The sequence below is a fragment of the Rhineura floridana genome, chromosome 9, assembly GCF_030035675.1.
Source record: "Rhineura floridana isolate rRhiFlo1 chromosome 9, rRhiFlo1.hap2, whole genome shotgun sequence".
NCBI lineage: Eukaryota > Metazoa > Chordata > Lepidosauria > Squamata > Rhineuridae > Rhineura > Rhineura floridana.
Genome location: NC_084488.1, coordinates 75,553,394 through 75,625,482, shown reverse-complemented (window position 1 = coordinate 75,625,482; position 72,089 = coordinate 75,553,394). Strand labels below are relative to the sequence as shown.

General features: G+C 41.0%; 2 long non-coding RNA genes and 1 other non-coding gene across 6 annotated transcripts; 1 reads left to right on the top strand and 2 right to left on the bottom strand.

The window, feature by feature from the left end:
- Nucleotides 1-9,284: 9,284 nt before the first annotated feature.
- Nucleotides 9,285-9,358, bottom strand: TRNAG-UCC (transfer RNA glycine (anticodon UCC)). The gene has a single exon. It is a non-coding gene; the product is annotated as a tRNA-Gly (tRNA).
- Nucleotides 9,359-43,301: 33,943 nt separating this feature from the next.
- On the bottom strand, nucleotides 43,302-43,879 carry LOC133364184 (uncharacterized). 2 transcript variants are annotated; one of them, XR_009757870.1, is made up of 3 exons: nucleotides 43,775-43,879; nucleotides 43,578-43,638; nucleotides 43,302-43,473 (listed from the first exon to the last, which is right to left on the bottom strand). It is a non-coding gene; the product is annotated as an uncharacterized LOC133364184 (long non-coding RNA). The 2 variants fall into 2 exon arrangements; XR_009757869.1 differs by having other exon boundaries at nucleotides 43,725-43,860.
- A 5,724-nt stretch (nucleotides 43,880-49,603) lies between these two features.
- On the top strand, nucleotides 49,604-58,730 carry LOC133364113 (uncharacterized). 3 transcript variants are annotated; one of them, XR_009757838.1, is made up of 4 exons: nucleotides 49,604-49,729; nucleotides 49,820-49,901; nucleotides 55,627-55,785; nucleotides 58,590-58,730. It is a non-coding gene; the product is annotated as an uncharacterized LOC133364113 (long non-coding RNA). The 3 variants fall into 3 exon arrangements; XR_009757836.1 differs by lacking the exon at nucleotides 58,590-58,730 and adding an exon at nucleotides 55,909-58,582 and having other exon boundaries at nucleotides 49,607-49,729; XR_009757837.1 differs by lacking the exons at nucleotides 49,820-49,901; nucleotides 58,590-58,730 and adding an exon at nucleotides 55,909-58,582 and having other exon boundaries at nucleotides 49,610-49,729.
- Nucleotides 58,731-72,089: the final 13,359 nt, after the last annotated feature.

Below are 72,089 nucleotides of genomic sequence, written 5' to 3'. Positions count from 1 at the left end.
TTAAAAGTTTTTAAAATGCATGGCTGATTTTTAGTTAATTTAAGAAATTTAACATTGGAGTCTATGATAGCGCAGGCATGCAAGAACCAACAGTCAGTGTTCTAAAAGCCAGACTCACAGCCAGACTAACTGGGGCCACAGCCATGCCAGACATTTATTCCACTTGAAACAGTCATGGCTTTCCTCAAAGAATCCTGGGAAGTGTAGTATGTAAAGGCTGCTGAGGGTTGTTAGGAGACACCCTATTCCCCTGACAGAGCTACAATCACCAAAATTCTCTGGGAAGCGGGGCTGACTGTGAAACCACTTTGGCCACTGGAGCTCTCTTGAATAGGAGTCTCCTCTCAAGGAGTTTCCCAAGATTCTTTGGGGGGGCACGACTATTTCAAGTGGAATAAATGCCAGGGACAGCTTGGGTTTAAATTTGGATGGGAGACTCTATGCTGTAGAATAAAAAGGTGGAGGAAACAAAAGATAATGATACTGTTCACAGTGTTTTCCTTTTGGAAAGGAAAGGGGCTTTCCCTCTGCCCAGTGGCCACCTACTTAATCTCTTCCCATCTCTCCCCCACCTTCTTCTCCTCCTCTCCCCCTCTACTCTCCCCCTTCCCCCTCCAGTCCTCCCTACTTCCCCCTCCCCTGCGTTTAACCTATCCTAAGCATGACTGCACAGGAATACTCCCATTAAACTCAATAAGCATGCAAATGATCAAACATGCCATTCCTCTCCCTCTCCCTCCCCTTTCCCCTCTTTATTTCTCCCAGCCCCACTTTTCACCTCTCCCCTCTTCCTCCCTTTCTCCTTCTCCTCTCCTCCCCATGCTCAGAGGTACAAGTTTCCAAATTCTTCTAAGCTACATAGGAAGTGGATTGGACTCTGAGAGACCAACCCAAATTTTGTTTGCATTTTTGCAAATTTGTAGGGCAGTACAATATCTCAGAGAGGCGGTCAGATCTCCTGCTCCCCTGGTGCATTCACTATAGCTGCGCAATATCCCTGCTTCTTAAAGTTTGATAGAAATATCCGTTGGCTTTAAGTATGTTCTTAAACTTCCAGGGATTTTTGCCTATTATTAAATTACCTTGCTTTATTCAACGGCTTGCTACATCTCAGTCTCAAACACATCCACTGTATCCCAAAGCTATATATGTTTAACAATACCTCCCTGGGCTCCTGCTGGAAGGACGGGCGGGGTATAAATAAAATAATAAATAATAATAAATAATACACACATGGTGTTTCCAGACCCACATAAATAGGGTTCTCAGTTAACGTCTGTGCCAGGGACAACTCTATCCATTTGATAAGAATGCTTTCATTGTGCTCTCTGTGGCATTGGAGTCTGTGGCTATTTATCATGACGACTATATAGAGCTTCCATGTATAGAGGCACTATGACACTGAATACCAGTAGCTGAGAAGCAGCCGTGGGAGACAGTCACTGCCTTGAAGCTCTGCATGTGGATATCCCAAAGGCATTTGATTGGCCACTAGGGACTTGACAGACGATTGGTGTGATCCAGCAGGGATCTACTTGTGTTCTTATGTTCATGTGGTAAAGCCTCTGTATAAGAAGCCTCTGGATCATGCTGACTGGGTACAGTCCAGAGGCATGACACTAGTGAGAGCTTTTTTCATTGATTTCAAAGGAGCAAGTATTTCATCTATTTGCTTTGAACCAGAAAACTGTCCCAGACATTGTATTTTCACTACATATCCACACGGAGCTCACCATCCCATGAACTGCTTGCTAACGATTTCAATGAAGAAAAGCAGTCCAAATGGGTATTCCTTTGTACAAATTGTTCTGAAATAGATGGGGATCCCTCCATACATAGGAACCCTGAATGCACATCAGAGCACAGACAGAACTGTGGGTTGAGACAAGTAAGTGATATACACAATCCTATGCATGTGTACTTGGAAGTACATCCCACTGAATTCAAGGGGACTTACTCCCAGATAACTGTGTTTAGGATTACAGCCAAAATCCCACTGATACCATTAGAGCTTATTTTCAATGGGCTATCTTTTTTTCATTTCATTTTTTTTTCATTTTATTAAATTTATATACTGCCCATAGCCGAAGCTCCCTGGGCGGTTCACAACAATCAATATCAAAATACAATGAAACATTTATTTAAAACAATTTTTTAAAAGCTTAAAATTCAATTTTAAAACATAAACATTTTTACACATACTAAAATGCCTGGGAAAAGAGGAAAGTTTTGACCTGGCGCCAAAAAGATAGTAATGTCGGCACCAGGCATACCTCATCAGGAAGACTATTCCATAATTCGGAGGCCACTACTGAGAAGGCCCTCTTTCTTGTCGCCACCCTCCGAGCCTCCCTCTGAGTAGGCACCCGGAGGAGGGTCTTTGATGCTGAGCGTAGCATACGGGTAGGTTCATATCGGGAGAGGCGTTCCATCAGATATCGTGGTCCCGCACCATGTAAGGCTTTATAGGTCAAAACCAGCACCTTGAACAGGGCCTGGAAACATATAGGTAGCCAATGCAAGCGGGCCAGAATCGGTGTTATATGGTTGGACCACCTGGTCCCCGTTATCAATCTGGACGCTGCATTTTGCACAAGCTGCAGTTTCCGAACCGTCTTCAAAGGCAGCCCCACGTAGAGCGCGTTGCAGTAATCTAATTTAGAGGTTACCAGAGCATGGACAACTGAAGTGACGTCGTCTCTATCCAGATAGGGGCGAAGTTGGGCCACCAAACGAAGTTGGTAAAAGGCACTTCGTGCCACCGAGGCTACTTGATCCTCAAGTGACAGTGAAGGTTCTAAAAGAATTCCCAAACTACGAACCTGCTCCTTCAGGGGGAGTGTAACCCCATCCAGAACAGGTTGAACATCCACCATCCGGTCAGGAGAACCTCCCACTAACAGCATCTCGGTCTTGTCTGGATTAAGCCTCAGTTTATTAGCTCTCATCCAGTCCATTGTCGCAGCCAGGCAACGGTTCAGTACGTTGACAGCCTCACCTGAGAAAGATGAAAAGGAGAAGTAGAGCTGCGTGTCATCAGCATACTGATGGCAACGAACTCCAAAACTCCTGATGACTGCACCCAGGGGCTTCATATAGATGTTAAAAAGCATGGGGGACAAAAACTGACCCCTGCGGAACCCCATACTGGAGTAGCCAGGGTGTCGAGCAGTGCTCCCCAAGCACTACCTTCTGGAGACAACCCGCCAAGTAGGAGCGGAACCACTGCCAAGCAGTGCCACCAACTCCCAAATCAGCGAGTCTCCCCAGAAGGATACCATGGTCGATGGTATCAAAAGCCGCTGAGAGATCAAGGAGAATCAACAGAGTCACACTCCCCCTGTCCCTCTCCCGACAAAGGTCATCATACAGGGTGACCAAGGCTGTCTTCGTACCAAAACCAGGCCTGAAACCTGATTGAAATGGATCTAGATAATCAGTTTCATCCAAGAGTGTCTGGAGCTGGCTGGCAACCACTCGTTCGAGGACCTTGCCCAGGAATGGGACATTTGCTACCAGCCTGTAATTGTTGAGATTTTCTGGGTCCAGGGACCGTTTCTTCAGAAGTGGTCTTACCACCGCCTCTTTCAGGCAGCTAGGGACCACTCCCTCTCGCAATGAGGCATTTATCACTTCCCTGGCCCAGCCGGCTGTTCCATGCCTTCTAGCTTTTATTAGCCAAGATGGGCAAGGGTCCAACTTAGAAGTGGTTGCACGCACCAATCCAAGCACCTTGTCAACGTCCTCAAGCTGCACCAACTTGGTTTAAGTTAAATTTTGGTTTAAGTTAAATGAACAGTGGGTCAACTAATTCTTACAAATTGCATCTTGTAACCTGACTTATTCATATGCTGTGAGTTAATAATATACTTCTATTTTTTTCAGTAACCATGTGACCATAGTATCTTTCCCACAAAATGAAGAAAGATACCTAAAAGATTGTCTCACCCTTTATATATCCAACCTGACACTGCACTCTGCAAGAGAGGGCCTTCTGCAGATAACATCTCATTGGGAGGTCCAATCCATTTGATGTAGGAACTGAGCCTATAGTATATATGAGACTGTTGGATGTGTTTTCATAGAAAAGCAATTTCTATGCTTTTGCGTGCATACTTCTTGGTATGTACCTCAGTCGTATGTTTTTTTCTTTTAATCCTAGAATTGCTTTTGGATTACACTGCAGTTTTAAACACACCCACTGGGGCGAGGGCTGTTGATTTAGAATGACAGTCCCCTGTAAATAATATGCTTGACAGTACAGCAATTGTTATTTCCACTGTTGCAACTGGTTCTCAATGTTTGTCCATTGTAATATGGTGTCTAACAAATATACACTGTGTATACAGAACAGGGATGGAGAACCTGGGCCCTTTCATATGTTGTTGAACAACATCTCCCATCATCACTGCCTGTTGGTCATGCTGGCTGGGACTGATGGGAGTTGGAGTCCAACAGTAGGTAATGGTGCCCCAGCATGCACATAGAAGATCTGTGATTAACAGAAGGTCTTGAGTTTAATGCCCCTTGGGCAAGCAATTATATCTATATCTATCTATCTATATCTATATCTATATATCTTCATCCAATCTTCTACTGATATTTGATTTATGGCTTGACATTTTGTGCCACTGAGCTACTTTGAGGCAGCATATTTTGATGTTTATCCATTCATAATTTTAAATCACATGGCAACTCCAAGTGTCCAAGTGAAGCTTTGCAATCACAATGTGTTAGAATGCCACTGAAATAAGAAGATTGCTTTTGCCATTTTTGAAATAGCTACAGAAGATGGACATCACCATCATGCTGAAAGTGAGAAAATTGAGAAGCACATGTAGTGTTTATCAGTCTAGCATCTCATGCTATGGTTGACATTGGTTGCATTTAACAGACAAGTGCTGACAAGCTTTTTCAGAGACATCCTTTTGTGGCAGAATTGCTGTTGATCATAAGGTTTTGTAACTTGTAGTTGTGATTAAGTGGTCTCGCATTTTCCTTATGTACTAACCAAATATATGGCTCTGAACACAAAAGTTGTCTAACAATGAGAAGAGAGAAAACCATTCACTATAGCAACTTATGTTAAGGTGGAAGGGCTATCCAGAGAAGTTGGTGAGGCAGTTTCCTAGGAAAAAATTCCAATGGTAGTTGTGTGCACTGTCAATCAGGGAGGTGAGCTGAATTCCTAACTTCATATTTAGTTGCCAAAATGCAACAGTGGAGCATAGAGGTGGATCCAGCACCATTCCATGAATGGTTGCTGATAGGATAGTTGCTACAGTATGAGCACAGACTGCCGATTTCATCAAGAGCAACTATCAGTGCTACGCCAGCTGGCCCTCCCCCTACCAGTGCAAAAAAGTATAAGGACCCTTTGCCACATAGCAGCTGCTTGTGGTTTTGCCTAGCAAACCATCTCACCAGCAGTAGTGTAGTGGCAAGTTCAGAAGTGCAGGGTGCCTTCATGATAGTCACAGCCACACACATCCCCCCTTTTTTTTGCTGCTGGGTTGAGAGTGAGATCCTTGTTAATGCTTTCTCCCACAACAACAGACATCCGTAGGAGCCAATAAGGATGAAAACGGAGAGTGTTAGCTACTGAAAAAAAGGCTTCCCAGTGGCTAACACCTCCTTTCACTCTGATTCAGCAGGAAAGGACAAGGAATCAGGCTAGAAGGCTCTTCTCAGTGGCTAACATCTCCACTGTTGTGCTGATTGTCTCATAGTATGATGGAGACATTGGGACCCTGCTCCCAAAAAAGTAAGGGATCTGAGACTGGTCGAGAGATGAATGACTACACCCCTGCTCACCAGCCACTGCTGAAGGCTGTTCAGGCTTCACCCATGATCATCTAGTTTAAAGGTATGAGTCATTCTAGGATATGCTTATTTATTTTTGGTGTAGAGAAAGAGAAATCTAAGAATAATTAACATACAACTGCTACACTTTCCATTACTTTTTGATTAACCATCTCTACTCTTTGTCACTATAATTCATGGGTTTGGTTAATTACAATTTAATTGTTTTTCCTGTAACAAACCTCTTTTTTTAACTGCAAACAAGACATATGTTTTATGTAGTCAAAGTACTTTAAAAAGTATGTGTAATGCATATTTTCATTGCAAAACATCTCCCTAAAAAGTTTTTAATAACTTTATAATTACTGCTTAAAGGAATGATTTGCTGCAAACTGCTGTGTTAGATTCTGCACTTAACTTGTGAAAATCAAGATACTTATACATGCAAATTTCAGTTCATGTATTTTCTCTGTTCCCAGTCTCCAATGGCCCCAACTAAAGGTAAGTATGCTGAGCAAGCAAGGATGATTTATATAGACATTACCCTTCTAGATGCAACCCTTCATATCCCCAATGTGCTGCATGGTTGGTTTGTTTATTTGTAAAAGAGGCTGAGACCTAGAGCCCAAAAGATGCAAACCAAAAACTATTTGACACCTATCTATTGTGTCAGTAGCCTGCTGCATCTCGCCATTCCATACTGAGACCGCAGCCTCAATAAGACCACTTGTTCTATCCATTGGAAAATCTCCCAGGACATTTAGGAATCCTTTGGATTCTATAAGTCTCCAGGAGAGCACAATCGTAATGGGTTCCCCACTCCTCCAGGGTACAGCTTATGCCGTAAGACCAACATTCACCAAGAAATGGTCTAACCATGACTCAGTGGCAATCCTATTTTGAAAATCATCATTAAACTACAGCATTAAGACATGAGGTTAAAAGCTGTCAGGGTACTCTTAACCAAACGCTTTATATCTGGCAGATGTTCCACTTTTTTTCCCCTAGCAGGGCTCTTCTGGTTTCATAACAGTTATGTAACAGGGGGGGAAATAAAGAAATAAAACCTAGTAGGATTTTTTTCTCAATCAGCAAATCTCAATGCCAGGACAAATGTCATCTGCTGATAACTGCCTCCTCCGAAGCTGTTAAAGACACAGGAGCAATGCTGGGATAGGGGGAACTGGAAATCCCTAGAAACCATTTATTAATCACAGATGATTAAATAAAATAATAGTCTAATTAGTTTTCAGTGCCACATCTCCTCTTTACATGCATTTTATCTCATTTTTTTTATATCAACGTATTTCATATGGAACTTTTGTTCATTGCTTCAACTTATTGTAACAGTCAATGTTACAAGGGGAAAATTTACATGCAGGAGCCTGTTTTCAGACATTTCTCTTCTGAACATGTTTCAAACTCAGCTGTGAAATAAACGTCTATTAATCAATTTAAGACAAAGCCTAAGACGTGTATCTTAAGAGGTTAATCTTCAAGTGGCACCACAAGGCTGTAGGCCATGCTGACCTAATTATTCAAATGCTCACTTTAGCTTTGGCATGGCTTTGCCACTAATAATGACGGCTAGTTAACAGGCAATCACAATAACTGATCACTTTAGCCATTTGGATGGTCATGTTCACCTCTGCTGCGAAAAAATGTTATGAAAATGGTTTAATCAGTAAGAGTGTGGGCTGAGGGCCATCAGACCTGGAATGGGGGAAAGATTTTGAACTTGGACAGTGAAACAAAAATAATTTCTTTAAAGCTTGGGGCTGTGAGGAATTGTACCATTGGCTTTGGGACTGATGGATCTACCTGTCTTCATGGTCCTGGTTTGCTACCTGTTCAACTTGTATTTTGAAAAGCATCATGGTTGCCTTGTGCAAAGGAAACTGATGTTTGAAAGCTGCCCTGAAACTTCCTGCTTCTTGGAACATGAAGAAGTAGGACAGTGGTGGTTCTCAAACTTTTTCCCCTCCTGGATCACTTGAAAGTTGTTGAGTCTTTGCAGGCCACTTAATTTTTTTTCCTGTTGTAACAATTGTAATGAGCTGTGCAAGAAGCTGTATGATTTTAATTGCATTTTAATTGCTTTTTTATTTCTTATATATTGTATCTTATTGTATTACAATTTTAATTCCATAAAATTCAAATCATAATGAGATGAAGTATAATGTGATAAAAGTCAAAGAAGCAATAAAAATACAATTAAAATCAATATGAATATTTAATGTGTTGGATGTGCTGTCACCCATCCCCAACCACAAATCCACAGACATGCCGTGGACCATCTGATTGAAACTTGTGGGTCATTGGTGGTCCATGGACCACAGTTTGGGAACCCCTGAAGTAAGAAACAACCAGGGCTGTGCTAAATTTTTACCTTTGAACATTTTCAAATTGAAACTGCTCCTTTGGGTGTAGCAGTCTAAAATATTCATCTAAACCCCTAGAAGTACCATCTCTCACTGCAGCTTAAAGCAATTAATAATTCTTGCATTTCTTTCTGATGCTGCCATCCCCCCCCCAAGTGATCCCAGCCAATCAGGGATCACATAATGACGAAGATATTATGATGGTACTACATAGCTAATCTGATCTGGCCACATCAAGGCCCAAACTAAGGTAATAGTTTATCCCCACTGTTAACTGCTATGGGGAGGGAGAGAACATATCCTTTGGTGAGAAAACATATCGGTGTTGCTTTGCCTTCCCTTTAAATTGGGCAGGGAAGGTGAGGGACTGGAAAGCTTTACTGGCGATATAGGAAGTAGTAGCCCAATTAACTCACACATGGGAAATCTGCTAAACACTTCCATCTACTTTTTTGAGTTCCCCAGAATTGCTAATGGTTGTTTGCAACTTGCAAACGTTTTCATAAAAAGTGCACACACTTCACACATAGTTTTTGTGAAAACTTAAAACCAGCCTTGGAAACTTAAAAGAAAGTTGGTATCTGGCAAGGGGGGCGGGGGAGGGAAGAAAAGGAAGCAGTGGCTGAGATTTCGTCCTTCTTTGCTTTTTCTATATGTTTGTGAATTTTGAAACCAGGAGGGTTTTTTTCTGTGTTCCTTAGCAATAAAGAGATGAAAATATAACTGGCACTTTGCCCTGTTGGAAAAGAGAAAGATACAGCAAACAAGCACCAGTTGTAAAGTGGAAACTGTAGGCCTGCAGCTATTTTGATGCAGTGAAGTTAAAGAGTCAGTCTCCAAAAGGCAATCTACCGAGGCTGCGGGGGGCTTCATATAAACACAGGTATGAATGTAGAAGCTACCATTTTCCTTTTTATTCAGGTTGGTCACCACTGAGTTCAAGTTCACAGCTAAAATGATCTTCCATTTGTAAACAGATATTGCAACATAGGAAGGTGCCTTATCCCAAGTCAGACCAATGATCCATCTCACTCAGTACTGTTCACACAGGCTCACAGCAGTTCTCTGGGATTTCAGACAGGGTTCCCTCCAAGCCCAACCTGGAGGTGCCAGGGATTGAACCTTGGACCTTCTGCATGGAAAACAGATGCTCTGCCCCTGAGCTACAGCCCTCCCCCTGGTTCTACAGTACGCTCATCTCAATCTATGATAGAAGAGGAGTTTACTGTGATTCTGAAAGCAGTAACCTCTGAGGGATCTGTGGATATATTTAGCACAGTTAAATACTTGAATTGACTTCTCAAGGTTAGCTTTAAGTAACATTTCTTTCCAAATGATTCAGGGGTTCTGGAAGGTTTTGAGGGAATATGTTGTCCTGAATGCATTTAAAGGACTTGTTGGTTGGCTGGAGCCAGAGATATAAGGTTGTAAATGCAGTGTTACTACAGTTTTAAAGCAGAAGTGAGGAAACTGTGGCCCTCCATATTTTGTTGGACTACAACTGCCATCATCCCTGACCATTGGCCATACTGGAGGTCCACAGGTTTTATACCCATGACCTACAAGAGAGATGCTCTGCATAGGGATTCAAAACAAAATAACTTTTCAGATTATCAAAGGAGCTAACGTGAATGTGCATGAGGGGAGTGGTGTCACAGCAGTAAATTTCTTCCTGGTTTATGTGCATTGATTAGAATGTACACTGATAGCCCTATATGTACACAAACTCTGTCTTTTCTTAGAACATATGCAGAAAGCCATTGAGCATGTGCCTTTATGCATGAGTGTGTTCCTCCATATGACTGTGAATCAAGCAAAGGCTTGTAATTGCTTGAAGAAAGTATACATCTGTACATACAGATCTGTCTATATCCATCTAATGAAATTGCTCTCTTTCTGTTTGTTTTTAAAAGTAAGCAAGGAAGAACAGATTGTTACACTTGCCTTGCAGTTAGTCTTCATCCAACCAAGTTAGTGTTAGCATACCCTTAAAATAGAATGCTCTGTAACAGGATTATTTTTGCCGAAATTGTGCCCATCATGGGAAATTATGAACAGTATTGTTAAAAGTCCACTATTTTGCTTGTGGCCTTGCCCATCTAGATGTCCATGTTAAACACTGATTTGCATATTCAAAATAAGAAACATTTTATATTTTGGGTGAGATATGTAAGCTTTGTCTTTTCTTTATGGAGCTCATAGCATTGCTAGCATTATACATTGTAGTATTGTTGTAATGCATTTATTGCTGTGGGGGGGCAGCACCATCAAAATGTTTTCTTGGAAACTTGCAGGAGGAAAACTTTGAAGATACATTTTTCTTTGGCAAAAGTCACATTAGATCAGTTAATTGTGGGGCATACACCTTTGTACTGTCCCTCAAGGCAAGGTTTGGGAATTAATAGATAGCTAGATAGCTGTGGGGTAAAACAGGCTACAACTTTATTCATTATAGCAGGTATTTGGAGATGGCATGGCAATGGAAGCAGGACTGACATCCCTTCAAATAACATGCCTGATGTTTGATAACCACCTCAGAATTACTGCTGAGGAGCACCTGGGAGTTAGTTCCAGTTGCCACCTGGACTCCAGATGCCTGGCACTGAACCTCAAGGGATCTATCTATAGCACTGGCTATGTGGCTTCAAATCTGCCCCCCAAGCTCAGGGCATACTCTGAGAGCCATCACCAGACCCCTTATGGAATTCCCCTGATGTTAGTTATCCTGCCCAATGCCATTTTCGCCATTACAAAAGTTGTGACAAAGCATAAAGAATGCCTAACTATTCTTGCTTTTCATTGAGAGAAAGGCAAACCAACCCCCCTCCATTTGGATTGGGGGGGATTCCTTTCCGGCCCTGTTGACCAGCGGTGGCTTTATGCTTCAATGGGAGCTCTAACCCAAGAGTAGGTGGGTTGGGTGAATCCTACAAGAGAGGGAGTTAAAGAGGCCAGGCTGGTGCCAAACCTTTTATAGGCCAGAGTGCCACCTGCCTATGAGAGTCTGCAGGATTCCGCAACAGCCTGATGCTCTCACAAGATTCCCTGGGATTTTCCCCCTCCCTCACCAGGGCCAACCCCACAGCCCCAAAGCTGGATCCCAGCACGCAGCTGCACCTGGAATTTTGTCTTCATGTTCTTTCAGTCCCTCATTTTTCCAATCTTAAATTCAGTTCTCCACATTCCCACATTGTTTTGAGGTTTTTTTAACGGTCCTCATGAAAATTCATCAGCATTTTGAAGCAATTTCTCCTAACGTGCACATGAATTTTTGCAGAGCAATTTCCCCTAACATGATGCATTTTTGTATGTTGTGCATTTTTATGCACACTTTAGTATATGCATTTTTGTACACATTACTTGGCTGGAGAAGTTCACTGCAAAAGTCAGAGAATTTCAGATTCTGAAGGATGACTGTGTTTCAGTTCAGTATTGTTGCAGAAAGTGCAAATTAAGTAGGTTCACCTTTAAATGCAAACTCAGTCAAATCCCTCTCCCCATCCCTATTCTTTAACAAAACTGGTATCACAGTGTGTAGCGTTTCCCATTCATTTTGTTCTGTTGTCTTATTGGGTTATTTTAGTGATGGGTTAGGTTTTGAAAGAAAAATAAATGCTTCTGATCCGTTTTTATCACTTGTGGGAATGGAGAGACAGCAAAGCAAGATATAAAAGTAGATTTGGTAATTGCACAAGGATTCAATAGGACTTGCTGCTCAAAGCTGGTGTTAACACCCAAAGATTGAAGATAAAGCTTGGGTGTTTACCTGGATATGAAAGAAAATTATCTTAGTAAGTGACTATTCAGATATATCACACCAACACTTAAGTGGAAACACAACCAGTTCCCATAAGAAACTAATTGTACTGATGGTTTACCTGTGCTCACTTTGTTCTGGAAAGAGGAAATTAGATAGGATATGGTAGAGAGGATAGTGATGATTAACACCTGAATACATGGCCAGATAAAAATTGGTCATAAGAACACTAGTGAAGTCAGGGATTTTATAACAGATTTGGAAGGGATGTCCTGGGTTGTCAGACTAACAGCTGCTACAACCAACAGGAATTCTGCCAAAAAACTGTTTTGGTGTAGTGGTGGTGGTGGGAAACCCTTTCTACCTTTACTATAGTAAAGGACATCCATGGGTGCATACTGAACTGGAGGGATTGGTTATTTGTTTTTATGTCCTTGCTAAAGGATGTGATTCTGCTTGCAAGTAGTAGATTGCAGAAGGAAGATGGATTTGTATTGCCAATAGCCCTCCACCCCAATATAGTCACACATAGTTGACTAAGTGGGATAGAATGTGGATGGAGGTGTCCATTTGAATATGCATCTGAATGCATATATCTTGCTGAAAGAAATAAAGGATAAGTGGATGACATCTAAAATCTCCAGCAAAATCTATGTTCTGCTCCACTAGTCATGTTCAATATATTTTGCACTCAAAGGCTATACAGGAGCTGTTCCAGACCCCATGCTAATCCAAGCTAATCTGCCTATCCCATCATATGTATTGAATTTTGGACTGAACTGACTCCATAGCCTCTGAGATGCAGGCAACCCTGACCATAATTTGTAAGCCTTACTTTAGTTTCATTGGTAACAGAAAGCGACCAGTGTCCAAACATTATTTTTCTAGGCTGCTATAAACTTTAGTCTTCTGGAGCTTTTATTCTGTAGCTTGTAAAGCTCTTTGTTAGAAGTCATATTAGTTTTGATGAGGTTTGTCCTTTATTATTTGGTAATAAGTCAGTTTTTACATGCTGCTTGTGAAGAAAACATTTTACCTCACTTTATTATGTGTCTGGAAATATACTTAATATTTCTGGGGTCTTTTTTCACGTAACGATGGGCAGAGGGACATGGGAAGATGAATGGGCCAGGTGATGGGAAACCTGATTAGACATCTAATGCCTGAATCCTCTCCCAGTCCTTCTCCCAACCGGTGAGCTGGGTTGCCATATCACCTTGCTCTTGAGCCTTGATGTTCTGTTGATTAAGGTCTAGGCTCAGTAAGGCAGCTATCATCCACAATTTAATTGGGGATGAGGGGACTTACCTGGTTTGCATTAATGAGACCTGAGTGGGTGAGCTGAGATGAGTTAATCTTCCTCAGCTCTTTCCCCCAGAGTTCTCAGTGTGACTGCATCATAGACTGGAGGGCCAGGGAAAGGGGTTGTTGTGGTCTGTAAGCCGCTCTGAGTCCTATTGGAAAAAGGGCAGGGTAGAAATAAAGTTTATTTTATTATTATTATTATTCTATCTCCCTTTCCAGGATTCCTGTTCAACAGAACTTCAGTTCTGAGTGTTTGTACTTTGTGTTGGACATTAGGAACAAGTTGGAGATTCTGACTGGGAAGGAGAGTCGCTACGTACTAATGTTGTCAGCTTTGAGGTTACTTTTGGATGTGAAGTTCTTGGATACTTCTACTCGACATATCGGTAAGCTTTATGCTCACTTAAATTATGATGTATGTTAAATGGACTGTTAATTGTGTTTTTGTTGACTGTGCTATATTTGAGAAAGTGTCTTTGCTCAGTGGTAGAACATCTGCTTTGCATGCAGGAGGTCCCAGATTCAGGCCCTGGTATCTCCAGGTAGGATTGGGAATGTCTCCAATATGAAGAGCCAGTCAATGTAGACAGTACTGAGCTAGCTGATTCAGTATAAGGCAGCTTCCTATGTTGTAGTGATATTTTTTAATCTATCCTTATTGTACTGCTGTTTTTATCCTGTTTATTTTTATGTGAACCATTTTGAGAACAGATATATTTGTGGGAAATATAGTATATAAATAAACCAACTATAATTGTGACTATTTTGATATACCATCTACCCTGCTGCCCAGCAGCCACCCTGCTTGACCTTACAGAAGTGGTCTTGGATTTGGTGTGGAGAACTAAAAAATTGGTTGTTCTGGGAGACCTCATCATCTATGCTGTCACCATAGCTCCCATGACAAATGTGGGGGTGCTCCAATTTGTCATCAGCCCACCATGTGTGAAAGGGTCACACTCTTGACTTAGTGTTTCCACTTGGCCTGGAAGATAGTGATTGTGGGGTGGATCTTTGATTGCATTGTCCTGGTGAGATTATGTCCAGATGAGGTTTAGATTTCCATTGGTTTATTCCTTCTGCAAGTGTGGTAGACTGATTATCTGGAACCATTTTAATCTAGTTTAAGTACCAAGGCTGTCTTTGTTGCTCTGGATAACCTATACTGGGAGAAGGAGGGTCAGTGTTTTAATTCTCCTGGACCTCAGTGGCTTTCAATGTACCATTGATCATAGTATCCTTCTACGTAAGCTCTCAGGGTTGGGAGTTGGAGGCACAGTGAAACAGTGTATTCAGGTGAAGCAGTGGAAGTGATGAAATCAATAATGGGATGGATCACAATCTATATACTAAAATTCAGTATCTGCAAGATGGGGGTTCTGTGGGAGGATAGTGATTTGTGATTTGTTTAAAGAGATAGTATTCAACCTGTTCTGGATGAGGCTACACTCCCCCTAAAGGACTGAGTTCATAGATGCAAGGAGGGGGACATTCCTGGATTCACTTTTCTGATTGAAGGACAAGGTACCCTCTGTGGCAAATGCGCTTTTCTTCAGTTTTGGGTGGTGGGTTGGATGCGACCTCTGCTGTTCATTAATAGCCTCTGGGAACATGTGGCATTTCTGCTTGTGGGCTTCCTGTTCTGCAAACAGGCTTCCCATAGGCTTCTGGTTGGCCACTATGAGAACAGGATGCTAGACTAAATGGGCCACTGGCCCGATCCAGCAGGATCTTCTTATGTTCTCATGACTGTCTTTGAGGACTGTTTTGAAACTTCAGCTAGTTTAAAATATAGCCATCAGGCAGATGGCAAGGACCAGTTGTTAGAAATATGGCTGCCCATTTGCTACCGGGCCAAGTTCAAGGTTCTAGTTTTGGTGTACAAAGCCCTATACAGCTCAGGACCAGGATACTTGAAAGACCATCTTACCCCTTATATACCCAGCTTATCACTGCGCTCTGCAGGTGAGGGCCTCCTGCAGGTACCATCTTATCAGGAGGTTCGTTCTGTACAATATAGGAAATGGACCTTTAGTGTGGCGGCACCTATGGAATTCCCTCCCCTTAAATATTAGGCAGGCTCCATCTCTGCTGTCTTTTCGGCGCCTTTTGAAGACTTTCCTCTTCCAACAAGCCTTTTAAGTTGAGACCTTTCCCAGTCTGCGTCTGTGTTAGAATTGCTTTTAATATGTCTTTTAATATCTTTAACCCTTTTTAAAAAGATCTTTTTAAAGTTTTTTTAAAAAATGTTTTTAACGTTTTGTTTTAATTGTATTTTAAGGTCTTTTTATGATGTTTTAAAGTGTTTTTAATGTTTCTGTTTGCCGCCATGGGCTCCTGCTGGAAGGAAGGGTGGGGTATAAATAAAATAATAAATAAATAAATAAAATGCCTAATTGGCATTGAAAGAACTTCACTGACTTTGATCCATTGCTGAGCACAATTCAAAGTGCTAGTGCTTAACAATGAAGCCTTATATGGCTTAGGGGATGCAAGAACTCCTGCTTCCATACCTACTTGCCCATACTTTTGAGATCATCTCCAGATGATCCAGATGTTCCTGTCATCTATGGTAACTAGAAAGATGAATGGAAACCAAAGGCAGAGTTTGCTCAGTGCTGGCTCTCTCTTCATAGAGTTTTCTCTTTAGAGAGCCTACAGTGTGCCAACCATGTTAAACTTTTGATGCCAGGCAAAGATGTTTGCCCAGGTTTCTAATGTATATTTTAATTTTATTTTATTTTATTGTGTATTTTTTCTTGTGCTTTGTAAATTGATCTATGCAGTAATAACTCCTTTACGGAAGTACACAAATACAAACATCCTATTACTATTTAAAAAATAAAAGTTAATTAAAGATATAATTAAAAATACTTTTTTAAATTGTGCATTCTTGTTAAGCAAAGCCCACCTTCTTTGATTATGTTTCTTCTTGAAAGGAATTCCTTGCTATAAATATTCTTAGCCCAGTAATATACTCAATGAATAAACAGCCTTCATAAAATGGAAGTTGCTTTCTATCCTGAAGCATAATAAGTTTGTTAGACCAAACAGCCTTGCCTAGACAAGGCAGCACCCATTCATAGCACTGATGATGCCGTGAATGAATCCTCTATACTTCAAAGAAAGGTTTTATAATATAAGCATATGCCATGCCCTTGGATATTTTTATGTAATGTCAATGAAACAATGTTTCAAGAGGTATACAGATTTCAGAATCCCCCCTGGCAGAAACAGAGCTGACAATTGCTAGGTGTGATATAAGATTATGTTATAAGGTTAGAGGATGCAGATGATAACAACAGCTAAAGAAAATTAGCTCTTTTAAAAGTGAGTGATTTTTCCCAAAGGGCATTGCTTTATTAATTTAAACTCTAGAATTCTAAATTTTTTAGGACCTACTTTATTCTTCTGATTGTAAATTGTTTTAACTAATTTTAATCTTTTATTTTTATACTATTGTACTCTGCCCTGAGACCTAAAGGTGAAGGGTAAGAAGAAGATGATGACTAAGAAGAGGAGGGAGGAAAAGAAGAAGAAACCATTACCACAAAAACAATTATCATCTTAATTGCATCGTTAGTGTGACAGCTTGAATCAGATCAGATAATAATTATATTACTTATTTTTAATTGAACCTAATATTATAAAGTAAGAATTTATGTAGCTTAATAAAAATTCAGGTCTGCTGCAATGCAGGTATAAAAATGTAATGTCTCCAGGACTAGGAAGACATTTTTGTCTGTGTGTAAGGGCACAATCCTCCTGGTAGATTCACCAGGCTGAGGGGCTCCAGGATGCGGCATAGCTGCTGCAGAGGAGGAAGGATGTCGGTGCCACCAGGCGCCATTGGCAGAATTCACCTCCTCAGTGCAGCCGAGGCACAGCCGGGGAACTCAGCTGCCACCCAGGTGCAGCAGGGGCCCAGCTGGCTCAGCCAAGACAGATGCAAGGGGAGCTGGCAGAAGGTCCAAAAGGGGGGCATTCCAGGGGTGTGTCAGGGTGGAACTGAGGGGAGGGAGAATTATGCTATATCTTGGTCCCATTCGGCTCAGTTCCGCAGTCCTCCATCCTGGCAGCCAATACGCCTAGAAAAGGGGCGGCGGAAGGATGCATGCATTTTGTTTTCTTCTGCCACATCCTGCTGGCACAGCCAGCATCCTCCCCTCCCAGAGGCTCCTGAATGGAGGTTGGATATGGTGGCCCCTTCTGCCAGCTCTGCTTCTACTGGCTTCACTTCTGCCAGCCTCTGACGAGTTGGATTGCACACTGAAAGTGCAAGGTGATCTTTCAACTTTATTATATAGTACTTTGTTGTAGTCATTCTCAGAGTAAACTCATTGAAATCAATGAGTATTAACTTCAGTGGGTCTACTCTGAGTATAAGTTATTTGGAACACACATACAAACATCTTCAGTGCTTACAGTCTTTCAAAAACTCTGGCGTGTGTCTAATCCTATACATGAGTGTAACCAGTTTGTTGTAGCTGTCTTTAGTGACCTCAGATGTTGCATTTTGATGAAATTATGTAAAGCTAATGTTATCTATAGGGAACAAACGAATTTGCAAACAATTTTTGTGATGATAATAAAATGCAGGAAGAAAAACAGAAATCTATGAGCTCAGGGTTCTTATTTACAGATCTTTGCTATTATGCATGACTGTACATCTCCTGCCAAAGAAAGGGCTAGTGCTGTCACATTTGACAGTACCAATGATTACCTCTTGGAAAAGGGAAATGTGTATAGGATACCAACAGTATTTTCAGGGCCTCTATTTGGCTTTGTGAAGGAAAATCTAGGGGTTCACTCAAGTCCTTGTGACTGTCACTCTGGGCTCTTAGGCTTACCAGATGTTTCTGCTTGTACCCCATGTCTCTGGCCCTGAATTAGTTTGTTTATGAAATGTATTTGTATCCTCCCTTTGCATTGTAAAACAATGCTTAGAGCAGCATGTTGGGTTAAAACAGGGGTGGGGAACCTTTGGCCGTCCAGATGTTGTTGGACCACAATTTCCATCTATCCCAGCAAACATGGCCAACCACCAGTTGCAGTTCAGGAACATTTGAAGAGCCACAGGTTTCCCACACCTGTGTTTAAGCAATAGAAATCACATCATAAAGACAAAACACAACAGATTAAAACAACCTTAGGGGCATTTCAGAACCAGTTATGAAAAGAAAAGGTTTGGCCAGATAGAGGATGTATAACAGGGAAGGGACCAAATTAATTTCCCTGGGCAAGAAGTTTCATAGCCTTGGTATGTCAAAAGCTAAAGCCCTCTCCCATTTTCTGCCTCTGATAGAGTACAAAGGAGAACTTCTCCAACACGAGTTTTGCTTTGTTCTTCTTCTTGTTGTTGTTAAAATGTCATGTTGATGTATTTGCTGCCCTGGACTCTTTTGGGAGGAAGGGCAGGATACAAATTAATTAATTAATTAAATGATATGTCACCATGGTTAGATCTAACCTATGCAGGAATGTGTGCAACTGTCACACCAATCTAAGATGAACAAAGGTCATATTGTCAGGAGCAAGGTTGAGTTCAGGAGTGCCCCCTGGATCTGATCTTTCAAGAGGACTGCTACATCAGTCTGACACAGGCTGATCCCCGTACTTCCAAATCAGGCATTTCAGCCTGTGCCTGGAATCAGGGTCCCTCCCACAGGGACATCAGTATCATCACATGTACACCATAGGTTTGAAATCTTAATTTGCTTTTACTCTCAAGCATCACCTATTTGCCATTTTCCCAACATACCTTAAAGTCTAGTTTTATCTGCAGTATCCTCACCTTTGCTAGATCTGAGTGCCTTCAAAGACATAGTCCAGTTGCTTGCTAGGATAGCCCAATCCACAAATCATTTAAGCAGAAATGAACATTTAATTTAACTTTGTCTCAGATAAAGGCTTGGGTCAGTTACACTAGACATATACCCATCCTTCTAGCAAAAAGGGTGAGAGTTGGATTCCAAAGGATTTCCTCATCTTCTACTTTTCCGTTAATTAAATTGGCAGTTACAGCAATCATGAGTTTCTCTTGCACAGGATCACATAGTTTCAGGGAAAACTATTTCAAGCTCAGATAAAATCGTACTAATTGTGCAATGCACGCAGTTCAAATTTAGATGACTGAACAGGGTAGGAAACAATCATTTTATGGGTGGCAACAAATAATATGCCTCAACATGCTGTTTTAAAATTTCACAGGAATGTTAGCAGATCCTCATAGTGATGGGTGTACTGGGCAATTAAAAACAAAACAAAAACCTTGTTTATAAGCAAAAGTACTCTTTCACACTGCAAGTATTTCTGGCAGTTCCACCCATCACTGTATGTGTTCTCTCTTGCCTTATTCAACATTGCCATATAGCTGCAGAGAAAATGGGCGGGTGGAGTAATCTTAAGCATGTTTTACCCAGAATGGAGTCCTATTCTGTCTGATGTGATTGTTCCATCACAATCATGTATAGAACTGTGACCTAATTATCTCATATATGACATTCATATTTGCATGCTCACAATGCTACATAAATTATGATTGGTAATATAATTTGTTGACTGTGTTCACTTAACACTGACAAGGTAGCTAATCTGTACTGCCCTTTCCAAATATGCAAGGCTGAATTTGGATGGCTGCCACTATAAATGCCCATTGTTGCCTTGTGTAGTTCTTCGTGCAGTTTTTTATTTGACACAGAGCATTTCTTTCCAGCTCCAATTAAACCATAACATGGATGAAGGGCCAGCATCGGAGTTCAGGGGCTCTCAGCACAGGGCTACCAATGGGCCTTGCAACCAAGGCAGGGTCTGTCTATAGTCTTGGCCTTACTGGATCCAATCTGTAGACTAGGACTATTGCATTTTGGATAAGCATGGTGGGCAGCCTCTGCATATTGGAGCTTCCATTCAAAACACAGTGCTGCCCACCCAGTGCTGAAATGGTTCTGGAGGTCCAGCAGGAAGGATGTTGAGTGGTTGTGGGGGCGCTTCTGGGCTCCTGGGGTCCTTGGCCTATACCTGACCTCAGCCTGGCTAGCCTCTGGTGACGGACTTGCATGGATGCATTGGCGTACCCTCTAACTTATTTCAGATTACCTATCATTATTCCTCAAGAGCTGCTACATTATTTGCCAACTCATTGATTCTACATACTGAATCACTCTCTAGTGTCCAGACACCCTCCCATATATTGGAAAAAAATTCTGATGGAAATTATGACTTCACAAGCTAGTCTGCCCCCTCCCTACCACATGTACACATACAGCCTACCCAATCCACACATTTGGATGAGATGTGAAGGAGTTCCATGCTCATAATGATATAAAGACATAGATATCCTCCACTCAAGAGAGGATCCTGTATGTTCACAGAGTGTCTTTTATATATCAGTTGAATGTCCACGGGAGAATGACCCCTTGTATGCATCAGTGATGAGGGACATGATTCGAAGCTAAGCGGGTCTGGCTCTGACCAGTGCTAGCATGGGAGATCACCCTGGAGCCATATGCGCAAAACACAGCCATTATTATGTTAGGAGAATGGCTTATTTCAACTCACTCAACAAATTGTATCATTTCTATGTTAAGGGATATAAGAAGGAATATATACTAGGGATATGTAAGAAGATACCATAATTTTTTTAATGAATGTGATGGCTGTAAGAATGAGTGCTGCTTCAAGAAAAAACATGTTGTGGGCTAAAGGACAGGATGTGGCAAGAAAGATGTGCTTTATGTTGTGACATGCTTAGATGATGTGAAATGCAAGTTTCGTCAAGGGTGTGCTACCCATGGGGAAAGCACACTGATAGACACAATAAAACTGTCAGTAGCACAAGTGTGATTGCATATTTAAAATAAATGAATGAATATTTATTACTTCTACACCATATTAAAACTATGTGCGGTAGGATGAGCAATATCCAATGATATCCACCTTCTAGCACATGGAATTCTGCTTGTGCAATTGGATTTCCAGATTCTCTTCTGCTCTCTCCAGCCATTTGTATGTCCAGGAATCTGCTCTGGATACTCCAAAACCCAACCCTCAGGAACAGATTTTTAGGTTGTGCAGGGGCTGCATGAGGAAAGAGAGGAAGAAGATATCCTGTTGCAGGATGCCCACTCTCATTATGTTGGATCTCATCCAATGAGCACAATCCATTGTAGCGTGTGTGTGGTGCATACATAAAGAAGGGTAAACATAAGGCTCAATAGTTCTGTTTCTACATCCCATACCTCTTTCTACATCCCATAATATGGAGCCATTATGGGGATCATGAGGTCTGCACATACCTTCTGTTTCTTTCTATTCATACCTCCTGAGCAACAAGGTCAGTGGTTGAATAACTTGCACCAGACTAAGCAGGACTAGCTTCAGATTTGAGGAGGCCCTCAGCAAAGTATTTCCAAGCTACAACGCACTCAGGATCACCTTAACTACCTTAAATGTTAAGTGATGCCTGGATATTAAGAGATCCCAAGGATGCCCTCCTGATTTGTAAATTTAAAACACATTGGAGGACCTCAAGGTTTCTTGTAAAAAGTAAAAAATAAAAGAAGACAATGCAATAATTAAGCCAGCACATTCATGCCCTGTACATATGTCTGTTGCAATTGCCACAATTACTATGGCCATTTATCAATTCTTCAGGCAATGCATGGTGGCCACAAAACTTCTGAGCCGCACCTATGTCCACTCTGGAATTGGACTCCTTCCAATGAATGGAATTGAAGAGGAGGGGCTTTAGCTGCATGATACAATATCTACTTTGCATGCAGGAAGTCCCAGGTTCAACCCCTGGTATCTCCAGGTAGGTCTGGAAAAAAACACTGATATGAAATCCTAGAAAACCACTACCAATCAGAGTTGACAATGCTGAGTTAGATGGACAAATGGTCTGAACAGGGCAGCTTCCTATGTTCCTAAAAGCTTTGAACTGCAGAGCTTGCACTGCAGTATGGCTTGCCTCTTCAGCATGTAGCAGAAATTTCAAAGAATCTTCACCATTTTCTTCTGTTATTTTAATCACGGAGCAGCAGAAGTCACTTATGTATCCCCTCCCTTGGTACTCGTCAGGCACTGGGTTTATGTCAATGACTCAAAAGGCAACTTCCTATTGGGATTCCAGTATTCTGTAATAAGCAGTTTGAAGATAGGCCCCAAGGGACTTCAGACATCTGTGTGTGTACTTTCTCACCGCCACCTGGAAAGTGTTAAGTACTTTATTATAACGGAACCTCTCTCCAACAGCAAATAAAGAGAAAATAATAGGGGCGTAGCCAGTCTGACATGAAAATGATCATCTGAGAAGCATGTATTGCTTAAACTCATTTTTGATGTCTTCCTTTTCTCCTGGATTTGTGAGATAAGCTGACAGCCTCAATTACCTTCCTCACAGATCATTGACAAAGCTTTTGTGAAATAAACACAGAAACACATGGAACTCAAGAGAAACTTCAGTATTATTAGATAATTTTAGAAGTAGAGATGGTAAATTGGCAGAGCAAAAGGTGGGATAAGTCTTTCAGCACCACACATCTTTGTAAAGAGAGTGCCTTTGTGATTTTTTAAAATCTTTCTTTATTTCATCTGCTATCATTTGGAGATTTTATTTCTGCATAGGAAGAAATATGGGACCAGAAAACAATTATAACATTTAAGAGAAAAATGCTTCAGCTATTTATTTCAATCATAAACTCAAGCTTCAATTTACCAGCAGTGAACATAAAATGAGAACAGGTTGTATCTGAAAGAAGACATTTTAATAGTTTATTTCACTAGATTTCAATTGCATTACTTTTAAAAAAAAGTGCAGTGCAAATGATTATTTTAATAACTTTACAGAGTAGCTATGTTCTGATGCTGGAGGTTTGAGATTGTTTTAGCAGCAGTGAAAAATGACTTCCTATTATAGCCTGTTTTATTCTCCTCCCTCTGTGAGTTTATTTCGATGCCAGTTAGGACCACATGCTATTGCTTCTCAAATATTCACCCAGGTTTACTGAATTCTGGTTAGTCACGATTAATTACTACAACTTCCCATGACAATAGGTACCAGCCAAGATTTCACTAGGAATTTGTCCTTCCTAAGAACCAGATGTAATCTCCTGTTTCAACTCTCCCCGTGGTGAATAAAAATGCATTCTCAAATATATAAATAAATAAATAAATTTTATTTTTCAGCCGCCTATCTGTCCGGGTTAGGGACACTTTAGGCGACGAACAACAAGAATAAAAACAGTACATATACATATCAACATAATCAATTTTAAGCTAAAAAACCATCCGTTAATTCAGTTATAACATAAAATTAATCTGTCCCAATCTTGTAGGCCTGCCTGAACAGCCAGGTCTTCAAGGCTCGGCGATAGCTGGACAAGGAGGGAGCATGTCTGAGATCGAAAGGGAGGGAGTTCCAGAGGGTGGGGGCCACAATAGAGAATGCCCTCTCTCTGGTCCGTACCAGCCTAGCTGTTCTCACCGGTGGGACCGAGAGAAGGTCTTGCGAGGCTGATCTCATCAGGCGGCACAATCGGTGATTCTGGAGGCGTTCCTTCAGATATACTGGGCCGAAACCGTATAGGGTTTTAAAGGTCATCACCAACACCTTGAATTGGGCCCAGTAGACAACTAGTAACCATAAAGTTAGGAACTAAGACATGGTGTAAAATTGCTCCAAGAGGCATGCAGAAATATGCCCAGGGTGGCCATGTGTGTCCTATTTTACAGAGGACAGACTTATATTTGAAGAGCTGTCAAAGGGCAGCCCTCTGTTTGAACAGTCCTCTTTTTGAAATATTGTCCATTCCAAGTCCAATTTAAAGATCAATCACCATAAGAAGGGAGAGCAAGGGCCTTGAAGTTGACCATCAATAGCACCAGCAGTCTGAGCAGTTGCACAGGTCATCACATCACAGTCTTCCCCACTATGGTGAGAGGTGTTGTATTTCTATTTAAATTATAGGATATGTATCTATACATGGATGTATGTATACATCTGGGCTCCTGCTGGGAGGAAGGGCGGGATATAAATCAAATAATAAATAAATATACCTATAAATTAGCATATGCAAAATTTATGCAGATCTGTATCCTCTTTTGACCTCAATTTTGGTGATGCATTTCCTCTCTTGGGGTAATGCATAAGTGACCAAATTCAAAATTGGCACCCTAGAAGTTCCAGAAACCACACACTTTCAGATGCTTTCTAGAGTCGTCATAAGCGTTCTTCAGGCATTCAGGAAAATGGTTAAACTAACACATGATGGGTGCATGGAAAAAGCATGCTGACCCTGATTCTCCATCAGGGGCTAGAGGGTGACTGTGTGAAGTTGGGTGCCTGTTTCTACCAGTGTAGGCTCCCCATGTGATGTAGAACCCTGATTTTGACCTTTCCTGCATTCAGACATAGGGTTGATTGCATTCGTTTAGTGATTATAATGATAGTGCTTCCATGATTCTAAGGTTCCTTTCACATTGCAGTACCTGTTGCATTATGAAACTGTGGCTTTACTGCCATGTCATGCTAAATTTCATTCACACTAGTGGGTGTGGTGTGACACAACAATGAATGTCATTGGACATGTTGCTACTTCCCAGCCCTTTCTGCACATGTGTACTTAGGTTCCCCCATGATTCCTCCATGAAAACAGCAGGAAAGAACGGTATGTTGGTATACAGCCCCAAATTTCATCACTTTACTCCTACAATTGTTCTGGGTAAATGGGGTTGCAAACATTTTTTCTGGCAGGAATTAACATGGAAATGAGCATAAACTTCCTCTATATTCCACCAGATTTTCAGAAGTGGCTTTTACATCATGTAAAAGATCAAATACAGAAATTGTCAAGTAAAGAAACTCTTAGAAAACAGAATGAACTGCTGTCTGAATGCAGCCTTGGAATAGGCTAAGGAACTTATTTTTGTTCTTATAGTTTTAGTTAAAATGATGTTAAAACAATTAATTGATTATGTGTTTTTTAACTGTGCTGTTTTAAGCCACTTGGGCATTGTACAGACAGGCAGGCTATCAATACTTTAATAAACAAACAAATAATTAAAGACATGTACACATGTATTGGTTTCGTTCCGACTTTCAGCTGAATGAGTGGATATTGGGAGAATGGGCAGCAAAAGTGATTTCCAATTTCTCTCCCTTCTAAAAAATGTTTATTGAACATCTGTACTACATGTGATCAAAAAATGCCCTGCGGCATCTTCTGCAACATTGCACGGGTTCCAGCAACACACCTCTTAGGGCACTGTAGGCTTCGCTCTGCCACTTCGTAATACCCAGGCATTCCCTTGATTTCTCAACCTGAGATTCCTGTTTTAATTGCTGAATTGTTTTATTGCATATTTCAATTAGGTGTTTTCATGTTTTCCTGGGATTATTTTATTGTGTATTTTAATGTTGGATGTTTATATTTTAATATCTGTGTAACTGGTTTTATACTGCTACATGTTGCAGCCTTTCACTCAAAATGACAGGCACACTATGGCATATGTTTGTAGACAGATCCACTTGTGGAGGCAGAGGCATCAGCTTTTTTTTTTAAGCAGCAAGCTTTCAGAAGCCAAGGAAGACACTGTAAGGACCTTATATATTTCTTTAAAGGGGTACTAACATCTCCCGTAACAAAACCTGCAAGTGGAGCTCCAAATCAGGCATGTCATACCACCCCGGACTACTTTAGCTTTTCCAGAATGTCTTAGCCCAGGATAACACTAGGTTTAGACACACTCTAGGACTGCAACAGCATGTATACCTAGTAGAGAGAAAATCCTATGGGATTTACTTCTGAGTAGGAATGGAAAGATCTGTCACTTCTCTCTGTTTATCATTTTTCCAGTCTTAAATTCAGTTACCCACATTTCTTGAACAATCTGTGTTTTTTAAAAAATTCTCATGAAAATTCATCAGCATTTTAGTGTGAATTTCTACTGATAAAGCCATTTTCATATGCAGTTTTGATTCATACACATTTTTGCAAGAAATTTTCCTGAATATAATGCATTTTTGTATGTTATTTTACAAATATATAATTTTTTTATGCATATTTCCCCCTAATATACACATTTTTGAAACATTGTTTGATTGGAGAACAGTATTCATGTAAGCAGATTTTGAAGGCTGGCTGTGATTCGGTTCTCATATTGTTTTGAAAAGTGCAAATTTGATAAATTCAGCTTTGAATGTGAACCAAATCAATTTTTTTCCCATCCCTACTTCTGAGTAAATATGCTAAGGATTGCATGAGAAGACTCTCACTCTGATGAGCATTCTTCACTTTGGGGGTTCAGCATAAGCAAATATAGAGACTTGAGTTATGTCACTAAAGCTCATAGCAAACATGCAAAATAAGAACTGGCGCGCAACACAGTTCATTCCACTTTTCCCAGATAATTGTATAATTCCCAAAATAGCAAGGTAATTTGAGCATAACTTTTTACTGGGTGTTCCTTTAAACTTACCTAATTCATATTGAAAGTAACAATGTGTAGTAACATGAGCTGTCCTTGGGAATCTTTTAGGAGGTTTACAAATAACCATTAATTCCCCCCCCCATGTTCTGCCTCCTGTTTCAGTGATAGATAGACGTGCCATTACCTTTCTAAAATGTATTCATGGTTTTTTAACTGCAAAGGTCATTGCTTTTCTCCTCTCCTGATTTGCAAAATATTTGCAGTTTGTGCAACAGCAGATTCACCTTTGTTAAACTTTCATATTCCAAGGATCTCAGACAAAGGTTTCCTAATGAATGGACTTTTAAATCCAGAGTAACTCACATCACCTGAATGGTTCTTTTACTCATAACACTCTAGTCCAGGGGTCACCAGTATGGCACCCGGGGACACACGTGCCCACAGAGACATTCCCTGGAACATGGAGCTACACCCCACCCCTACCACTGCTGAAATTAGGCTTGAAAGAAACATTGTAGCCAATAGAATAGTTGCAGTGTGTCTTTAGTTGTGATGTGTGTGTAGTGTCCACAACAATATATTGGATTTGCAAATATGTCAGGAGCCCCCAAAAGTTGACAATTCCTGCTTTAGCCCTATTCAAAGAAGGGGAGTGGAAATAAAGTGTGGAGATAGCATGGAGCCAAACACATGCCAGTACCTTCCCTAACATTTCAGTTGGCTTTACCACTGACCTCTGTGGATTGATGCCAAAGGTCTGAAGCAGGATTATTTGCACATTTGGCTGAACATGCTTAGAATTCTCTCCATAATTAGAAACCTTTATTTCACAGACTCCCAGATTCTAAACTTGTCCAACCAAATTAATGAAGAATCCCTTTTCAGCCCCAGTGTGCAAAGGTCTGGAATGAAACTGCCAGAAGCAGGAATATGTGGAACAGTGCTACTGCCATAGCCTCTCCACGCTTTTCATTTTTTGAATGCTTGCAAAGGCCATCTCTCTCCCTCTCTCCCCCCCTCTCTCTTTCTGCTAACAGTTTTTCAGCCTGGTATGCTTGGCTGGCTTCCACATAGCTTCCAATATTGGACTTACACATGCTATGGGATGAGCTAACCTGCCTGAGAGATCAGAAAGGGGGATTAGGCTGAAGCAAAAGAAATATTTGCTAACTGTATCTATCATTGCAGGTGTTCCCAGCTGTGAATGGCCTTCTAGCCATTCTGCTTTTCAAAAACTCTAAGCCATGAAGTCATAATGTTGATAGACATTATGTGACATAAAATGGCTAAATTTGATCCTACTGCCATTTAATGATGTTTCACCCCTTCTCTCCTTCTTCTCACCTTCCATCCAAAATACGTATCGCCCTGCTCTTTGTGGTAAGTGCAAATAGCATTCAATATTTTGTCCATTACAGATCATTCAACCCAATCTATTCTTCAACCAGGTAGGTCAACAACATGCACTTGTTCCATGCTCAAACTGAAGTGCTTTATGAGAGAAATGACCCTCACAGTCTGCAGATGCTTGTTGCTTTAGGCTTCCATGAACCCTGAAGCTTCATCTTTCAAAATGTGAAATGAGAGCAATGTGGTACCTACTCTCTGCTGCTGGAAACATATTGAGGAAACCCTTATTCTTCTATTGCACTAGCGGTCACAGACCCTATTACTCTCATATAGTGGCAGAAAATCATTGAAACAAAACTCTTCATTGCCCTGCAATGATAAAGAAAAGTGCAATTCATCCCTGAGCCAGTGTATCAATTGTCACAGAGCACCAACACAATATGAAATGCTCGCCTGCTAAGCCGAGTCACCAATCTGAACTTTTGCCACCCTCTTACTATATAGGCTCTTTCTGACTGCTCAGTCATTTGCCATCTCAGTGAGAAATGAGAATCTTAGCCATTTTGGGGAGAAGGAGTAGTCAGAGCAGACACACACACACACACATGTGGAGAAAAACAACAGACAAGTATGGACAACAAAAAAATGTCACTGGAAATAAAATTGGCACACAGAGCATGTAAATCTCTGCACTGTATATTTTCAGGGAGTCATTTAAAGGAATTCCTTGCCCAGTTCTGTTCACTGATTAAAGTAAAATAGGCATAAATTCCAAAGAGTTTCAGGCCACTGGCAATATAAAAGTCAAGATTTCTCTACCAGAATAATTGGTGGTGAATAGAATGTGGATGAACACATGGAATTATTGCCTTATATTGAAATCATAGCAATGATTTTTCTAATAGAGGTATGTGGCGTCCTTCCCTGGCTCTCCCTGTCAGGTTCCCACCTGCTTGTGGCTACTGCCTTTCCCTAGGCACCACCAGGGACACCGCCAGTCAGGATCGTCATTTTTATGTTTTCTCCACTCCGCTCTAGCACAGATCTCATTAGATCCCACTGCTAGGCAACACCACCAGTCACGTCCTGTAACCAATACTCCCAGAGACTTTGCTTGAGTCTCTCTATAGCTGGTTACTTTGTGACTGAGTGCTTATGCTGTTCCCAACCTCCTTGTATCTGTCTCTATAAAGCATACGACTCTGGGTTGCTCTGGATACTTGTCTTTGTTACAATATCTCCCTTCACCGCTGCCACCATTAGATACTGTTTCTGTTCAGGCTTGGTAATTACCTTGCCCTCCCTTCTGGTATGTATATTCCCCAGACAAGGATCAGGCCTTTGGTAAACCAAATAAGTATTTATTCAATAATACCAGGAAATATCAAGATTACTTAGGATTGTTTAACAAGCGTATAGTTTCATTTAGTGTCACTCTTTATGTTTCTGTTCATTTATATACTTTCTAAATATCAGCCAAATATAATGCAAACCTCCCTCAGAACACTGCCAACCAACCCTCACCAAACAACCTCACTCCAACCAACTCAACTTCTCCCCACACAACTCTCATCCTCACATTTATACCTTCAGCCAGCCAGCCACTCAGCCAATCATCATCCAGCATACTTCAGCATCTAACCCATACACTCCCCCTTTCTCTCTCAGTCATTTATCATATATCACCTAACAGACCCGCACTTACCATATTTACAGATGCTAACTTACAGGAACATCACAAGGTATTCATCAGATTTGGACAAACCAATCAATCAAATTTTATTATACGGTCATAGACCCGATATACAATTGATTAGATCAACAGTTTAAAAACAAATATTACAAAATCATCAGCAAAATGAACTTAAAAGTTATTAAGTACTATTTTTACGTATATTCTGGGCTACTACTAGAAACTGGGCAACTGATTCGGTAACACTCTTGTCCAAATAGGACAAAATATAGTTTGTTGACCTACCCGGGAAAGCTTCGGTACAGGGTACAATAAATCTAGTACGAGGATTCTTGTATAGATCACAGATAAGAAGAACATGATCAATTGTTTCAATCTCTCCCTTATTACAAATACAAAAACGTTTGGCATATGGGATTCTTTGAAAACGGCCTTCTAAGAGCGCCGAAGGGAGGCAATTAAATCTAGCCCTAGCAAACAAATGGCAGAAACTCGGGATGGTCAAATTTTCTAGATAAATTGCAGACTTAGGGAATGGGAAGCTTATTCCAAAATGGAAAGGAGAACAAGTTTTACAAGCAGAGGCCATTGAATATTGGAGGGCTATGTCCTTAACACGCTGGCCTATGATATGGTTAGCCAAGTCACAACTCATAGACGAAAGCAAGTCTAATGGTAAACCGAGCAACTTAAATTTCTCAATGAAAGTTTTGGACCAAGTGCTAGAAAATGGGTCGTTCTAAATTAAGTGTAAATAACCTGAAGAATGGTTGGCATAAACAACTTTGGTCCAATATTTAAATGCATGTAACCATGCAGTACACTCAATTGGGTTTAATCCCGTTTCCAGTCGAAGACCAGCTGCCGAGGCACATCGAGGCATTTGGACAAACATCAAATCCTGAGCCAAACCGGGATGATTTGAAAAGATTTGGAGCTTGTCCAAGCAAAATGGATCCCTCTGAATTGCCCCAAACTGTATCAGCCTCCAAAGCATGTTGGGGTGATGCAGGCAGTGTGCCTGGAAAAACAGGGGGGGAAATAATCTCCAAGCTTGCCTTATAAGAATGCCAGGGTTGGGCAGAGGGAGGAGGGAAAGTTTTTGTGACTGACAGGTCTAGCTGCTAATCAAAGGAAATGACTTCTTCCTATAGGCCAGAAGCTCACATGCTCACTCCTCTCAAATCAGCTTTGCACTTGGCTTATGTGACTTTTTGTGCCAATTAAGCAGAACACACCCCTGGAACTTTTGTTTTTATTCATCATTACTCCTTAGTCCTTGCACCTATCCTTTTGAAAATTTTCAGGCTATTTTCAGGGACACTTCCACAATGCATGCTATTTTCATGCTAAAAAAATTGCCCACAACCCCACAAGTAGGGAAGTAAAATACTTTTAGTCCCCCATCCCCACAATTTTAAATGTACCTAACACAAAAAACTCTGGGTCTTTTTGTATGTAATTTGGGAAACTTCATATGTAGCAGTAACTTTGGTGAAGTATGCTGCATGCAAAGAGATTGCCAATAATGTGGGAAATTAAGTGAATCCTTTTATAACCATCCCCAAACTGTAAAAATTGTCCTTGCAGAGAAAACACTGTAGCTGTTCTGAAATTTGGCAGGATTGATCCCCACAGAAGGAGCTACTATGCCGAAAATTTCATCCAGTTCTTTCCAAAAAGTTGTTGTTTCTCTTTTTAAAATATCCCATGAAACAATATTATATTATATTGTTGTTGTTGTTGTTGTTGTTATGTTCCACCCTTCCTCTCAAAAAAATCCAGGGTGGCCCTGATCTATCCCCCCCCCCCGGATACAGTATGTTCTGTGTCCCTGGCCAAAGAGTTGGGGGCTGCTTTCTAGAGGCCTGCAACCTACAACTACCATCCTGTCACTGTGTTTGCTGTGCACTTCAATCAGTGTCTGGGGAAAATACACACACACACATATCATTCATTCATTCATTGGCAATCACTTGTGGCCAAGTAAGACTGTTTTCCAAGATAAGGTCTTTAGCAGTGGGTCCGTAAGTGACTGTGGAGGCCAATTCTGGATCCACACAGCCTCCCACAGTGAGGACATAGGTTTCCAGATGGAAGATGGCTGCAATGAGGATTTGTTTGATGTGCCTTCTGCTTTGCTCATTTGTCCCATTCACCTTGTATTTGTGCTTCTTTGAAGTCCACAGCACCTTTGATAATAGCCGACCTCCATTTGGGACGTTCATGGGCCAAGACTTCCCAGTTCACGATGTTCATGTTACTTTTTTTAGATTTGCTTTAAGAACATCTTTAAACCTCTTTTGCTGTCCACCAATATTCCGTTTTCCATTCTTAAGTTGGGAGTAAAGTAGCTGCTTTGAAAGATGGTGATCAGGCATTCGAGCAACATGGTCGGTCCAGCAAAGTTGCTGTTGAGGGATCATTGTTTCAACACTGTTAGTCTTTGCTTCTTCCAAAATGCTAACATTAGTCCATCTTCCCAAGTAATTTGCAGAATTTTCTGGAGGCAGCGTTGGTGGAATCTTTCAAGAAGTTGAGAGTGGCATTTATAAATGGTTCATGTTTCATAGGCATACAGTAAGGTTGATAGTACAATGGCTTTGTAAATAAGCATTTTGGTCTCCCTGTGAATATCCCAATCCTTGAACACTCTACGCTTCATTCGGGAGAATGTGGTACTCGCAGAGCTCAGACAATGTTGAATTTCAGCATCAATGTCAGCTTTTACAGAGAGATGGCTGCCAAGATAGGGAAAGTGATCAATATTCTCCAGCGTCACACTATTAAGCTGGATTGATGGTGCTACAGAGGGACTAGTTTGTACCTGTTGATGAAGCACTTTGGTTTTTTAAATATTAAGTGAGAGCCCAAGCTTTCCATATGCTTCTGCAAAGACATTTAGGATAGTTTGAAGATCTTTCTCTGAATGTGCGGAGACTACATTATCATCAGCATATTGAAGTTCTACGACAGAGGTTGACATTACCTTACTTTTTGCTTTCAGCCTACTGAGATTAAAAAGCTTTCCATCAGTTCGATATATGATTTCCACACCAGTAGGAAGTTTCCCCTCAATAAGATGCAGAATCATAGCAATGAAGATAGCAAATAAGGTAGGAACAATGACACACCCGACTCCGAATGGATCGCTCTGAAAGCCATTGTTATCCAAAATTGTTGCCGTCATGTTGTCATGAAGGAGTTGCAAAATATTCACAAATTTATCAGGGCATCCAGTTTTAAGAAGGATGGTCCAGAGAGCAGTTTGATTCACAGTATCAAAGGCTTAGTCAGATCAATAAACACCATATTTAAAGGTCGATTCTGCTCCCAGAATTTTTCTTGAAGCTGTCATGCAGTGAAGATCATGTCCACTGTCCCCCTGGAAGGGCGGAAACCATTTTGAGATTCGGGGAGGTCATACTCTGAGATCGGCAGGAGGCGATTTGCGAGGATCCTTGCAAGGATTTTACCTGCGGTAGCAAGAAGAGAGATACCTCAATAGTTTCCATGATCTGTTCTATCACCCTTCTTAAAAGGGTGATAATTATGGCATCCCTAAAGTCTTCCGGGATCTCCTACCTCATCCGGATTTTTTTGATGAGCTTATGAAGTTGTTGTGTAAATTCAGGCCCACCTTCTTTAAAGACTTCAGCAGGACACTTCAATCAGTGTCTGGGGAAAATACACACACACACACATACATAGTGTCCGAGGAATATATATATTATACATACATATATATGTATAAACTGAATAAACTGTATTCCTTATCATTTTGGAAAGGAATGTCAACTTTTATTACTAAATAAGGAACAGTTGCATGAAGTGCGGAATGGGTGGCAAGCCTAGTCACCGGGGGCAGATTCGAAATAGGCTGAGATGCTGGATTCAAGTTGGTAATATATATATTAAGAAAAAGCAAAAACACAGCATTGTATCCAACTATGTTCTACTCAGAGTACAGCCACTGAAATTAATGGGCATAAGTTAGTTGTGTCTATACACTTCAGTTGGTTTACTCTAATAACTCTAAGTACTAATATTTTTTTAACATTAATTTTTATTCAAATTTTCAAAAACAAAAAAAAAGAAAAATAACAAATTAATAACTAATACAATAAAAACTATTGACTTCTGATTTGTCGTAGATCAGCTATAGGTCTATGATATATAACAAACCTGTCTCTTAATAAAATTATACAATCACCTTCCTCCAGTGGTTATCTTAATTAGTATCAAATCTCACTAACATCATGTCATTTTATTCTTTCCACAAAAAGTCAAAGAGAAGTTTCCAATCCTTGAGATATATATCCATCAAATTTTTCTCCAAATAGACATGTCTATTGATCCATCTCTTCAAGTCTACTAAGTCCAGTAATTTCAATAGCTCTTCTCACATTCTCCCATTATCAGTGTTGATTCCATCTTCCATCTTTGCACACCCAATGATCTTGCTGTCATAGTCATATAATAAGAGTCTGATAGGAATTTCCTTAATCACAAATATTTCCTTGCCATCAATTCTGAATGTATTACTGAAATGTTGTTGTAAAGTTGTATCTCTGTTCCTCTTTTTTACAGAATGCACTAGCACATCTCTTGAGAGTTTTTCCATTGTCACATATCTGGAATTAATTCTGTAAACTTTCTCTATTTCAAGTTCCATCAAATCCTTCCAATCCAGGAATTTTTTCGAGCCGTTGATATCTTTATCTCTAATCTCTTCACCAATGCCTTCAGGGACAGCGCTAAATTCCAAACAGTAATATTTGTCTTTAGGATCCATCACAGCCATAAAATCCAAATCTTTTTCCAGGTCCATATTTGATAAATCTATTCCAATCTCCAGGGCTTGAACCTTCCCTTTGATTTTTCTTTCATCTTCTTTTTCTTGTCCAATTATATCTCTGGTCTCATCTACCTCCTTTGTCATAGAATCCTGAATTTCTTTCAGCTCCTGTCTCATTTTGCCAAGTTCAATTTTCATCTCTTGTCTGTTCTGTCCCAGCTCTTGTTTCGTTAGCTTAATCTCATTCATTATTTTCTGAAACATATTTAGAGAGAGATCCCCTTCCTGTACATTCAGGGTCTCAACCACCTTCTTGATTGTCATTCTTAAAACCAAAAGAACAAAACCCCTTCAATTTCCAATATAGTCACTATTCTCAAGCAAAGAACAGTTTATTTCTTATTCCAGTCACAAATGGGTTAATCTTCCAAGCCTGATGACATCACCCTCTAGACAGCACGAACTGCCTTATCTCTTATGTGTCCAAAAGTGCAAAACAAGTTTGGTTCACAGCGTCCAAATAATTAGTGGCAAAAAGAATAAGCAGATTTGTCAAAAAAAAAAAAGTAGACCAGAAAAAATAGTCCCAGACATATAATATCAAATGTCATATAAATCAATTTTTTCTCGTCAAATCAGATACCTCTCATCCGTTTATATCTTTATAATGCTCAATTCCATGCCAGCTTTTTGCAATAAAAACAAAGATAGGCTATTTCGATTTTCTTCCTCCTTAATTCCGTGTATAAAAGAGAAAGTTATAACTCACCCAGGGTTTCTTTGTTGCTAATTCTTAAACAAATCTCTTTTGCTGTAACGATAACAAAATGATAAGAATAGACAGGAGGATGCTTGCCTGTTAGTTTCCGTTTTTCTTTGAAGAAAAAAACATGTCTCGCTTAATCAGTTAGAGCTTGTTTGTAATCCCTGGCTCCGTCCGACGCTGCTGGCTGCCTTCCTTCATCGACGATCCCAATGAATTCCAGTCCAACAAACAAAACGAAGTTTTCTGTGGATAATCTCTGCGTTTCTCCCTTGCCTGGGAGAAAATTTTTTCCAGTCAAAAAAACTTCTGACTGGAATTAAAACTGAAAAAGCTTCCTCTGAGACGGGAGCTCGTCCCAGAGGCAGCACAGGCGGAACGATCCTCCTGGGAAGTCCACTCTAAGTACTAATATTTGATACAACCTACACAGCTATGAAGAAGAGGCAAAAAATGGTAAAGTATAGTAACGTAGCATGTGACATTATTGTTTCTGCATCTCTGGTTCTGCTAGAACTAGGGGGAAACACAAAATATGTTGCCCCGTGAGATTTCTCTCTTGGCTTTACAAGGAAGGACATCTATGTTATCCAGAGCTTGGAAGTAACTCGTTAGAAATAACTTGTAATTCACTACTTTTTTGAGTAACAAATGGGTAAGTTCGTTACATTTTGCTGGTAATAGAACGAGGAGTAACTTCATTACTTTTGAGCTGTAACTTTAACTTTTCTAGCAATGTTACGGGGGGGGAGCAGGGGAAGTCTTTGGCTCCTCTGATTTGTGGATAAAAACCATGTGCTTCCAATTGGGCTTCTGTGCAACGAGAGAGGAGGTGGAGAGCGAAACGGGATTGAGAAAACAATTGTTTAAAAACGGAGTGGGGGAGAAAAGACCTGGAGAGCAAGGAGGCATTAGTAAAATGGGCACTGAGGTGAGAGACAACAATGTGTGTGTGTTTGGCGCACAAAGCTTGTGTGTGTGTGTTTGGCACGCAAAGCTCCCTCTCTTACCAGTGGAGAGAGCAGAGCAGAGCCAAAAGCAGGGCTTCAGGGTGGCAGGCAGAAGTTGCAGCAGGGTCCTAAACAGCTGCTGCTTTGTTTCCTGCCCTTCCTTTTCCTAACAAGCAGAATGCATCTTCGTCTTGTAAGGAAGATATTCCCTGGAAGCTCTTTTGTGTAAATCGTTCTCCCCAGGGCAAATGCAAAGAGTTCCAAATAGGCACTTGTTAAAAATGACTGTATAGCTGACTTACAGTACCATATTTACCAGTCTACTCAGACGTAAGTCTCTTTATGTTTAATACAGCTTACTCCCAGGTAAATCGAATTGGGTATAGGATTGCACTAATTAGGCAACATGAGGACTGGATGAAGCTGTACCAATTTGCGGGGGGGGGAGATAAAATATGGCCCTTTATAGCACAAAGATGCATCAATCTGGTTAAGGCAAGTAAAAATTGATGCATGTAATACAAGGACTAACCTGCAATCCAGTACCTGTCTACTCAGAAGTAAGTCCCACTGAGTTTAATGGGACTTACTCTCAGGCAAGTGTGTATTGAGTACACACTTACCTGGGAGTAAGTCCCATTGAATCCAATAAAGCTTACTTCTGAGTAGACAGGTATTGGATCGCAGCCTTAGTTTCCTTTTTCTCCCATTTTAATTCTGCCTTCTGTATCTTCACAACAGCCCTGTGAGGTAGGTTAGGCTGAGAGTTAGGGACTGGCCCAAGGCAATAAATAAGCAAAAACAATGATGAGTAAAAATTTAAAATATGAAAATGCTCATGCTCAGAGTATTTTTGCTGCTCTTTGTCAATGCTTTGTGTGTGGGTGTTTATGTCTACTGTCTCATAACTTCTTTTTGCCTGAGAATGTCGTATTTCTTACTGTTACAGATGTTCTTTTTTAAAAAAATATTGCCCAAATTCTGCTGTGTTTATTTTTTAACTTGAGTTTTTTGCATGGTTTAGGGGTCGCATTGCAGGTGATCAGGCTCTTATGGACAGCTGTGGGGCAGGTAGAAATTAATGGAAATGCAATTATGGGGAAAGCTTCACCTGTTAACATTCTATCTGTCAGACATCTTATTACTTGTATGTGCCCCCCTTCCCAGATTTATTTTTGATTTGTGAATGCCATGACCATTGCCATTCCCTCCCCCTGTTTATCTTTGCAACAACCCTGTGAGGTAGCTTAGGCTGAGACAATATATGTACATAAGCAGCAGTTGTAGTTGGTACAGCATTAATAAAGTATAGTCCCTGAATTGTATTCTGGTAGAGTCCAGTCCTATATATGTCTGCTCCAAATTAAGCCTCATTGGGTTAAATGGATAAGTATATAGGATTGCAGATTAATTTTTACCTCTGAAAGGACATAGAATTTAAGAAACATACTTTTCTGGATGTGTTTGAAACAGATGGGTAGGTGGGAAGAGAGTTGGGTCTTCAACATAGTGCCCTCCAGATGTTGTTGGACTACAACTCCCATCAGTCTCAGATAACATAATGATGCTAAAGTTGGTTCCTAGTTCCCAGTTCACAGCTACAGTAACTCCAAGCCAAAGTTAACATGTCTCTAAACCCCAAAATATGTGATGGAGTACCCCATATCATATATCACGGTAATCTGGGGAGTCTCCCCATCAAGAATAACAACAAATTTATTCAATCAAAATTATCAGGCTTCTGAAATGCTCATAAATGCATAATGATGTCATAAAATCATAAAAATAAGTAACTGGGTGTGCCCACCCCATAGTCTGTTCTGGGCCAGGATAACTCATACACCCCAGGGAAAGGGAGGGTGTCTTCTACAAGATGCCAGTGCATCCTGCCTGGCCCAGAGCTTTTGCTGGGTGCAGGGCAGGGATAAGGGCATATATGTACAACCCAAAGCGACAAAAATATGCAGAAAACAATAAGAAACTGAGGGTGCCCACCCAAAAATCTGCACTGTGCCAGGCAGTAGTATAGTGGCAAGTTCAGAAGTGCAAGGTCCCTTGATGATAGTATCAGCCACAGCCAGACCCCCCTCTCCCCTTATTTTGCTCCTGGGTTGAGAATGAGGTCCTTGTTCATGCCTACTCCCATAACAATTGATGTCCCTAGCAGACGATCAGTATGAAAGGGGAGAGTATTAGCTACTAAAAAGAGTCTTCTCAGTGGGTGACTCATCTCCTTTCACTCTGATTGGCTCCAATCAGCAGGAAAGGACAAGGAAGCATATTAGAAGACTCTTCTTAGTGGCTAACACACTCCCTTTGCATGCCGATCAGCTCATATGATGCTGGAGACATAGGGACCCTGCTCCCAAAAAAGTAAGGGGCAACTTACTGGACAACTACACCCCTGCTGCCATGACAAATCATACATCTCAGGAAGGGGGAAGGTGGCCTCTACAAGATGCCAGTACTTCCCACCTGGCCTATAGTTTCTGCTGGGTGCAGGGCACCCATAAGTTCATCTGTGCAGATCTAAAATAATGAAGAGTAAGTAGAGGAAAATATGTAATTTGGGGTGACCAAAATCTGTTGTGGGCCATGAAACATCATTCAGCTGAGCAAAGGAGAGAGTGTCCTCAACGAGATGCCACTGCATCCTGCCTGGAATGGATTTTCTTGTGGACACACGAAACAGATATGTGCATCTATGCACAAAAAGCAATGTAGAACGTATATTAGGAACATGCTTTGGGCACTACAAGGCATACATCCATGCATGCAGGAGAGAGTTCCTACCCAGTTCAGAGCTTCTTTTGTATGTATGCTACAGACAAGGGCATATATGTATTAGAAAAACAGTGAATATGTAGAGGAAAGAAAATCAGAAACGGGAGTGCCCATCCTAAAAGATGATTTGGGGCACCACATATCATACTTCCATGCATCTGGGAGAGTGTGTTCTATGAGATGCCGTCCATGCATACTTTAGAGTATCATCTATGAAATTACATCTTCTTCAAGAAATCATTGTTTGTTGACCCTGCCGCAAGTCCTTCTGTCACCAGCATCAATTGCTTTTAAAAATAATAATAATTGAGCTATAACTAACAGGGAAGACCAATACAAAATTTTTAAAAATCCACATAGATCATAAGCCCTGGCCATAAGCACTGGCATAGCATAGAAGATACCCTATCATTTTGGGGGGTGTCTGATTTATCTTGGCCCAGAGAAGATTTTGTGGTGAACACCCCCAGATATTTATTCTTTGCTTTGCTTTTTGTCTCTTTTGGTTGTGCATAGATGCTCTTATACATGATCTGAATCAAACAGAAACTCTGGGCTAGGTGGGAAGCATTGGTATCTTGTAGAAGATATCCTCCACTTTCCTTGGGTGTATGATTTGTCCTGGCCTAGAGCAGATTGTGGGGTGGGAACCCTCAGTTTCTTATTGTCAATTTTGGTTGTGCATAGATGCCCTTATCCCTGCCCTGCACCCAGCAAACATTGTGGGCTAGGCAGGACGTACTGGCATCTCATAGAGGACACCCTCCTCTTTCCTGGGGTGTATGATGTGTCCCGGCCCAGAGCAGATTTTGTCTGATGTGCTCTTTGAGCATCCTGTTCTTTTGAAACATAACAGAAATGTATTGTAAAAGCAGCATTTCAAGTGTAAAATATGATTTCAAGTGAATTATATGCAGGGCTGGCGTAACACAGTAAGCAAAGTATGCATGGCAGGAGGGTGCAATGCTTGAGGGGCGCCGAAGGCGGCTGGAGGCGCTTCCAGTCCAGCACGTCGCTGTCCTCCTTGATGAGGCCACCGGGAGCGATCAGTCCCCCTCCTTGGCTCAGCCGGGGAGCAAAATCTGAGAGAGTTTGGCCGGGGGTGAGGAGGTGGGCTTGGCTCGGGCTTTGTTTTGGCTGCCATCCCTGTGGAAAGACAGGAGCAGAGCTTGGAAAAGTTACTTTTTTGAACTACAACTCCCATCAGCCCAATCCAGTGGCCATGATGGCTGGGGCTGATGGAAGTTGTAGTTTAAAAAAGTAACTTTTCCAAGCTCTGGACAGGAGTGCAGCTGCACTGAGCGAGGTCAGGTGGCTCCTGTGGCTGCCAACGGAGCAGCCCTCTCCGTCACAGCGAGCAGCAGCGGGCGCCTCTCCGCCGGCTCCCATCCGTGCCATCAAACCGGCTTTTTCTCTGCCATGGACTTCCTAACAGGTCCAAGAGCCACAAGGTGAGACATCCTCTCCTTCCCTGATTGCCAACCCCAGCGATGCCTCCAGTGCCCCTCAAGCATTGCACCCTTCTGCCATGCTTACCATGTTACACCGGCCCTGAGACTCGCCTTGTGGCTCTTGGACCTGTTAGGCTGCCACAGCCCGTTGCAGGAACTGAGCAGGTGAGAATGTTACTTTGCCATCATGAAACACAGCACCTGCACCCTTGGTGACCTTCTGCACGGCCGGCTTTGCCGGGCCTGAGATAAACATTGGTCATCTTGGGGTGCCATGGAGCTACCGAAACTGCTACCAGTGAGGCTCAGCATCGCTTGCGAGCCCCCCTGGCCTGGCGGGTCTCCAGAGTTTGTTGACTGAGCAGGTGACACCGGCCCCTCAGCAAGGTGAAAAGTTCAATGAGGACGGTCAGTTTGCTGTGCTGGGCTTGTCTCGGTCCTTCTCCCAAACCAAAACACCTGCCATGCCATGTCTAAACACAGGCGGCGATCCTAGGCACGCCTAAGAGCGAGTGGTGCCACTGAACCTGGAGGAAGCCTCCACAGATAGGATCGGGCTGCCAATCCCTTTGAACTCAGTAGGACATCTTTCTGAGTAAACATACGTAGGCTTGGACTGTAAATCCCTTAGGATTTACTTCTGACTGAGCAGGCATAGGTCTGGGTTGCAAATCCCTTTGGACTCAACTGGACTTGCTTCTAGGTAAGCATTCATAGGGTCGGGTTGTAAGTCCCATTGAAAAGAAACAAGATTGTTTTGATAGACGTGGGTTAAGTTCCATTGCGGTCAATGGATCTGCCCTCAAAAGGCTTCTCGTTTCCCTTTTGACAGAGCACAAATGGGATGAACTGGATGGATATGCTTGGAAGTTCAACTTGATTTCAGGATTATTATTATTATTCATTCATTCATTTACTCCACTCTCCTTTGCTGTCTCCAGACCTTCTTTCCAAAATATCAACTTGCTATTATACATTTTTCTTCCCCTTCCAAGCCACCTTTCCAGTAAAATCCCAATCCACACACACACATTCACCAACCTAATCGTAGATGGCATAGTTGCAATGCCATTTGTTCATCTTGATCCCTTGGGACCAGCCCAGCGTACAATGGGGGAGATGAGCCTGGTATGGCTTAAACCATTCGTGCAACTATGTATTTTTTGCTAAATAAAGATGATACAAAAAGGTCATTTTCTTTTTACTTTATTTGTTTTACTATTCACACAAAACATTTTCCTACTCCATAATGATTTTATTTGGCCTTATTTGCCTTGTTACATTTTTTATAACATTTGAATTGAAAAATGAACAAAAATTTTTTAATAAAAGGTAAGGGCGCCGATTTATAATTTTCAGGGGGGCGCCCAACACGCCACCACTGGCCCTGATTATATGTGTATTGGGGTATCACCATTGCTGGAGGTGGGGTGGGAGGATGTGAGATTCTGTTAATCTTACATATAAAAAAAAATATTCCACTACCCTCTGTGTGTGTGTTCTTGTTTTTAATGTTGTTTTAGGCTACTTAGATGTGCAGCAGCCAAGGCCAGCACCTTGTAGGCAATTTTTTAAAAAAGTAACTAAAACGTAATTGTAGTGATTACTTTTGAGTAAAAGTAAAGTAATCAGTTACTTTCAGAGCAATTGTAATTGTAATGGTAACTACTACTTTTTTGGGCCAGGTAACTATGACTGTAATTTATTACTTTTTAAAAGTAATCTTCCAAGCTCTGATGTTATCTGTGACTTGCTCTTTCAGTCCTTATGGCTGAAATTGAGCCAAAGGCATGTTTGACTTAAGTGAAACCTTTTTAAAAAGGCTGTGAACTTTGCAAAAGTTTGTGATGCAAATCACGCCCTCCACATTCTTCTGCAAATGAGAGTGGGCCTCTCTCAGTGCAAACCATAACAAAAGCAGTCAGTGCATAGTATCCCAATTTTTGTAGACTAAGAAAAAGCATATTGCGTCTTTTTCATTAGTATCCATTCAAAGGGGTACACTTCTTTTACTGATAGGACTGCCAATCCTTGCATAAATTATGGAAAGAGATTTCACATAATGCTTACTTACTGTAAGTGTGTGCCTTTGTTGCTTACTGTAGGAAGAAAGTGGTATAATAGGGCAGTCTACCTGATCAATGTCCTTCATGCAGGACCTTAGAGCTGAGCTATTTAGCAGCTTAAAATGTTGCAACATTTACATTAATCTGTTTGTAAAGAAATTAAGATCTAGCAAAGTGCTCTGCTTTGTTTTGACAACTCAATTTCTGCAAAAATCAAAGCAAAGTGATGTGCAAAGTGCATGGCCTGCACACCCAGAATGAAGACTTGAGAGATAGAACTATGGTATAAAGTGTATATTTATAACTTGAGGATCTGCAGCAAATTACACCAAACTATTTCAGTGCAGGCAGGTGGAACCTGTGCAGACAGAGAGGGAAAGACCATCTGTCTATCACCCTGGGCAAAACCACCCAAGCTGAGCTCCATCATTGTGTTTTTAATGATTTTAATTCTATGGTTGTGGTTGTTTTTAACATGAACCTGCTTTGATGTTTTTAATGAAATAGCAGTATACAAATATTTTTACAAATAAAATAAATATATAATCACCATAGAGTACGTGATGACAGCCAACGATTTCCATCTCCCCTTGTATGAAAGCAGTAGATGTGCAGGACCTGAAATGTGCTCTCCACTCCTGCTCTGCAGAGTTTAGCAGTGGACACACCACAGGCTCTAAGTGCACCAGCAAACCCCGTAAAATTTAAATCAACCTTAATAGTGGGCTCAAAAATACTCTTTTTTAAAGGTACACATTAAAAACACTGAATTAAAAATAGACCATTATTTAATGTACATATTTTATAAACCCAGCATAAACTCACTAGTAAACTTCTACATTCAACTTCATATCAATGCCCATACATAATAAAATACAAAATACGGCCAAATGCATTTCAACAGATGTCTTCCTCAGTGGCCTTGTACCTGATCAGAATACACTACAGAAGACAAAACCAAAAATATAATCAGACATTAAATACTCAGGATAGTCTCTGAGTTTCATAAATCAGCTGTTTAGGAAGAATACTATAATGCCACTTACCCTTTTATGTTTCTTTCATAAATGGGGGCTGATAATCTTGAAATTCAAAGAATTAAAAATCCTGCATAAAAATAATTTATAATCAATTTTTAATAATAATAATAGCAATTAGAACAACAACAATAAACAATGAAGCAAGGATTTCACCACTATTTCTTCCTATTGGCATATTTTGGAAATCATGAATTTTCACCAACATTAAATGGTCTTCATAGGCATATTGCTGTATTTTCAATGCCTTTTCAGTCAGATTAACATAGGCATATTCACAACTAAGCCTAGAGATCAAAAACAGGTGTGGAATTTACTCCTCCAGCTGCTAAACAAATAACCTCCCACAGCTGAGACTACTGGATGGTTTGGATTTATCCTCAGCGGTCCAACAGAGGCACTTCACCAAAGAGAAAATGACATAACAATAAGTACCACATATGAGCCAATTAATTTTCTTTAAATCAATAAATCAATATTTAAGCTGCAACAATTCAAGTTCATAGAACATCTTACTCTACCAGTAGTGTAGTGACAAATTTAGAAGTCCAGGGTCAGCCTCACAGGCAAGATTTGACAGGTGATGTGGGAATCCACCTGTCAATCACATGACATCATTATCCAACCCACTTGTAGGGGGTTCCCAAGCCACAACATCCTGCTGACAATCAGGTGCTTGGAAATTGCTGCACATGGGGCATCACTAGCCCTGTGCTTGATGCTTCCCAGAGCACCAAACACAGAGCTAGCAAAGTGGTTGTTTCTCCCCACCCCATGGGGGGTGGGGACAAAACAGCTGTTATTTTACAGCATTGCTGCCTGCAAGAAAGGTACCTCTCACACCTGATCTACAAAAAGCAGATTTCTTCCTCCTGAGTTTTGCATATCAAGTGAGAGAAGGACTTCTCTCTCGCACATGATGCCTCTAAAATACAAGGGGCATTGCTTGACAAGGGTTTCTTTCTGCTTGCACAGACCACTGCAGCCAAAATGGAGGGTGCATGGGGAAAGAGAGAAAGAGATCTAAGAAGAGTGGGTGGAGAGTGAGGTGAGGTGGCATTTTCTCACAAAGAAGGGGCTAAAGGAAGGCTGAAGAAAGGGAGAAGGAAGGCTGCCTGTAAAATACAAGGGGTATTACTTGTAAAGCAGTTCTTGTTCCCTTGATTGTGCTTTTTTCAGATTGTCTCTGATAAAGTTTTATTTTTATTAACTTGACGTTATATCTAAAACAGTTATCCTTGATGCATCATAGTTCAAATCATGCCTGTTATTTACTGAATGTAATCCTTAAATTTCAAAAGCAGTTCTACTGAATCCTCCCAAATTAGAAACAATCATCCAAATACCTTTTGAATATTTATAAATACTTATATATTTAAGGAATTTGTTATTTACATTCAAAATATGCTTTTGCCCATACCAATCCATAAATAGATTTGCCAACTCTGGGGCAAATTTGCAACCCATAGCTGTTCCAGATTCTTGCCAATAATATTCCGTCTGAAACAAAAATAATTTTGTATTTAATGCCACTTCTGCTAGAGAGCAAATAAAGCTAGCTGGTGAACTTCTGCATTTTTCCCTCTTGTATAAGGTTGATTCAATTACTTCCATAGCTTGTTCCTGGGGCATGTTCGTACAGAGTGCTGCTGCCTCCATAGTGACTAGCAAAGAGTCGTCATTCTCCAAGGTTGACTGCCTCCAAATATTTTTAAAGTCACCTGTGTCTTTTAAGTAAGATTGCATCTGTGAGATGGTTTCAAAAAATGGTCCACGTACTCAGACAAGGGTTCCAAAACTGATGCACATCCAGATATTATTAGTCTGCCTGGTACTGGAACTATCCCTTTATGTATTTTTGGTAGAACATAGAATACCTGGATTCTTTCTTCTGCTTCCAGTAAAAAATCATAAGGTGTTTTTTATCTATACAACCATCTAACAAGCTTTTATCTACACTTTCTCTTCTTACCAACTATGACGGATCTTCATTACATGGAACAGAATGTGCCCTTTGTTTGAGTTGTCTGTATGTTTCTGTTAAATAATCCTTAGTGTCTTTGCTGAAGGTCAGTCCCTTCTAGACTTTTCATTGTACTCTGCAGGTTTACGGCTTGGCCAGAATAAGACACATCCTTGATAACCACATGGAGTTTGAACTGCCTCATTCCCCAGCCCTTCTAGTTCTTCTCAGATGCTCTAAAACTATAGGATCAATGCACAATGAGGCACCTGGGATCATGCCTGCTGACCCAGCCTTTACAGAGTAACTGCTCCTTTGTTCACTGAGCCTGCATGTGCGCATGTTTTATGCACATAGGTGTGTGTGTGTGTGTGTGTGTGTGCACGCGTGTGTGTGTGCATGCGTGTGTGTGCAATCTGGCACCCTGCATTTTGCAAGGTACCAGAATACATGTATAAACTGTGTTTGGAAAAAAATGATCGACATATGAAGGCTTGAGGTGAAGTCTGCTCTCATGATTAATCTTCCTTTTCTTTACAGTTTTAGAACATCTGGGCTTATTGTTCAAGCATGCCTAGTGTGTTGGCCAATGCAGCAGTATTGGTCCACATGACAGAATGGATGTGATCTGAACCTTTGAACTTCTACAGTAACTTGTACAGTCCATAATATGCAGTCCTATTCTAATTGACTATACAGCTTACATTAGGAAATGTTTTCCCCTCCCCATTCTGATTAATTTGTTTTCTTAGACTTTTTGAAGGACAAGTAAAAGAAAATGGAAAATACATGAGAACTGTGTTTAAGAGACTGCCAACTTGTTGTTTGTGTGTCACTGAAAAATATGCTGTATTAAAGATCTGTTCAGTATCAACACCAAAATATCTATGAATCATTCAACCACAAAAGCAGAACTTTCAAAAATTAGATGTTATAACATTAGGAAGACACTAAAGAGCCAATTGCATAAAAGTGAGACATTACTGAAAGCCATTCTGCTTTTTTAAAAAGCTTTGTGTATAAAAGTGCAGATGTCTTCCAATAACTCAGAGGAAGGGAGAAAATAGCTCCTGTATAAGAGAAATGAGCAAAAGGCAGGTGTTTAATATATTGCTTGATATGCTGGAAATCAAGCTGAGACATAGCTCAGTTTTCAGTTAAAAAAAACAAGGATACCAAAGTCCCTCATGAGCAGATCTTGTGATCAATCATATATCCTGACAGTGTTCATTTGTTAACCCTAAACCTCAAATAGAGTTTCGGACAATGAAGGTCTCCTGTACACCAAACTAAAAATGTAAATAAACATCTAGGCTATCCTTCGTAATGTTCAACTTAATGCTTACATCTCCTGGCATCAGAATATGAAGTCCATGTTCCCCCACTGGAACATAGGTGCCTTATTCTGAGTCTGGCTCGTTAGACCATCTAGCTCAGTACTGTATTGCCTCCAATGACTGGCAACAACTCTCCAGAGTTTCAGATGGTGGTCTTTCCCAGTCCTACCTAGAAATGCCAGGGAGTGAATCTAGGATCTTCTGTACACAAAGCAGATGCTGTGGCCCTTCCTCAAACCACTGACTGCTTCTAGTAGTGGGAGATGCATAATGTTGTAACATCAAGAAACACACTAGTTCCACTAGACATTGCAGAGGGGATCTAAAAGGGTGGCTGCTGTTTCTGGCAGCAGCTGTGTATTTGCATTAGGGTCCATCAAGAGCATATTAAGACTAGGCGTGGCCAAATGACTGTGAACTCTGTTTTAACAGTTGGATATGAACATAGGGTCTCTGCCTACGCATGGAACCAAATGACTATGGGTGACCTGATTCACACCCCCAGTTTAGTGGAGTACTAAACTATTTATTAACGTGAATGAGAGTAAAAACTGGTTCAGGCAATACAAATTGCTGACAAACAGAAGTCCCAACTGCAGCTACTTGGAAAGGAACACTTCAATGAGTTGTACCCTTATTTGATGTAGTATTATTATCTGATGTTATGCATGGCGGTAGACTGTTTAGTTCAGTAGTGTGAATGTGTGTAACTGATCTGATGGTGAGGTCATCTTAAACTCTCAGACTTAACTCTAACCTACATCATCGTAACAAGACTGCAGATTGGAGATATACTTTGGAAAGCACACAGGGAGCCAATTATTCCAGCTTCCCCCATTTAATCAAATATTCTAATATCTGCATCTGTAGGGAGAAGTTCCCAACAGAGTCCAGTGGTTGTTTGTTTCTGATTTTGCCTGGCTGTAGAACAAAGTAATCTCTCCTCAATCTTCAACAATATTAATAAACAATTGCAAAGGAACAATAACACTGTCAGTATTCTGGGAGATAAGACAAATGTTAAGTAAATTACACTGAATAAATGAAAAGCAAGAATAAATACAGTTTCTCTCAGTTGACAGTATTTTGACTTAGTCTACATTTAGATTGCAATTTTGGGGGAAAGAGCAATATGCATAATGTGGAAATGAGAGATATTTTTTAAAATGGCAGACTGTAGAACTCGTAAAACTAAGTAGCTATGTTAGAATGAGAAATGGCCAAGCCTGGGGAGATGAATTCATCAAAATATGGATAATGTTTATTCAATATTGGAACAACAAGAATAACCATTCTTTGCACTCAAAAGAACTGTTAACAATCGACATTGTAAGAAAAAAATGAAATGCATGTGTAATTAATAGACACACATGTGGCAGAAACAAACTGAAACTGTCTTTTTCTTTCTCTTATAGACACCCACACCCATGCCTTTCACCTGACCTGCAAAAACACTGTTTATCAAGCTCATGGTGATGCATAACAAATTGTTCATATGCAACACAGAGTGTATGAGTTGTACATTTGATAGGCTATAGCAGGGGTGGAGAAACTCTGGCCCTTTGGCCCACCACACGGTCTAATTTGTCCCACAAGTCCATTTTCCCAAAACTATGACACCTGTCAATCAGCTCACATCACTTGTGATTCTCACTTCCTTTCGTGGAGACAGTGGGGTGGAAGAAAGAAGGAGAGAGAAACTTTTTTCCCATTCTCCCCCCTCCCTCACAGCCATGGCTGCCACTGCTGCCATCATTTCTGCAGCAAGTGAGAGAAAGAACCCTGCAAAGGAAGTGGTAGTGGTGGTGGGACAAAGAAAAGAAAGACTTGGTTGTTGCTTTGAAGTCACTAGACACATTTCTCCGGCCCTATCTTTTTCCAATGGCCACCACAAAGCTGCTTGTCAGTATCTGCTGGCTTCCAAAGACTTATTTATCAGAGGAACAAACCAGCAGCATGAACCAGGACCAGAAGGAATCTCTGAAAATCATACCCCAGGGGACAATACTCCATCCAGGTAATATCCCAATTGGATGTTCCCTGACTCCAGACCTTCCACAATTACCATCAGCTCCTCAAGAATAACTATAAGCCTAAACCAAAGCTTGATCCAAATGGTATAGTATGTACTTGATAGCACAAAGTATCCCATTTCAGTGTCTTTCTTGGGAAGAGGAAACATGACTATGGATGATATCCAACTAAGTTATACTCAGAGTAGATCCATAAAAATCAATGGACTTAAGTTACTCAAGTAGTTTGATTTTAGTGGGTCTACTCTGAGTATGGCTAGCACTGGATATCACTCTCTATGTCCATTTAGGAATAGGGCTCCATATCTTTATTTATTTATTAGATTTCTATCCTGCCCTTCCTCCCACTTGGAGCCCAGGGCATCAAACACAAACACTAAAACACTCTAAAATATCATAAAGACAGACTTTAAAATATATTAAAACAAAACATCTTTTGATTGATGATTCTTTATATATTATATTACATGCCAAGTTCTGTAAATTTAGTTCATTGTACTAAATACAGAGCTTGGAAACTTTACTTTTTTTGAACTACAACTCCCATCAGCCCAATCCAGTGGCCATGCTGGCTGGGGCTGATGGGAGTTGTAGTTCAAAAAAGTAACTTTTCCAGGCTCTGACTAAATATGTTAAGTACTGACAGAATGAACCCCATTTACAGGGGTGTTAGTATTGCATCAGCCCTGAACAACTCAACATTGCATCATACTGGATGCTGAGTCATTATATAAAAAATATATTAACCAGCTTATTTTTGAGCAAGGACAGGAAGCATATGCATACTGTATAAGAGTGAATATAATAGCTAAAAGTTATTACAATTGGGTGAGTGTATTTTTCATGGATAATTGAGATAAATTCTGTTTTATATTCTTGCCTGAACTGGAATATAATCCTTAGTAGTTATGTTTACAGAGGCTTATATCATGCTGCTTTACAGAAGAATTGCAAAGTTATTTCCATAAATGATATCTGCAGCAGCAACATAGTTTATATGGTAAGCCTGATTTTTAATTTTTAGTATAAATTGATACATTTTAGGTTAATAAAAAGCATTATCATATATCTTTGTTTTATATATATTTTAAGTATTGTATAACCTGAATCCACACACAAAGAGAAGCTCTATGAATAGATGCCACTGATGAAAACTTGAATCAAGTCAAAACGTGTTTGGCATATTTTTGCATGTTTGGCATAGTATTTGAAATTTGTTGTGCATTTTACCTTTGCATTTTATATTTCTGTATTTGTACACCTCTGCATTGTATTGCTGTGTTGCCATTGGGAGTGTAGGTATATTTTGTCTATAGAGCTAACAATTCACATTATGCCCTGTGTAGTAAAGTGCATGTGCATTTGAAATTGGGCATTATTGTGTCTTCTGTCGGCTATTAGCCAAGACTATTTTTCCACTATTCATTTCTATATTTTAGAATCATATCATGTCTGATTAGACCTTGAATTTATTTGCTTTTTTTATTTGGACTTTGGTCAAGGATTACTTTCTCCACGTCAGGTCTTTGTGTACCAATTCCAGAACTTTGAACTTAGCCAGGTAGCTAATGGGCAGCCAGTGCAATTCTTTCAGCAGCAGGGTGACATGTTGCTGCTACCCTGCCCCAGTGAGCTGTCATGCCACTGCATTTTGCACCAGCTGCAGCTTCTGGACCAACCTTAAGGGCTGCCCAACATAGAGCGCATTACAGTAATCCAGCCTGGAGGTTACCAGTGCATGGACAACAGGCTGCAGCTGTCTTATCAGCTGAAGCTAGTAAAAGACATTTATTTATTTATTATTTGATTTATATCCCGCCCTTCCTCACAGCAGGAGCCCAAGCTGGCAAACAAAAGCACTAAAAACACTTTAAAATATCATGAAAACAGACATTAAAATACATTAAAACAAAACTACTTTAAAAACATTTTTTTAAAAAGCTTTGAAGATACTTTTTTAAAAAGGTTAAAAAATATATTGTTAAAAAAAAGGTTTAGAAGCATATTAAAAAGCAATTCCAACACAGAAGCAGACTGGGATAAGGTCTCAACTTAAAAGCCTTGTTGAAAGAGGAAGGTCTTCCATAGCCACTGAAAAGATAACAGAGATGGCACCTGTCTAATATTTAAGGGAAGGGAGTTCCACAGGGTAGGTGCCGCCATACTAAAGGTCCATTTCCTTTTTTTTTTTTTTCAATAATTTTTATTCAGATTTTCATAAAACATACAAGACAAAATCATAAAACATTCAAAGACAAAAAACAAAATCAAAAATAGTTAAACAAAAAGAAAAAAAAAAAAAAAACAAAAATAAAAAATAAAGAGTAAAATATTGACTTCCCATTTGTCAAAGATCAAATCAGTTATAAGTCTATAATATATAACAATCCTGTCTCTTAAGTCATATTATAAAATCACTTTCCTCCAGTAGTTATCTTACTTAATCATCAAATCTCATAAACATTACTTTATTCTTTCCACAAAAAGTCAAAGAGAGGTTTCAATTCTTTAAGAAATATATCTATCAATTTTTTTTCCAGATAAGCATATCGATTAATCCATCTCATTACTAATTATGATAATCTTATTGTCATAACCATAGTCAAAATAAACATTTCAATTAATCCATCACTTCAGAATCTGTTAGGTTCAATAATTTCAGTAGCCATTGTTCTATTATCTCTATTAGTTCCATTTTCCATCTTCCATCTTCAGTAGTCTTGTTAAGTCCAGTAATTTCAATATCCAATCTTCCATTATCAGTATTCCATAATAATCTTGCTGTCAAAGCCATAGTCATATAGTAAGAGTCTGATGGGAATTACCTCTATCCCAAATATTTTCTTGCCATCCATTCTGAATAGGTTGCTGAAATACTGCTGTAAAATCATATCTCTGTTCTTTTTTTCAAAATACACTGGGTCATCTCTTAAAAGTTTTTCCATTGTCACATGGCTGCAGTTAATTCCATAGATTTTCTCTATATTGGGCTCCATCACATCATTCCAGTCCAGAAGATTATCCATGCCATTGATAACTTTATCTCTAGAATCTTCATTCATTTCTTCAGAGATAACATTGAGTTCCAAACAATAGATTTTATTTCTAAAGTCCATAGACTCCAAATCTTGTTCCTGTTCCACGTTGGTTCCAATCTCCGGGATCTCCTCTCTCACAGGGACCCCTATTCCAGTCTCCAGGGTCTCCTCTCTCACAGGGACCCCTGTTCCAATCTCCGGGGTCTCCTCTCTCACAGGGACCCCTTCCAGGGTCACCTCTCTCACAGGGACCCTTATATCTTTAATCTCCTGCTTCATTTTACTCAATTCAATTTTCGTTATCTCAATCTCATCCATTATTTTCTGAAACATAGTTATTTCCAGATTTTCAGCCACTTTCTTAATTGCCATTTTAAAAGAAAAATATAGGAAAACCACTTCTTATTTCAGCAACAATTGGGTTAATACTCCAGACTTGGTGACATCACAGTATAAACAGAGCAGACAGCCTTATCTCTCCAATAGTTAAGTAAACAAAATGCAGTTCCCAGGATCGAAACAATTAATGGCAATCGTCAAGAAACAGATTCGTCAAAATAAAATAGACCAAAAAGAGAGTAGTCTCAAAACAGTATAATATTTTTCAAAATAAAAATCTGGAATAGAAATCCCTCTTCTGTGTATATCTTTAGAATGCAAATCCAGGACAGCTTTTTGCAACAAAAACAGAGATAAGCTATTAATTAGTGCGTAGCAGAGAGAAGTTATGGCTCCCCAGTGAGATGTCAAAAAACTGATCAATCTGGCAAATCTCTTTTAAACAGCAACAAATTAAGTCAAGTAAAAGAAAAATATAGAAAGAAGGGTGCTTGCCTGTTAGTGCGTTCTCTCTTAGAAGATAAGATGAACGTTCGCTTTAACAGATAGAGCTTGCTGTTGAAAATCCGTCCCACCTTCGTCGGCTGGACCTCGTCCCATAAATTAATGAGATCTGGTCGTCCCAACAAAAATAGGCTTTGAGGTTAATCTCTTCGTTTCTCCCTACCCGGGAGAAGTTTAATCAGTCAAAAAAAAAAGAAAAAACTGACTGATATATCTGAATAAGCTTCTTTTGAGGCAGGAGCCCGTCTCAAAAGCAGGCACAGGCTAAGTCACCCTTCCCGGAAGTCCTAAAGGTCCATTTCCTATGTTGTGCAGAATGGACCTCCTGATAAGATGGTATCTGCAGGAGGCCCTCACCTGCAGACCGCAGTGATCGATTAGGTATATAAGGGATGAGATGGTCTTTCAGGTATCCTGGTCCCAAGCTCTATAAGGCTTTGTACACCAAAACTAGAACTTTGAACTTGGCCCAGTAGCAAATGGCTCAAGGGCAGCCCCACATAGAGTGCATTACAGTACTCCAGCCTGGAGGTTACCAGTGCGTGGACAACAGTGGTTAGGCTATCATGGTCCAGAAATAATAATAATAATAATAATAATAATAAGATTATTATTATTATTATTATTAAATTTTATTTATACCCCACCTTTCAGCCAAAGGCCCTTAAGCCACCTTATAAAGAAAAATAAACAGGTATAAAAATACAATAAAAGCAATACAATTTACAAAAATTAAATTAAATAACAAATAACATTATAGTAACAAATTACATTAAATAACAAATAACATTATCATTATCGGCACCGACAAGGAAGAGGAGATGGTGTTAGCGGGGGCGGCAGCTCCCAAGAGGCAGACGGGCGACAGGCTTTGTTACAGCAAAGCTGTTTGCTGTTTCAATGTTGTCTTCATCTCCATGTCCTCGGGCTCACTCAGCTGCTGCTCCCTGGGCTTCTGCTGCTGGTGATGATTTATGTTGGGGCGGCTGAGGGAGCTCGGGCTTGGGGACCTGGGCCTTGCCTGGGGCAGGAGGAGGAGAAGGCCGCAGCTGTCTTACCAGCTGAAGCTGGTAAAAGGCACTCCTAGCCACTGAGGTCACCTGGGCCTCTAGCGACAAAGATGGATTCAGGAGCACCCGCAGACTAAGGACCTGCTCTTTCAGAGGGAATACGACCTCATGCAAAGCAAGCAACTGACCAATTATCTGAACTCAGGAACCACCAACCCACAACACCTCTGTCTTGCTTGGACTCAGACTCAGTTTATTTGCCCTCATCCAGCCCACCACTGAATCTAGGCAGCGGTCCAGGGTTTGCATGTCCTCTCCCAATTCAGATGTTACAGAGAAATAGAGCTGAGTATCATCAGCGTACTGCTGACACCTCACCCCAAATCTCCTGATGACCACTTCCAAGGGCTTCATATAGATGTTAAACAGCATGGGGGACAATATGGTACCCTGCAGCACCCCACAGCACAACTGCCAGGGGGCATAACTGGTGCAGGGCTTGCACGGCCTCTCCTGATTCAGATATTGCAGAGAAATAGAGCTGGGTATCATCAGCATACTGCTGACACCTCGGCCCACATCTCCTGAGGACCACTCCCAAGGGCTTCATATAGATGTTAAACAGCATCGGGGACAAGATTGTACCCTGTGGCACCCCACAGCACAACTGCCAGGGGGCCAAAAGACAATCACCTAACACTATTCTCTGAAAACATCCTGGAAATAGATTTGGAACCACTTTAAAACTGTTCCTCCAATACCCATCTCACCAAGTCAGCCCAGAAGGATACTGTGGTTAATGGTATCAAAAGCCACCAAGAGATCAAGTAAGAATAGCAGAGTTGCACTCCCACTGTCCTTCTCTCAATAAAGATCATCCATCAGGGCAACCAAGGCCAATTCAGTCCCATAAACAGGCCAGGCCTGAACCCAGATTGAAATGTGTCAAGATAATCTGTTTTGTCCAAGAGTAGTTGCAATTGTTTCACCACAACCCTCTCAATCACCTGCCCTAAAAAGCGTGTATTTGTGACAGGGCGGTAGTTGTCACAAACCAATGGGTCCTGGGTGGGCTTTTTCAGGAGCAGTCAGATCACTGCCTGTTTCAGAGCATCTGGAACCACTCCCTTCCAAAATGCCACATTGACCACTCCCTGGATCCACTTGGTCAAACCCCCTTGGCAAGCTTTAATAAGCCAAGAAGGGCAAGGGTTGAGAGGACACATTGCTGGCCACATCGTCACAAGCACTTTGCTCAAGTCATCAGGCCACATCAACTGAAACCAATCCCAAGGTGTGGCACTGGGGACTACAGTAGATGTGGATGGGGCATCAACATTGCTACGGAGGCGAGCAACATTACCCTCAAAGTGCTTTGCAAACAATTCACAGTGGGCCTCCAAAGGGTCTAAACCTCCATTTCCATATACCAGGAAGGGTGGGGCAGCTAGGCTGAGTACTTAAAACCCCAACTGTTGCCTAGTACATCATCCTCCATAAAATTGCTCTTAGTTTAGATACTTCTGAATCACTCCTCCACTGAGTGGCAGATTACAGATTGTTGGCACTGCTGGACAGCATCCTTGTCTTGCTTTGGAAGGCCAGAATTGGACACTTCATTAGAAATAACTTACCCCAAGGGGAGAAGAGAGTCAAAAGAACTGGAGCCAGGCCTAAACTAAACTTTTGCAAAATTGCACTCCCCAGCTGCAGAATTCCACCCCCAGTTTTGGAGTCAGGCATGAAGCATTGCAGTGTCGTTCCATTTTTTTTCTTGCAGTTCTTTTTATTTTATTATCCTAACAATCAGATCAATTTTGAATATGATCTTTAGCATGGGAAGAGAATACAGGAAAGAGTTGCCTGACTGCACTTTCCTGTCTGTCTCCACTGTGTTGAAGCATAGCACCGGAAATCAGAAGAGTTGCCCAGAAGAGCCCAGGCAACTGAGTGACTCCTTCCAGGACCAAAAGAAAATCCAAATGTGATCATAGTGAGTGAACAGACACTGAAGAAATGGATTTTAAGGGAAATGGGTGGGTGGAGGTATTATGCATGACTTTCACCCCATGACCACTCAATTTCCTTCCTGAATTTTCTGCCCTGCTCTACTTAGGTTCAGCTCTCGGCAGGACAACCTGTCAGCTGCCCAATGTCTAGCTCCTGGTAGTTCCAGTTGATCCCTTCTTCCTTCAGCTGCAGCCACAGGGCTGCTTACAAGCCATCGTGCCCTAAGGCAAAGAGAAGCCAAAGCTGTCAGATAAGAAAACAGCATAGAAAGAGCAGACAAAACTGTCAGTTTAAGCCATTGATTTGACTGTGGCAATCACAAAAGGCAGCTACAGGAGAGACATTTTTGGACTACAATGAGTTTAGACCCCAGTGGTCTTAGTGTTTCTGAAATGAATGGAAACCAGGCCTCTGCTGGTGCATAAGGCCAGGAGAGCATTATCATTTTAACTGTGCCCTGGATTACCAGCTGCATTTTATCTTAATGTCTGGCACATATTTATAAATGGCTGTGCACCACCTTGAGACTTAATGTAAAAGAGAGTATAAAAATGCTTTAATTTTTTTAAAAAATGCTTGAGACTGTGGTAGTATTCTTGTGGCAAATGGATTTAAACAGGGGTGGCCAACATGTGGCCTGATGGCAGCTTTCACCTCTTCCCCACCATCACATGACAGGTCAGAGGTGGCCTCTTTTATATTGCTGTTGACCTGGGCAGTGTCATCTGGATCCAGGCCACACATCCAGGACTAAAAAACTAGGATATCCCTGGTTTAAGTATGGACAAACCATGCTGTTTTAAAGTGCCACTTCCCCATGCAAAGATACCTCCAAATTCAATACTTCTGTCAATATGCTTTCTCCTTCAATATATTTATTTTTGCTACATTTCGTTCATTTCCTGGCATGCATTAATCATTTAAAAACCAAAAAAGCATACATGAAGTCTTAAATTTGTAGGTTTTTATATACATAATTACAACTCTGAGTTCAATTATTTCCCTGTGATCCAATTTCTGTATGACAGCAACCCATACAATGAAAGCAAATTGCCATCAAATTTTGATGTGTTTAATTTTCTATTTCCTTTATTATGCTTTTCATAATTTTGTGTAAGTGTGTATTTACCAAAATGCAGTGATGTAATATAGCATGGTTGTTACACGCACAGCAGCTTTCCATTTTGCTTAGTATTTTCAGGATTTCAGTCTAATCGTATAACAATCATTATACTAATTTCCTTTGACACCTTTTAAAAAAACCCTTTAGAAAGCAAGGCAAAATGCTCAAACAAGCAGGTGATTTTAATAGACTTTTGTGGTGTTAGAAAGCAGCCATCTAGCAATTTCTTATCTGTAATTCTCTTACATGCAGAGTATTAAGCAGGGACCTCATCGCAGTTCTACCCTTTGAACAGCTAACAAGGAATCACAGCGTACAATAAATTCCCCTTATGGAGAATATAAATACATTGGGATGTATTATTCTATGCATTGATTTTTAGGGACTTCGCTTCAGTGTTCTTAGGATAATTATGTCTGGCTCCAGACCACAAATCAATGGGAACCAAAGTAATTTCACCCCTCACTTTAATATAAAATGAAAGGTTTTTTCCACCAAAAAAAACACCTTCAGAAAATATAATTGTGTTTATGTGCCTACAAATACTTATGAAACTATGAACCAATTTGCACTATCCATCCTGGGATGGCTGAAGACATTTTGCTGCCTGAGATGAAACAGCAAATGGTACCCACCCACACCAGAACTTTGCACAGTTAAAGTGGATTAAAAGGTTCTGTCACCCTAGTGCAGTGGTTCTTAACCTGGGGTGCATGCACCCCAGGGGGTGCAAGACACTTTTTCTAGGGGTTTGAGGCATTGTTCAAGAGATTTTTAAAAAAAATATTTAAATAGAAGCAGAAAATTAACTATACAACCAAAGATTTTGGAAAACTGTCATTTATCTTAGTTCAGTTAAGCTAATACACACATTAAAATAAAATAAAATTAAAATAAAATAAAAAATGAACTGTATATTTTCAGGGGGTGCGAGAGCATATTTTAGAAATCCAAGGGGTGGTGGCAGTGGAAAAGGTTAAGAACCACTGCCCTAGTGCAACAAATCCACTTTTAAAAGAATGGGACTTTTTGCAGTTTGGAAAGTGATGGGGAAATGCATTGTAAGATGATAGATGAATGAATAACAGGAAGATGTATAAACCCCCTGCAAGCAAATAAGGAGGAAGGCAGCATGAATGCTTATTGTTGTATAACTGCTCAACAAACAAATCAGAGTGAATACTCAATAAAGATCCAATCTCTGTGTAAACTTTGTGTGAGCAAATCAGAATAAATGATTAAAAAAAGGTGGGTGGGGAGAGAGATTTATCTCTAAGCTCCAGCTTTGGAGATTCTCTCTGCTTTCCATTGTGGCCCTGTACTTCACCAATTTGATAAAATGTCCATGATGTGTGGGTTTGGCACCTCCAATATGCTGAATAGATTTTAACCATGCCAACACAACCCCCATTATCAAAATAAGTGTGCCTCGCCTCACCCAGATCCATCCTTCTAATTAATCTATTTTGATTATCAGGCCTAGGTCACACAAACAGCAGATCTGGTAGTAAGAGCATCCCTGAATATAATCATTGCAGACTGCTGGGTGGGGGAATCTCATGACTGCACCTCTCTATAATTTCCTGCAAATAGAAAAGTAACATGACATATATAAGTAATTTAGCATAGCCCTTTTCTTTGACATATGTGTTTTGTATTTGCAGGAAATTTGTCTTCATCAGAAAATTTTCATATGACTTCTTATTTGACCATGGCGAACATGGAATATTCATACTTTTCAGGCCATATAGACATTGTTTGGCTATTCTGTGTTTTATTAGTATAATAAACCTATTTTAACATAATATATGGCTGCTGCGTCACAATGTAACATATGGTTTCAATGAGGTACAGCAAATTTGCACTCAAGTGACCTTTGAGGTCTAGTGTGCTCAGTTACAGCCAGCTTGAAAGAAGTTTTTGTAATCTTATTAGAAAGGAACTGGTTTATAAATCTAGCAGCTGCTCTAACTCAAGAAACACAATTGATTTCTAAAGAGTTGAAGGAACACCACAATTAGTAGACAAAATAAAAGGAAAAGATCAGGTACTAGGAAAAGAGTGGGCCATTAAGTTCAGTGCAATATTTGTATAGCTATGCATTTGAAACATTAACTGATTATTTATTTATTTATTACATTTTTATACCGCCCCATAGCTGAAGCTCTCTGGGCAGTTTACAGCATTATGATACTCTTGAGATCATATAGAATTTCCAAGTAAAGCAGATACCCACCATTGATAGGGATGCACAATGATAAAGACAGCGGATGGTTTCATATACAAAATTTGAATTGTATATTTCAAAATGAAGGACACAATGCATTATCACACAGGCACCAAGCTTACCAACTGGTCATTTTTATTTTTATTTAAAAAGCAGCATTATTTTCAGTATTTTGGGAGGAGGACTTTGTGATCATTTGCTAGAAAAGCAAGGGACAAGGCTGTCCCTCCCATCACCCCTTTTTAAAAAGCTGCACACCTTATGTAACTATTTTTATCTTCTGGCCTGGCCTGTTAAAAAATCCTAAACTCCCCTCGCCCTTGATACAACACTGAGCCTACCCTGTATTCCACCCCCAAATCAATACTGGTTTTGACCTATAAAGCCCTACACGGCATGGGACCGCAATACCTGGTGGAACGCCTCTCCCAATATGAACCTACCCAGACACTGCGCTCAACATCTAAGGCCCTCCTCCGGGTGCCATCCCATCGAGAAGCTTGGAGGGTGGTGACTAGAACCAGGGCCTTTTCTGTGGTGGCCCCCGAACTGTGGAACAGCTTTCCTGATGAGGTGCGCCTGGCGCCGACGCTACTATCTTTTCGGCGCCAGGTGAAAACCTTTTTATACTCCCAGGCATTTTAAAGTGTGTTTTAATACCATTTTCATTATTATTTTGTATCCTGGATGTTGTTTGGTTTCTTTATTATTTGTTTGTTTTGTTTTTTGATTTATTGTATTTATACATTGCTTGTTTTTATCTTTTTGTACACCGCCCAGAGAGCCTTCGGGCTTAGGGCGGTATATAAATTAAATTAAATAAATAAATAAATAAATACAGCTCACCCCCATTTCTCTAGAGGAGGGATGGGGAATCAACTTCCAACGGCCTTAGGTAGCATGATCAATGGCCATGGATGATGAGAGATGAATCCAGTAACACCTGGATGGTCATAGGTTCCCCATCCCTGCTAAAAAGCCAGCCCACCACAGCTTTGTATATTTTTTAAAATGTGTACATTTCTATTTAAAAGGCTTGTTGAAAGAGGAAGGTCTTCCGTAGGCCGAAAGGATAACAGAGATGGCACCTGTCTAATATTTAAAGGGAGGGAATTCCAAAGTGTAGGTGCCACAACACTAAAGGTCTGCTTCCTATGTTGTGCGGAACAGACCTCCTGAGAAGAGCGTATCTGCAGGAGGCCTTCACCTGCAAAGTGTAATGTTCAACTGGGTATATAAGGGGTAGGACGATCTTTCAGGTATCCTGGTCCAGCGCTGTATAGGGCTTTGTACACCAAAAGCAAATCCTTGAATTTAGCCTGGTAGCTAATAGGTAGCCAGTGCAATACTTTCAGCAGCAGGGTGACATTTTGGAAATACCCTGCCCCATTGAGCAGTCTCACAGCCACATTTTGTGCCAGCTGCAGTTTCTGGACCAACCTCAAGGGTAGCCCCATACAGAGCACATTACAGTAATCCAACCTGAAGGTTACCAGTACATGGACAACCAGGGCTGGTGCCAGGCATGTCGGGGCCTTTGGGCACCAGCCTGTCCCAGGGCCCGGCACCCGCACACACGCCACACCTACCTACCTTCTGCAATCTGCAGCAGCGTCAGCTCCCAACCCTGCCAAACATCATGTAGAGGAGCTCCCAGACACCCCCCCACTGCCGCGTAGGCCCCATCTACCTCTCCCTTGATGTAAATGTTGGTTGCGCTGTGGGCACAAGCTTGCCATCAACAAAGATGGTGGCTGAGGCTTCCCTAAGGGACTGATGCCTCGGCCCCATCTTGGTTGATGGCATGCATGACTGCTGCGTTCACACATCCCTGCCATCAACCAAGATGGCAGAAGGGGAATCAGCTGAGGGAGCTCGGGCTCGGGGACCTGGGCCTTGCCTGGGGCAGGAGGAGGAGAAGGCCGCAGCTGTCTTACCAGCCAAAGCTGGTAAAAGGCACTCATAGCCAATGAGGTCACCTGAGCCTCTAGCGACAAAGATGGATCCAGGAACACCCCTAGACTAGGGACCTGCTCTTTCAGAGGGAGTATAACCCCATCCAATTAACTGACCAACTATCCAAACTTGGGACCACCAACTCACAGCGTCTCTGTCTTGCTAGGATTCAGACTCAGTTTATTGGCCCTCATCCAGCCCACCATCAAGTCCAGGCAGCTCTATGCTGTAGTAAATATTAGATTAGATTACTGTGATGTGTTATGTGGGGCTGCTTTTGAAGGCAGTTTGGAAACTGTGGCTAGTTTCAGCAGCCCAATTATTGAATGGGATTAGATGGTCTGAGTAAGTTACACCAATTCCAGCCAAACAGCACTGGTTACCAGTTAGATTCCAGGTTTAACTCAAAGCACAGGACTGTAATACCTCAAGAACTGTCTCTCCCATATTTTCCAGCCTGGACCCTGCAGTCTTCATCAGAGCCCTTTTCCATGTGCCCCACACAAGGGTGGTTAGCAGGATGGCCATGCAAGAACCTTTTCAGCAATGATCTTCCCCCTGCCAGTCTGTGGAATGCTTTCTCTAGGGAAACATGGCTGGTGCCATCATAAGTTTTTAGGTACCAGGCTAAGATCATTGATTTACTCAGGCCTTTGGTAATTATGCCAGCTCCTATGGAGTTGCTCATCTTTTAGTGGGGTGGATCGGACTTGTCATTAAGATATTATTGGATGAGCATTTTATGCATTTTTGTACTGTTCACTGTTTTAAAGTTTCTGGTTTTATTGTTTTATTTGTAGTATTTTATTTTATTAAGTCGCTTTGAGACTTTTTCTTTTGCAAAAAGTAACTAGCAAATGTAAACAACAACAACATAGTTGAATAACTAGGTTGAACATCATCAGGGCTAGTGCCAGAGGATGGCCAAGTTGGGCCTTGGCCAAGGGCCCCTGCAGCCCAGAGGGGCTCCTGAAGGGCCCCTCCTTCAGGTGGTAGGGTGGTGTGCTCATTCCATGATCCACAGCAGTGTCGCATCCTACAACCGGTCCTGCTCAGATCGTGGAGAGGGAGCTCCCAGGCACCCCCCCAATACAGATAACACGGGCTTCAATAAACCCACATGCATGCCCCATCTACCTCTCCTATCAGTGTTAATGTTGTGTGAACTGTGCGCACATGTCATTCACACAACACACGAGTTAGATGTAGTACGTGGGCTGGCTTACTAGCCCCGCACCACCTGTATCGGGAGGGCTTGGTCTACAGCACCACAGGCCCAGGCAGGCTGATGCCCAAGGGCCCAGTCATATCTGGCGCCAGCCCTCAACATCATTATTCACCCAGAGTAATGTTGGTTCCCCACCACCACCACCACCACCACCACCACCACCACCCAAATTAGCATTTTCATAGAGTTGCTGCTGATGTGCTGATTATATTCTAAAAGGACTTTTCTAGAACATCTCTGTTGGTTCCCATATTAGCAGATATTTTCTGTGCTTTCTCATGCTGAGTAGCTGGTGGTTCCCCCTCCTTTTTTTTTTTAATATTCTCTGCAGCCTCTCCAAACCTAATGGGCTTATTCAGGCATGCAATGAAGAGTGACCCTATCAGGCAATTGGCTACAAGGTTACATGAGAGAGCACATGACCCTTCAAAACTTGTTTTCCTGAACTGCCTGAAATGGCTTACTGTAACAGGATCTCTAAACATTTTCTTTTTAAAAAAGACAATGTTTCCCTTGACAGCACATTATTATTGGCTCTAAGGGGTTTTCTTCATTTTTTGTTAGACAATGAAAAAGAAAATGAACAGCATACTGCATTTTATATCAATTGCATGGAACACCAAAAAAAGTATTCAATTTCAGTGATATTCCACAGGTAAAGTAGCAGTGATGACTAAGCAAATCTTCTCAAATTCAAATATTAAACAAATGGAGTAATTACATTTTCACATTTTAAAAAATCCCCCCAGTGACCTGTCCTGCACATTTGTCCATGTAGCTATGAGACAGTGGAGGTACTGGATTGGTGTCTTGGATCAATAATGGACTACATAAGTAAAGCTCAGTCCAAACCTGACTGCTGTAGGGATGAGACTGTGCTGGGACCATCAAGAGGCAAGGTTTTCCACCTGCCTTGCCCCACCCCTCTGCCTGGACCATATCAAGAGGCGCTGCAGACTGAGAGGTACTGTTGCAGGGATGAGACTGCTGGCACCATCAAGGGGCAAGTTTTTCTACCTGCCTTGCCCCACCCCTCTGCCTGAGCCTTATCAGGAGCTGCAGACTGAGATGTATTGCTGTAGAGGTGAGACTGTGCTGGGACCGTCAAGGGTCAAGTTTTTCACCTGCCTTGCCCCACCCCTCTGCCTGGACCATATCAGGAGCAGCTGCAGACTGAGAGGTACTGCTGCTGGGGTGAGACTGTGCTGGCACCATCAAGGGGTATGGCTTTCCACCTACTTTGCCCCCTCACCCATGCTCTCAGTGACATTTTTCTGGGGACTGTCCTTTACCAGGAAGATGAATGCTTTTGGATAGCTGTTGATGCTTTTTAGAAATGCTATAATTTTGTTAGTTGGATTTTTTGTGAATTGTATTGTTTTTATTTGTATTTTGTATTTGTGTTTTTTATTTGTGTGTAAGCCACCTTGGGGGGCCTTTTTGGTCAAAAGGTGGCCTAGAAATAAAACATCATCATCATAATAAACCAGATGGAGGTTCTGTTGGTAGGTAGTTCATTTGGCCATGGAGATGGCATTTGACTTATTTAGAATGGGGTTGGGCTATCCCTAAATGATCAGATTATGAGGTTAGGGGTGCTCACTGCCACTGGAGGCCCAAGTGGAATCTGTGGTGATCATCATTTTATGTTCATTAAAGCCAGTGCATCTGTTATGACCCCTTCTGGACAGAGGTAGCCAGGCCACAATTTACCTATGCCTTGGTAACTTTCAGGTTAGGCTTCTGCACCGTGTTGTATGTGAGACTGCCTTTGAAGATTTTTCAGAAAGTTCAGGTAGCTGCAGACTGCTAACTGAGACTGTCCATAGGGAATATATATCACCAGTTTTAAACAATTTTATGGGCTGGTGGTCCATATCTGGATATAATTCAAAGTGCTGGTGATTGCCTTTAAATTTCTAAATTGGTTAAGACTCGGGTACCTAAAAATCTGTCTTCTATAGAAACATGTTTGAGCTTTACGATTCTTATTAAAGGCCCTTCTTCAAGTCTTTTGAAGTTTGTCAGGAGGTGACTTCAAAGAGTGCTGTCTCATTCGTGATGCTCCATATGAGGAGTTCCATCCCCTGGGAGGCTCACTTGGTTCCCAATCTGATATCTTTCCAGTGGTAGGCAAAGGCTTTTTAAAAAAATTGTGCAGGCTTTCCACCATGTCACTGTAGATCATAGGTGTACTCCAGACTGCAACTCTGATAATCCCTGACCGTTGGCCATACTTGGTGGGGCAGATGGGAGCTGGAGTCCAACAAAATTTGGAGCGCATACTGTTGGCTACTCCTGCTGTAGAAGGTTTACACTGTCAGTTTTGTGGATTCTGTTTTTTTTTTTTTTTACCACTCTGTTATACTGTTGGTTTCTGTGAAATTTATTAGTGGGTTATATTTTGTGTTTGTTATTCTTGTATTGCTTTTGATGGTTGTATGAGGTGCCCTGGGACTTTTCAACATAAGTGTTTGAAATAAATCAATAAACAAATGGAGTCAATGTCAACAGACTTTTCAAATAAATATCTTAAACTAAACCACATCCATCTCATTAGCCAATGCTCTTTCATCCTATAACCATGATTATGTAGTCCATCCAAAATACAGATTTCTCTAATTGCTCACAAATTCCATAGAATATCATAATTCGTGGTTTTTGCAAGGATAGTTAATAGGGTCAAATATGATATCCTTCAGATATGCCAATTATTTAATAAGTGGTAAGTAAGTTACTAAGGTAACTCATGTAGCTACTTGGTAAGCCTGCTCTATCTTGCCAAGTGATAAAGTGATAAAGACAATTTTACCATACATCAGGCAAAAATGTATAGTAAAATGGTCATATGTTTCCTCTTTGTGTCAGTCTTGAAAATATTGCCCCAGTGCCTAATATGCGGGTGCATCTTTTGTGAAGTTTCAAATGGTTTCTTACCCCTGGCCTTCAAATAAAATATATCAGTCTGGCTTATATGTGGTTTCCCATGAGTCATTGAAACGGTGGCAATATTACAGTATGAAATGAGAGAAAGATGGCTGTCACAGCATGCAGCAGAGGAAAGATCTTACCACTCATCAGGAGAAAACATAAGGTAAAATGGCCATCTGTATCCACTTTGTGTCAGTCCATGACAGAATCACACAAGTGGAATTCTAGATGGCTTCTATACTATGGAATTCAACAGGGAAAAGAATAAACCAGTCTTCTTTCTTACATTGCTTTTTAAAAAGTTCAACCATTTTTTAATGATTGTTCAATTAATAGGAATGTAGGGAAACTGCCTTATAATGAGTCAGTCCATTGGTCTATCTAGCTCAAGGCTGTCTACGCTGATGGATGGCAGCTCTCTAGGGAGTCAGACAGGAGTCTCCCCCAGCCCTGCCTGGAGATAACAGGGACTGAACCTGGGGCCTTCTGCATGCAAGGTGACACTCTAGCAAGGAGTTATGGCACCTCCCAATGTGTTTTTAATTTTTTTATCATATTGAAATCCAATTACACACAACTCAATAATCAACAAAATCCATATGATACACTCAGACAAAAAATAAACAAGGAAATATGCTATAATCAATAAAACACATTGTTTTGTTGAATTTTGTCCTAATATTTACTGTTCCTATATATGGCAGCTAAAATGCATCTTTAGCCGTTTTTTGGAGGAAACACTGAAAAATTACTTACAGTTAGATCAGAATTGTGCAGTTGATATAGAGGATGCCTTTAAGGTAGGTAGTCAGAGGCAGCATGCTTCTGAAAACCAGTTGCCGGAAGCCTCAGGAGGGGAGAGTGTTCTTGCACTCGGGTCCTGCTTGCGGGCTTCCCCCAGGCACCTCGTTGGCCACTGTGAGGACAGGATGCTGGACTAGATGGGCCACTGGGCTGATCCAGCAGGCTCTTCTTATGTTCTTATGTTCTTAAGGTGAAGAAGAGAAATAAATTGCCTAGGAATATTTTTATAAAATGTCTTTAGTTACAGAGTAAAAAGTTGCACTACAGAAGAAGGTCTGAGCAGGATATCCACTAAAGACTGATGACACAGAGGTGGAAATATTAGCAGATTTACATCTAGGAATACTGAGAAGATGAGAGCTTAGATTTTTGACAATCTGCTTGTCAGAACAAAAAAACAGATGGGGAATTTCATTTAGTCTTATTGTGTGGTTAGGAAAATAACGGGTTGTTGTAGAAAATGTTAAAGAAGATCAACATCTGTTAAAAATCATTACAAGCTCAGGCAATTTCCCCCCATCTTTCAACAAATTTGTTGTCCATTAATAAATCTTCTATAGCACATTAATTTAGACAGGAGTGCAGTATTCTTTGTTCTCCCATACCATTCAGATATCAATGCAGCAGCTGGTTCAATTAATGTATACTAGTAAGAACATGTACACCTTTATGTGCTATTCACTAATAGGCAAAAAAAACCTTGTGGTTTAAGAACGTACCTATAGCCCACAGATATTTCTATCACTTTAAAAAGCAGGGAAATTGGGCAGCTATAGTGAATGCACATTACCAAATTCTTCCAAGCTACACAGGAAGTGGATTAGACTGTGAAAGACTAACCCAAATTGTGTTTGCATTCTGACAAATTTGTAGGGCAGTACAATATCTCAGAGAGGTCAGGTCTCCTGCTCCCCTGGTGCATTCACTATAGCTGCCCAATTTCCCTGCTTTTTAAAGTTTGATAGAAATATCTGTGGGATGTAGTACATTCTTACACTGCAAGGTTTTTTGCCTTTTAGTGAATTTCTCTGCTTTTTAATCCGGAAGGTAAGAAATGGGATCCTGTGCAAGTTTGCTGAGAATGGATGGATCATTTTAATGCTTGCTGAGTTCAGTGGGATTTACTCCCCTGCAATTATGCTTAGGATAGGTGAAAACTGACCACAGGGGATGGGGAGAGGAGCAGGAGAGAGGGGAGGAAGGGCAGAGGGGAGAAGGGGAAGGGGAAGAGGAGCAGGCGGGAGGGGAGGAGGACAGGCTTGATCATTTGCATGTTTATTGAGCTCAGTGGGATTTACTCCTGTGCAATCATGCTTAGGATAGGTAAAACTGACTGGGGGGAGGGAGGGCTCGAGTGGGCAGGGGAGGAGGAAGGGAGAGGAGAGGGGAAGGAGGGGAAAGGCAGGTCTGATAATTTGCATGCTTACCGAGTTCAATGGGATTTACTCTCGTGCAATCATGCTTAAGACAGGTAAAACTGACCATGAGGGAGGGGGAAGGAGATGGGGAGGGAAGGGGCAAGAGGGAGGGGATAGGAGGGAGGAGAAGGGAGGGTGGGTTTGATCATTTGCATACTTTTTGAGTTCAATGGGATTTATTTCTGTGCAATCATGTTAGAAAATGGAAATGGACTGCCTTCAAGTCGATTCCGACTTATGGCAATCCTATGAATAGGGTTTTCATGGTAAGCAGTATTCAGAGGGTGTTTACCATTGCCCTCCTCTGAGGCTGAGAGACAGTGACTGGCCCAAGGTCACCCAGTGAGCTTCATGGCTGTGTGGGGATTCGAATCTGGTCTCCCAGGTCAAAGTCCAACACTGACCCATGGGGGGCAGGGAGGTTAGGAGGACAGGGAGGGGAGGAGATTAGATGGGTAGGCACTGGGCAGAGGGAAAGCCCTTTTCCTTTCCAAAAGGAAAATATTGTGAACAATATCATTGCTTTTCAGTGTTTTACCCACCTTTTTATTCTACAGCAAGCAAATGTAGCCTGCCATCCAAATTTAAACCAAAGCTATCCCTGGCCACATCCACACCAGGCCTTTATTTCACTTTGGACAGTCATGGCTTCTCTCAAAGAATCCTGGATAGTGTAGTTAGTGAAGGGTGCTGAGAGTTGCTTGGGGACACCCTGTTCCCCTCACAGACCTTCCATCAGAGTGGCTTACTGTTAAACCAGTCTTGCCACTGGAGCTCTGTCAGTGGAATAGGAATCTCCTCTCAGCACCCTTCATAAACTACATTTCCCAGGATTTTTGGGGGGAAGCCATGACTGTCTCAAGTGAAATCAAAGGCTGGTGTGGGTATGGCCCCCTGATTAACCAAGTCCAGCAGTTTGGCATTTAGAACACTGACATTTGATTCTTACTGAGCATGCCCGATACTATCGTTCAGTTCAATGCAAAATTTCTTAAATTAATTAAAAATCAGCCAGGCATTTTTTTTTTAACTTTTAAAATGCAGAAGATGACGGTCAGAGTATGGGGCACGGTCAGTCATAGGATTACAGGTACTCTGTGAACATGGCTGATTTTTAAAGAATTTCAACAGATTATGAGAACTCTGACAGAAAAAAGTCCAAAAGGGCTCTGGGTTTTTTTCTCTTTTTTTTAGTCTTTGAACTCTCTATTCTCTCTGACTGTTTTGTGTATCGGCATAAAAATTGAGAGGGTTGTTAAGCAAGCGTTTCTGAGTTCAGGACTATAAATTTGGTAAGGTTTTGTTTTGAAATGGGAAGCATCAGAATGGCATGGGGGTATTTTCAATTTAACATTATGGAATGTGAAAAATCCACGCTGGCTATAGTGACTAAGGGCTATGAGGAAACTCATAATAACTCTAAACTTTCCCTTACAAACCAGGAGCAAGGGAGCCACTGGAGTGGATTTGGAGTGGGAAACAGGGGACAGCTAAAGAGTTTAAACACCCCATCCACTATAAATTCCCTCCTCACAAATGAGATTTGCTTTGTATTAAGGCATCAGACCACTGTTACATGTAGAGATGGGTGGAAATTCAGTTCACTTTCAATTTAAAGATGCACTTCCCTCATTCACACTTTCTGAAAGAAAATGTGAATTGGAATACAGCCATCCTCTGAAATTTAAAATTCTGTGAATTTTGCTGTGCAATTCTCCAGCCAAGTAATGCAAACAAAATGCATATACTCGGGTAAAAAGCTTTGGAAAAATGTATATGTCAAGCAAAATTGCATACAAATGTGTTTATCAGAAGAAATTCACTCTAAAATGCTGTTGAATTTTCATGAGGACTTGTTAGTTAATTATTCTTTATTTATATCCCACCATCCTTTCAATACTGGAACTTGCAGCGGCTTCCAGATAAAAGCACATATAATTAAAACATACAGAATCCACATTAAAATGAAATTAAACTACATCCAATATTAAAACCAATCATATTGCTAGATAAAAAGGAATCAAAACCAATTTAAAAATAGTAAAATTTGGCATTAGTAGTACAGTTCCCAGCAGTCCCAACTTTAGCAACCGTCAGTACCAAAAGCTTGTTGGAATAGGAACTTGGGGCTGTATGGGTTTTTTTTCCCCCTGGTATGGCATACTTACTTTTGTTTTTAACAAGGTTATAAGACACTTGGAGACCTTTGTGTAACAAGCAACTAACAGCAGCAGCAGCAACTTTTAAAAACTGCAAATAGATGTGGAAATGCGGAAACTGAACGTTAGATTGGAAAATGAGAAACTGAAAAGCCAAAATTGACATATTCGCCCATACCTACTAGCATGTAATTCAGTCTGCCCCTGCTATATCTATTCATTCTCTCTCTTCCCCCTTCTCCACCATTATAGGATCATCAGTATTACCTTTTTATGCATGTTACCATTCATTACAGTTGAATTACTATTTGATATCAAATTACTGCTCTTTAACTTACAAACTAAGATCCTCCGTGGCGCAGAGTGGTAAGCGGCGGTAATGCAGCCGAAGCTCTGCTCACGGCCGGAGTTCGATTCCAATGGAAGGAGGATGTCGAATCTCCAGTAAAAGGGGTCAAGGTCCACTCAGCCTTCCATTCATCCGTGGTCGGTAAAATGTGTACCCATCATATGCTGGGGGGTAAAGAAAGGCCGGGGAAGGAACTGGCAATCCCACCCCATATATACGGTCTGCCTAGTAAATGTCGCAAGACGTCACCCTAAGAGTTGGAAACGACTCGCACTATAAGTGCGGGGACACCTTTACTTTTTAACTTACAAACCTTGCTTAATCAATTTTTCTTTTGTTATTTCCCCAATTCTGCCTCACTTCTGATTCACACAGGATCATAACATTTGAAAAGAAACTCTTACATCATTCATTACTAAAGCATTAAAAAAAAAATCCACACTTAAGTGATACTTTATCTACTCAGGTTTCTCCATCTCTTGTGGATAACTTGATTAATTTATGCTAACAGGTGTTTTTTTTAAGTATCCCTGACAGCCAAACACTTCTTTCTCCAAACTGCTGAAATTTGCTGTCTTAGTGGCTCTGGGATTTCTGCATACAACAGCATGCGAGGACGGTTAGGGTAGTAGGTAAATATAGCTATTTATTTTCAGACTGATATCTTGAGGCAATTGATGCATTGTATATCAGGAGTTAAAGAGATGGATTGATTTATCATGACTTCTCATGCAAGGTAGCCACATGTTCTCTGACAGGCTTTTCCTATCTTGATTCTTGACTCGTCTTTAACATGTACACTGATTCTGCTCATCATGTAGTCACAGCTTTTTTTTCTGTTTGACAAAAAGTATGCAAATTACTGGGAAGTCAGGCCTTTTCTATATCTTCTACTATGAGTAGTGTTGTGCCAAAACTTTCTGCTTTTGACCATTCCCTAACAACACATTAGAAAATAAACTGCATTTAAAAATACTCAAAAGGGAGAGGAAGCCAAGGTAAACTTCCCATGGGTGAGGTAATTGTTGTGCTGAGGCAGGGGTAGCCAGAGTGGTGCCCTCCAGACATTATTGGGCTACAACTCCCATCATTCCTAACAATTGGCCATGCAACACCTGGAGGGCATCATGTTGGTTACCTCTGTGCTGAGATACACTATGTGCAATCTTTCTTTCATTGCACAATGATGGTTGCTGGGTGACTGTGCTTCCTGAAAACCCCATGATATGCCTGGCTGTACTTACCTGTAAGTGCAGGAAAGTGGGGAGTTTGCCTACCACGCACCTGGCAGCTCTTCATTGTTATTTTTTTTTATTAAGGGAAGTCTTTTTACCTTTAAAGAAACCAGTGTTTTTTTAAAAAAAAATAGTGAAAAGGACTTCCTTAAAAAATAAAACTGGTGAGAGCGCTGATCTCAGCCATATGCTCGCCATCTTCCTAAGCTTCCAGCACTTCAATCACAGCCAGGAGGAGATCAGGAAGTGTGACTGTTTAATGGAAAGAAAGAAAAAAGTCCTGACAGTCAGTGTAAAGCTACCAGTGAAGAGCACCATTTGAGGCCGGGTGGGGTGGAGAGTGGGTGATGCTGCATGTGTCAACACACTCGGTTTGACACTGGGGTAGACGTGGCTTAGAAGGCCTCATCCACCTTCCCCCTTCATCACTGGAGTTCTGGCACCTACGCAGCCCACCCTAGGTTGCAGGACAGGTCTTTGTGCCAGTCACTTTGGGCTAAGTAGGAATTTTTTGCTTCTCTGCAAATTGGCTCATGTGAGCTTATTTCCCCCCCCACCTACTCTGTGCTGTACACTATGAGGTAAAGATGTAGGAGTGCGTTTGGCTAAATAGGTTAATGTGACCACTTTCTGGCAGGCAGATGCAAGAGGTGGACGTGTGGTATCATGAGGAGGCAAGCACCCTTAGGCAACTTTGGAAGTGAGAAACATATTCAGAGGCCAGCTGCTATGGGCTGTGTGACCTGCATGCCTGGATATGGAATGCCTTTGGGGCTGCTGGGCTCATCCACCAGGAGTTGGGCTAGAGGTGGGAAGTCTCCTTGCTCACTTTAAGAGTGGGGCTCTAGTAACACCTT